The sequence below is a fragment of the Coregonus lavaretus genome (genome assembly GCF_964263955.1).
Source record: "Coregonus lavaretus genome assembly, chromosome: 2".
Taxonomy (NCBI): Eukaryota; Metazoa; Chordata; class Actinopteri; order Salmoniformes; family Salmonidae; genus Coregonus; species Coregonus lavaretus.
Genome location: NC_139989.1, coordinates 78,982,745 through 79,054,833, shown reverse-complemented (window position 1 = coordinate 79,054,833; position 72,089 = coordinate 78,982,745). Strand labels below are relative to the sequence as shown.

Below are 72,089 nucleotides of genomic sequence, written 5' to 3'. Positions count from 1 at the left end.
GTAAAACCACTCAGAGAGGTATTCATCTACAGGACTGGGACACTGGAGAACCACTCAGAGAGGTATTCATCTACAGGACTGGGACACTGTAGAACCACTCAGAGAGGTATTCATCTACAGGACTGGGACACTGTAAAACCACTCAGAGAGGTATTCATCTACAGGACTGGGACACTGGAGAACCACTCAGAGAGGTATTCATCTACAGGACTGAGACACTGTAAAACCACTCAGAGAGGTATTCATCTACAGGACTGAGACACTGGAGAACCACTCAGAGAGGTATTCATCTACAGGACTGAGACACTGTAAAACCACTCAGAGAGGTATTCATCTACAGGACTGAGACACTGTAAAACCACTCAGAGAGGTATTCATCTACAGGACTGGGACACTGTAAAACCACTCAGAGAGGTATTAATCTACAGGACGGAGACACTGTAGAACCACTCAGAGATGTATTCATCTACTGGACTGAGACACTGTAAAACCACTCAGAGAGGTATTCATCTACAGGACTGGGACACTGTAAAACCACTCAGAGAGGTATTAATCTACAGGACGGAGACACTGTAGAACCACTCAGAGAGGTATTCATCTACAGGACTGAGACACTGTAAAACCACTCAGAGAGGTATTCATCTACAGGACTGGGACACTGTAGAACCACTCAGAGAGGTATTCATCTACAGGACTGGGACACTGTAAAACCACTCAGAGAGGTATTCATCTACAGGACTGAGACACTGTAGAACCACTCAGAGAGGTATTCATCTACAGGACTGAGACACTGTAAAACCACTCAGAGAGGTATTCATCTACAGGACTGGGTGGGTATTATTAGTCTGTTCTGAGTAGAAATGGATATAAACAGTGATTGAAACTCAAAAACAGCGAGTTTAGTGCCCAGATTCTGACACTTATCTCCAAGAAGAGAATTCCCATTTATAGTTATTTTGATATCACACGCAAAGGGGTTCTTCGTTTGTCCCCATAGGAAAAACCTTTTTTTGTTTCAGGTAGAACCCTTGGGTGGTGAAAAAGGTTCTACTTAGAACCTTTTAGTGGTGAAAGGGTTCCACTTGTAACAAAAAATGTTTAATTTCAGTTATCCTACGAAGATAATTGAAGAACCGTTATGGTTCTAGGTAGCGCCTTCTTTTAGTGTAGTCTGAGCTTAATTTATAGAACATGACTTTTCCTGTTGATTCTTCTGCTCCAAGTCTTTCTCTAGTTCAGAGTTCTTCTGCTTCAAGTCTTCATAAGTTTTCTCTAGCTCAGAGTTCTTCTGCTTCAAGTCTTCAGAAGTTTTCTCTAGTTCAGAGTTCTTCTGCTTCAAGTCCTTAGAAGTTTTCTCTAGTTCAGAGTTCTTCTGCTTCAAGTCCTTAGAAGTTTTCTTTAATTCAGAGTTCTCCTGCTTCAAGTCTATATCGATATTTCTGTTCTGTTGCTCTAGCTCATATATACTCCTCAATAGTTTGTCAGAATTCTCCTCAGCAGAATCTTCTTCCACTTTAATAACTTGCATCTTCATATTTTTACAGAAGCTCCCCCGTTCCTCCTCCTCCTCCTCCTCAGTGTCACTTTCCTAAGCATGACACACACAGTTCACAGTTTAGTTTCTCTAACTGAAATACAAAGAAATGGTTTATCAAATAGGAGTATTTATCAAATTGGGGTATTGTCAATGGCATTCAGGAACGTTAAATAACAGAAAATTACCTCGAGTTATCTTTGTCTTTCCAGCGTTGCCATGGTGGCCTTTGTGTCCCCCCCGTCTCCAGTGACCTCGACCAGGATGTGTGTTTGCATTGTTGGGACGGTGTAGTGTCGCCTGACGTGGCTCTCACAGGAGGAGGCAGTGTAGCTCAAACAGTCTAATGTCTCTTCAAGCCTCTGGGCTGGTTAGATATCAGTCAGACAGTCTAATGTCTCTTCAAGCCTCTGGGCTGGTTAGATATCAGTCAGACAGTCTAATGTCTCTTCAAGCCTCTGGGCTGGTTAGATATCAGTCAGACAGTCTAATGTCTCTTCAAGCCTCTGGGCTGGTTAGATATCAGTCAGACAGTCTAATGTCTCTTCAAGCCTCTGGCCTGGTTAGATATCAGTCAGACAGTCTGTCTCTTCAAGCCTCTGGGCTGGTTAGATATCAGTCAGACAGTCTAATGTCTCTTCAAGCCTCTGGGCTGGTTAGATATCAGTCAGACAGTCTAATGTCTCTTCAAGCCTCTGGGCTGGTTAGATATCAGTCAGACAGTCTAATGTCTCTTCAAGCCTCTGGGCTGGTTAGATATCAGTCAGACAGTCTAATGTCTCTTCAAGCCTCTGGGCTGGTTAGATATCAGTAAGACAGTCTAATGTCTCTTCAAGCCTCTGGGCTGGTTAGATATCAGTCAGACAGTCTAATGTCTCTTCAAGCCTCTGGGCTGGTTAGATATCTGTCAGACAGTCTAATGTCTCTTCAAGCCTCTGGGCTGGTTAGATATCAGTCAGACAGTCAAATGTCTCTTCAAGCCTCTGGGCTGGTTAGATATCAGTCAGACAGTCTAATGTCTCTTCAAGCCTCTGGGCTGGTTAGATATCAGTCAGACAGTCTAATGTCTCTTCAAGCCTCTGGGCTGGTTAGATATCAGTCAGACAGTCTAATGTCTCTTCAAGCCTCTGGGCTGGTTAGATATCAGTCAGACAGTCTAATGTCTCTTCAAGCCTCTGGGCTGGTTAGATATCAGTCAGACAGTCTAATGTCTCTTCAAGCCTCTGGGCTGGTTAGATATCAGTCAGACAGTCTAATGTCTCTTCAAGCCTCTGGGCTGGTTAGATATCAGTCAGACAGTCTAATGTCTCTTCAAGCCTCTGGGCTGGTTAGATATCAGTCAGACAGTCTAATGTCTCTTCAAGCCTCTGGGCTGGTTAGATATCAGTCAGACAGTCTAATGTCTCTTCAAGCCTCTGGGCTGGTTAGATATCAGTCAGACAGTCTAATGTCTCTTCAAGCCTCTGGGCTGGTTAGATATCAGTCAGGAGGAGGCAGTGCAGGTCAGACAGTCTGGTCAGTCAGTAACGCAATCTAGTGGAAACAGACATTAAACATTTATATTATGGCTGTACACTATTGGCTGGTTTCCCATAAAACTGATTAAGCCTTGTCCTATAAAGTAGAAACAATGTTGATTCAACCAGTTCATGTCCTTTGGGAACTGTCAAATCGCAAGAATTTCCATCGGTGTCCGTGTTGCTGAATCCGCTTGTTTTTAGTGAGTGCATACATTTTTCATACTCCGCTTGTAGGCTACTTGACTGTTTGTTTCTTTACCTATCATGTGGCAAAGTCACTACTGACCATATCAACGGCGATGGTTGGCTATAGTTACAGTGTATATATTTGGGAGCAGGATGACGTTCAGTGGTTGGCTATAGCTACAGTATATATATTTGGGAGCAGGATAACGTTCAGTGGTTGGCTATAGCTACAGTATATATATTTGGGAGCAGGATAACGTTCAGTGGTTGGCTATAGCTACAGTATATATATTTGGGAGCAGGATAACATTCAGTGGTTGGCTATAGCTACATTATATATATTTGGGAGCAGGATAGCGTTCAGTGGTTGGCTATAGCTACAGCATATATATTTGGGAGCAGGATGACGTTCAGTGGTTGGCTATAGCTACAGTATATATATTTGGGAGCAGGATAACATTCAGTGGTTGGCTATAGCTACAGTATATATATTTGGGAGCAGGATAACGTTCAGTGGTTGGCTATAGCTACAGTATATATATTTGGGAGCAGGATAACGTTCAGTGGTTGGCTATAGCTACAGTATATATATTTGAGGGCAGGATAACGTTCAGTGGTTGGCTATAGCTACAGTATGTATATTTGGGAGCAGGATAACGTTCAGTGGTTGGCTATAGCTATAGTATATATATTTGGGAGCAGGTTAACGTTCAGTGGTTGGCTATAGCTACAGTATATATATTTGGGAGCAGGATAACGTTCAGTGGTTGGCTATAGCTACAGTATATATATATATATATATATATATATATATATTTGGGAGCAGGATAACGTTCAGTGGTTGGCTATAGGTACAGTATATATATTTGGGGGCAGGGTAACATTCAGTGGTTGGCTATTGCTACAGTATATATATATATGGGAGCAGGATAACGTTCAGTGGTTGGCTATAGCTACAGTATATATATTTGGGAGCAGGATAACGTTCTTTGGTTGGCTATAGCTACAGTATATATATATGGGAGTAGGATAACGTTCAGTGGTTGGCTATAGCTACAGTATATATATTTGGGAGCAGGATAACGTTCAATGGTTGCCTATAGCTACAGTATATATACATGCTGGACACACACACACACACACACACACACAATGGACACACACAGGAGACACACGCACACTGGACACACACACTGGACACACACATACACAGGAGACACACACACACATATTGGACACACACACACATACACACACACACACACACACAAAAACACTGGACACACACACACACTCTGGATACACACACACACTGGACACACACACTCACACATCTTCCTATAATAGTGAGGACCTTGACACAGGACCTTCAAATGAGGACCATCATTTCTGATAGAATTGGGAACAAACAGACACCTCATTCCAGCACTAAGTGTCCAACAAACACAGACATCACTTCAAAACCTGATAAACTCCAATGAACAAATAGACATGCAGGGCACCAGTCTAGTGAGGACCAGTGGTTGCTAGGCAGTTTCTGGATCCCAGGTTCCAGAACAGCTTCTATCCCAGTTCTATCTGCCGGTTAAATCAACCAACCTAAACTGCTTTCATCAGACTTTTAGAACATGACTGAATTTTTTTTCCTTTTATGATCTTTTCCCACTTTGCATGTTTTATTGATGTTCTTATGATATATTTTACTGTTTGTGTGTACGTACCACAGGAGGTTGCTGGGACCGTAGTTGGGGAGGACAGGCTTGTAATGGCTGGAGCGGATTGAGTGGAATGGTATCAAATACATCAAATACATGGTTTCCATGTGTTTGATGCCATTTAATTGGCTCCGTTCCAGCCATTATTATGAGCCGTCCTCCCCTCAGCAACCTACACTGGTATGTACTGTCCTATATGATCTCCAACAAGGAATTACAATGTATATATTACTTTTAATACCTGCAAATGGCAAATAAACTACTTGAACTCCTTATGAGTGTCTGCAGCCGACTAGGCTGTTGCCGTCTGACAAGATGCCATCTGACATTACAGGAATATTCTGCAAATGTTGATGAATCCACCCAAAGCAACATGCAGTCTTTCCACTAGACTCCCATGAAGTTATAGTGGGACGTTATCAGTTGACGTTAAAGTAACATTTAAACTCTTACAATAACACCGTTAAAATACCAATTTGATTATTTGATTCATGTATTTTATGTTGAAAAACAAATTGTACAATTGTATACGGACATATGCTCCATAATTGTACAATTGTGCATGGATATATTGTACTTTTCATAATAAAAAGCATGTTAATTGTCAAAAAAAAAATGTTACCGATTTCACATTGTCCTCTCCCAGTCACAGGTTGACTTTTGTCATGAATTTTGCCCTGGAGGCAGAACTGCACGATTTCCTCTAGATATGCCAGCTGCATAGTCAAAATTGGCTATATCGTAAACATTTGTGGGAAATAATGTTGTTTTATGGTCTTAATTTAAGGTAAGGATTAGCAGTGAGGTTAAGGTTAGCATTAAAATCAGATATTATTACTTTATGCCTGTGCCAGCTAGTGACCACTTTGCAGAACTGCCTCCAGGGCAAGATTCATGACAATAAATGCCAACCTGCCTCCCAGTCATCCCCTCCCTATCTCTACAAGGCTGCAGAACATGCAAGCTAGTGATGCGGGGGTTGTCTCATAACCCACAGTCCCCAGGCGGGTGGGTGGCAGGCAGGTTCAATACAGAGAAAACAATAGACTACATAAGAAAAATCCATCAATGGATCATTATTGTGCAATTTACACTTAAGTGGACAAAACATTAAGGACACCTGCTCTTTCCATGACAGACTGAGCAGGTGAATCCAGGTGAAAGCTATGATCCCTTATTGATGTCACTTGTAGATGAAGGGGACGGGACAGGTTAAAGAAGGATTTTTAAGCCTGGAGACAATTGAGACATGGATTGTGTGTGTGTGCCATTCAGAGGGTGAATGGGCAAGACAAAATATTGAAGTGCCTTTGAACGGGGTATGGTAGTAGGTGCCAGGCACACCGGTTTGTGTCAACAACTGCAACGCTGCTGGGTTTTTCACGCTCATGGTACACCACACAAAGGACATCCAGCCAACTTGACACAACTGTGGGAAGAATTGGCGTCAACATGGGCCAGCATCCCTGTGGAACGCTTTCAACACCTTGTAGAGTCCATGCCCTGACGAATTGAGGCTGTTCTGAGGGCAAAAGTGGGGAGGTAACTCAATATTAGGAAGGTGTTTGATATAACGTCTTTTGATACAGCATTTATTAATGTCTTTAAAGTCATCAGCTGTAGATGAGAGAGAGGAGAAGGACACGCCATGTGTTGTGTCGGTCAAGGATGGGGGGCCAGAAGGTCGGCGGGCCAAGATAGATTAGGGGCCACTGTTGCTAATCTTAGAAAGAGTACGTGATGGAATGGCCTGGCTAGGGTGCCACACTATACTATGTATGGGGATCCTATTGTAGGAGATGAGTGACACTCAATAATGGTTGGCAACTGTGGGATGGAAGTAGCTCGGAGAGCATTATATAAACTGAGAGGTTTTCTATGGAAGTCATTCAGATGACAAGAGGCTAAGCCCGTACCGCTTGTCATTGAATCCAGTCCTGTAACCATTAAATAACAATGAATCAACTCTCCATCTAAGTGGTCGACTACTCTCTTACATCCTGAAGTACGAGATACCAGAGAAACTGGTCATAACAGTGTTGTGAATATTTAGTCCACTCAGTGTATAACCTGTAGCTACACTGTGCAGTTAGCACCTTAACAGACGGCCCCTGTCTTTATCAGCATCATAAAAGATGACAGTATTTCAACCACATCAAATATGCATCCAAGCCAAAGACTAATGACACAGGAGTGGTATCTGATTCTACACTATAGGAACCTTTTCAAGTGGGTATGAGAGGTCATATTATTTCATAGGAGTCTGCCATAAAACAAAAGGGAATGATATGTGACTGGAGGAGATCGCCTGCCCAACATCCTCTATTCTGACCAACAGAGACAAATCCAGTCCCTTTGAACTACCTAGATCTGTCCAGCAGGGTTGCCCACTCAGTCCTCTGCTCTTCGCTGTCTCCCTTGAACCCCTGGCGATACAAATAAGGGATCATCCTAATATCCAAGGTCTTAAAGTAGGAAACATAGAAAGCATCATTTCGTTATATGCAGACGATGTGCTTTTATACCTCTCAGACCCAGTAGCCTCTGTCCCTAACCTACTAGACTTCATCAATTCATTTGGCAAACAATCTGGAAATTCAATAAATTGGGGAAAAAGTGACCTCATGTGTATCTCAGATAATTTTACAACAAGTGAGCTAGAGAGGATACCAATTAAAGTGGTGCATGATCACTTAACTTACCTGGGACTAAACATACCTAGAAACCCAAAGCTCATCTGTAAATAGTATTTTTCTCCAACTACACTACTGGTCATCTCAAGGAGACATGGGGTAAAGAGTATTTTTCTCGAACTAACAGAGGCCTCTCTACTGGTTGAATAATAATGAAGCTAGGTCAATTCAATTCAAAGAATATAGCTAGTAACTTCAAAATACTTACAGCTGAAATACACTGCCGTTTTCTTTGTGAACATGGTGAGATGGAGGAAGCCGCATCCACATGTAGAGTTGTGGGGGAGGGGACAAGTTTCCCCAATACACACTGGCTTTGGATCAGGTTTAAATTCCTCCCACTAATGATCCTTGTTAGGTTTGGGGGAGGGGAAGCTGATCCTAGATCTGTATCTAGGGGAAACTTCACCCCAGCAAAGAGAGATGGTGGAAGAGGAGGAGAGAGAGCGTTGCTCTCAGGATTGACAGATCATGTACAACATCTACCAGTAGGAAATTGGTGTCAGAATATAATATCTGACCTTTAGCAGTTCTAATGTCTTCATTTGCTCCATTTCATTAGTCTTGTTGATTGATTGCTGATATCTAGTTTCACAGGTGAGATGGTGTTGATGAAGAGCATCCATCCGTTTTAGTACTGCATTAATAGTAATGCATTCATAGACATATAGTTTATACTGGTGGTCCTACCCATCCCCCACTTCACTCCATTAACCCTACACTTGCTGCTCACATGGTGGTTTGTCTCAATGTATCTGACTTTAGGTCAGTTTTTAAGGTTCAGAAGGTAAAGATTGTGTTAGGCTGTGTCAGGAGCACTAGTGGTAGTGCTTCCGCTCCCAGATCACACATTGCCCTATATAAGTATATACTGTAGCAAGCTGAATCCAACACCTACCAATTACCACCTTCTGATCTCTTGGTGTAATTGATAAGGTGTTGGCTTGATAGTCGCTGGACCTGGGTTCGAGTCCCGGTTGGAGCTACCCCAAAATTTGGTACATTGGTGTCAGAAGTGGGATAGTGCCTGTGAGGCCATCAAAGAGGCGTGTACACATGAGAGACTTGCTATAAAGAAGTGTGGGGGCATGCTCTCCCCAAGGAAGGGGGTAATGTAGCGACCTTAATCCAACACCTAGCGACATCATCGAGAGGTTCGGACCTCTTGGGTTAGCGCTTGAAGTGTTGGCTTGACAGTTGATGGACCCAGGTTCAAAACCTGTTTGGGGCTACCCCCTGAATTCACTACAATATACTTGTTTGCCTACGGGCAGGGAGACCCGGGTTTGAGACGAATCGGGCATTACACCATTGCTGTTTGCTAAAAAACACTACATTGGTGGAAGCAGTGGAATGGTGCCTTGGGAGAGGTGTGCACATTTCATGGGCGGGATCTGTATCCAGGTGTCCCATGGGAAAAACCAGTGTCTTGACCATTAGACCAAAAGGGAATGCCTTCTTGACCTGAGGGTGACACTGATTTTGAAGTTGAAGGCAGGACTACCTCATTACCAGATCATGAGACAGACTCATGTTTTCTACACAAATGGGATAGTGTAAAAGGAACTTAGCCTAGGAAGCCCATGCTAGAAGTGTTAGGAGGTGGAAGTTAGAGAATTAGTCCAGTAACTGAAAGGTCACTGGTTTGAGTCCTGAGCCAGACAACAAAACGTGGGATTTGATCTGAACTGGCAGATCTGTGACCAACCCCCTTCAGAAAGACAAATTCCCTTTGTTCCCTGTAACATGGACTAATAAAGTTGTACTGTGCTGTGCTGCACTTTATTGAACAGAACCTGAGAGTCCAGCATGTCAGGGGATGGGGTGGGGGGTGGGGGGTGAGAGCAGCAGTGGGGGATGGGTAGCTAGTTCTTGATTGGCTGTAGACCTGGGAGCCACAACTGCCAAGAGAAATTCAATCTACCCTTTCTATCAGCCAAGCCAACATAATGTTTTACACACCATTTTTGTGGACTGTTAATGTTTAAATTTAAAATCAACACTGAGCATTTCATGTTATAATCTGTTATTTATCAAATCTGATATTGAAACCATATACAATATGCATTAGAAATGGTTGTAATGAAAACCTGGGACATTCCTATAGACCTATGGAATTATAAGGGGGGGAAATTATGTATTTCTGAAAGATATCAAGTAATTTAGGATTTGAAGTCAATTCTTGCGTGGGACTATTTATTGCAGACTCCTGTGATAGAGAATATAGTAGACGGTTGCTGTCAAAAAGTGATTGGTGAGTTTTCCTGTGTCCTGTGTTTATGACCTTTTAAGGACATCCTGTCCGGACGTTCTCTTCACTATTTAGGGTGTGCTTATGTAACTTGATAGTGCAGCTGTTTCTTTGAAGTAAAGCACATGTTTGAAATAAAACGTAATGGCCTGGTGATTGATGTGTCGTGTACTGACCTAGTTGAACTTCAAGTTTGAACTGTTTGAAAAATGTGAAACAGTTGGGAATTTTTGTAGTGAACTTATGGAGCTGTTGTGTAGTGAGCTTGTGACCCCTTGTAGAATGAAAAAGTAATTTCTGGGTAGGTCTGCCTGAGTATAAGTAAGTGTTAGACTTGTCCTGTGAACACTACGAGCGACAAGAAATCTCAAGAGAGATGAACCACAGAAAACTCCAGAAAACACGTCTCCTAGACCAATTCTAGGTGTCTTGTGTCCTTCATGTCTGGGCCCCAAGGACAAAACCATCGATGCCATTCTTTGTGATGCACCAGATTGTTTTAATGGTGGGATTGATATGAGTGGAGGCCAACCGGACCATTCAACAGTGAAGATTTTCACACACAGCTGTCTCAACAACAACCTTTTTCAGCCAAAAACCGGGAGTTTTTCTCCTGCGTTTCGCATGAGGGAATGTCTTAAGATAAGACTTGCTCTATGTCAGATCTAAAAGGCCCTGAATGGACCATCCCTGCCTGGGTACGCACTGGAAGAGGAAGTCTGTGGGCCAGATGATTTGAAAGTCATACGAAACTCTTCAGTAGCGTAGAGTCCAGACTCCAAAGTGGCAATTTTAGGTTGTTCTGAATTCAATAGCGCAAATGCCACCAAATCTGTTAGTTCGTATGTATTTTCAAATGCTTGCACAGAGGTCAACTATTTAGTGCCTGTCTTTAGGTTCAAGTGGCGAGATTGGTTTAAGGTGCTTGATATGATGAAACAAGTGCAACAGTTTTTCCACCATCGTGAACATTTACGAAGATGGTCCCTTCTGTCCTCAAGACAAAACTTGGGCTTATCGGCAAGAAGGTTGATCTATCATCGAAAAGAAAACATGCAAAACCTTGAAGGCCATGGAGAGCCTGCGTGGAAGAGGCAACGTCTGAGTCCCTCACAGCTTGAAGACGGGGATTTGGAGACTGATGGGGGTGTCGGGTTACAAAAGGCCCCTGAAAAGGAGAAAAATGCTGATTCTGCTTTTTTTCTAATAAAAAAATTATTATAATAATTATACATTTAAACATGTATTGTTTAGTAAGGTGTAGTATTGTGTAATAATACAGTTTATGATCCATATAAAGGTTTAGTAGTAAACATTAGTGTCATAGTTTAATATTCAATATTGTATAGTGAACTTTAATCACTTGTATATATATGCTTCCATTTCTGTAGCAACATTTTAGAAGAAAATAAAAGGTTTGAAAGACAATTGTATTTACCTTCAATGAATTACAGCTCTCTCTCTCTTTCTCCGTCCCTTCCCTATCTCTCTCTCTCTCTCTCTCTCTCTCTCTCTCTCTCTCTCTCTCTCTCTCTCTCTCTCTCTCTCTCTCTCTCTCTCTCTCTCTCTCTCTCGCTCTCTCTCTCTACACAAGAGCCACTGGTTCTTTGTGTTGTGTGTGTGTGTGAGCGTGTGTGTTGTTTCTTTAAAACAACTGTTTTGTAAACCTGTTTACCCTTTTAGAAAGAGTTCTCAGCTATCCATATTTTAATGGTCAACAGTTTGCTCATCTTAAAGATGTCCTGTTTCACTGCTGCCCTAAACAGATCCATTTGACCCCATAAAAGAGCGTCCGTGGGATGTCTCAGTCAACCAAGAAAAAAGACCCAGAGGACCAGAAGGCCTGAAGACATACATCTTAAAGAGACTCCTTGAATCATTTATTCCTCATGGAGCATTTTGAAGGTGAGTTGAATTTTCAATATGATGAAGGCTTCTATATCTAACTATGCATATATATATATATATATATATATATATATATATATATATATATATATTATTTATGTTGTATATTATAAATGAATGATTTTAATAATGTATTGTATAAAATGATATAGTATATAATGAATGAGTGATGTTGTGTTATTGATTTTTTTAAACGAGAATGGACTCTACCTACATATGTATATATCCTACTGTTTATACCAAACAAATGTCAATTTTATGTGACATGTCTCAAGGTGTCTCAGAACCCATGAAAATGCATGCCAAACCAAGTCTCTACTCAAGAGTGGACCACTGGCTCCACCTATTGGATGTGCAGTTACATCACAGTTATAGAAAAATTACTAGTCAATTGACTGTGTGTGTGTGTGTGTGTGTGTGTGTGTGTGTGTGTGTGTGTGTGTGTGTGTGTGTGTGTGTGTGTGTGTGTGTGTGTGTGTGTGTGCATCTAGAATGATAGTATATATATATATCTACCTACATATGTATTTATCCTACTGTTTTTACCAAACAAATTTCTATTTTATGTGGTGTCTAATCAAGAGTGGACCACTGGCTCCACCTAGTGGATGTTCAGTTACATCACAGTTGTAGAAAATAATTACCTAGCACGATAGTATACTATTCTATATCCCTCTCAATGGATAACAATTCACTCAATGGATAACAATGGTTTTTTAAATATTTAACAGTATTTCAATATTTGGTTTTTGCAGACATTTTAAGACTGGATGACATACAATTTTCAGGTAATTAATATTCATATTTTATTTATTTGTTTTTTTTAAGGGGGTAGATCAGCTTAATATTGCAGATAGATTGTAACTTCCATCAATGTAATTGTCTGCATCACTTCCAGTCCCCCATGTTTTTTATATATATACACACACACACATATTTACATTTACGTCATTTAGCAGACGCTCTTATCCAGAGTGAGTGCATACATTATTTTATTTTTTTCTCCATACAGGCCCCCCGTGGGCATCGAACGCACAACCCTGGCGTTGCAAACGCCATGCTCTACCAACTGAGCTACATCCCTGCCGGCCATTCCCTCCCCTACCCTGGACGACGCTGGGCAAATTGTGCACCGCCCCATGGGTCTCCCGGTCGTGGCCGGCTACGACAGAGCCTGGATTTGAACCAGGATCTCTAGTAGACCACTGCGCCACTCGGGAGATAATACACATACACATACATATACACACATATATATATATATATATATATATATATATATATATATATATATATATATACATATATATATACATATATACACATACATACATACACACATACATACACACATACAGTGAGGGAAAAAAGTATTTGATCCCCTGCTGATTTTGTGATTGACAGTTCTTTTGTGTTTCTTCCATTTGCGAATAATCGCACCAACTGTTGTTACCTTCTCACCAAGCTGCTTGGCGATGGTCTTGTAGCCCATTCCAGCCTTGTGTAGGTCTACAATCTTGTCCATGACATCCTTGGAGAGCTCTTTGGTCTTGGCCATGGTGGAGAGTTTGGAATCTGATTGATTGATTGCTTCTGTGGACAGGTGTCTTTTATACAGGTAACAAACTGAGAATGTGTACTTCCTAATATAAAAGGCTTATCAGGACTGATAAGAAGACAGGATGAAGTAGCATGCTGTGTCTCAACTAACAATGTTATGCAGACTTTCTTTAGAAAAGGTGAAGGTTTGTCTGCCAGACCTACCAGGAGAATCTGGACATTTTCTGCGACTTGGAGACGATGTGGTGGTAAAGGATTAAGGAAGTCATTGATGGACAACACCCAAGTGGGAAGGTTAGTAATAGGTGTTGATGTCTACCTTGATGGAGGGGCAAGTAAGAGAGAGAGATTCCTAGATCTATATGTACCATAGTAGGACTTTTCTAACGCAGAGGAGGAAGGTGGCACCGCTTCGGCGGAGCATTGTTTTTGTTTTGTCTGTGTGTTTTTGCAGCAGAGACTATTGGTACGCTGATAGAAGGACACCATCCACAGAGAGATGGTGATAAATGGAGAAGGACTCTGCATAATCAGAGAACTAGTGAAGGAAGAAGGTTCATGCATCATCACACAGTCTACACCAACGGAGGTATGGATAGAGGGGAGATTGAACAGTTATCATGTCAACCGATGCTACAGATGGCTACGAGGAAACTGACGATCTGGAGATGATAGTAGGTATATACACTGCTAAAGTGATAGTATTGAGAATGCATTGAGATAATGATCTGTATTTATTTTCAGGATGAGTAAAGTCATAATTGAATAATGTATGTTAATATAAGTATAACTTTCAGTCAACAGTCTCTTTTGTGTAGCTTCACTCCGTAGCCCACATACTAGTCTGTTTCTAATGATGTCATTTAGAACAGCATTAAACTCAGTGTTCTGGTAGTTTCTTTAATGCAGCAGCAAACATTGTTACTGATTCTCCCTCTTCCTGATGTCTCCTGTGGAACCTGAACCTTTCAGCATTAACTAGTGGTTCTGGTGAAAACTGTCCTTTAAGTATCTCCACAATATCCCCATGCGTCTTATTACCTGTTCTGACTGGCTGTAGCAGGCTGCCTAGTAAATTAAATGTCTTTGGCCCCATTACACTAAAACATGGAGGCACAATGTTGTCCTCATCCATGTCATTTACAAGAACAAAATATTCAAACCGTTCTGTATATGAGCTCCACTGTTCAATACTTTTATCAAACTGTCCAATGTTTCCATCAATTCCAATAATTGTTCATTTCTCAATAAGCTCCTGATTGTCACTCACTTCAATATTGTCCTCAACCAAAGCAATATTTTCCTCAGTCATGTGATCTTCATTCACTTCACTCACTGATGTTTCCTCCTAAATTCGCTCATTTAGCAGATTTAATTAAAAGGTTTGTCTTCACAGCTGCCTCCTCTCCTTGTACGTCACTTCCGTCTCGCTTCCGTCTCGCTTCCGCATTGTCTCCGTGCTGCTGTGCTGTTTGTTGCTACTTGGCTACCTGCCAAACTATTCACATTTTACTTTTAATAAACATTTAATCAAACTCTGTGTCCCGAGACAGAAGAGTCATTTTCCTGTGCGTTTTTGCTGCCAACTTTACTTTATTTTCCTTTTTTCCATCGCAACTTTTTTCCCTCATTCAACTTTTTCACTCCGGACGCTTTATCTGGACATGGTTCGTCAACATCTTCAACAGCCGAAGCTAAGTAGTAACATTAACATGATGTCTTCTAATTGCAGTCGCTGTACTCATAATATACAGGAGAACGATCGCCTTACGGCGAGAATAGCTGTGCTACAAGCCCAGCTTCAGACGCAATCGTTAGGCAAGGGTAATTTCAGTGTAGGAAAGGAAGAAACAGCGTCTGTGCCACCAGTAAGTACAGATAGTAACATTAGTATAAATCCCCCCGCACAGTCCCCGCAGCCGGACAACTTTCTCATGGCTTCTGGAGGGAAATACTGTTGGAATGCTCAACCGGTGTCGCTCATTCAGCCGACAGAAACTTTCAACCGGTTTTCCCCATTATGTAGCGAGTCGGAGTCTGAGTCTGAGTCTTCTCTTGTCTCTACTCCTCCCGTTACGGGGTCTGAGACGCCGAAGGCTCCCACCATTAGCTCTGACAAATTGAAAACCCTAGTCATTGGCGACTCCATTACCCGCAGTATTAGACTTAAAACGAATCACCCAGCGATCATACACTGTTTACCAGGGGGCAGGGCTACCGACGTTAAGGCTAATCTAAAGATGGTGCTGGCTAAAGCTAAAACTGGCGAGTGTAGAGAGTATAGAGATATTGTTATCCACGTCGGCACCAACGATGTTAGGATGAAACAGTCAGAGGTCACCAAGTGCAACATAGCTTCAGCGTGTAAATCAGCTAGAAAGATGTGTCGGCATCGAGTAATTGTCTCTGGCCCCCTCCCAGTTAGGGGGAGTGACGAGCTCTACAGCAGAGTCTCAGCACTCAATCGCTGGTTGAAAACTGTTTTCTGCCCCTCCCAAAAGATAGAATTTGTAGATAATTGGCCCTCTTTCTGGGACTCACCCACAAACAGGACCAAGCCTGACCTGCTGAGGAGTGACGGACTCCATCCTAGCTGGAGGGGTGCTCTCATCTTATCTACCAACATAGATAGGGCTCTAACTCCTCTAGCCCCACAGTGAAATAGGGTGCAGGCCAGGCAGCAGGCTGTTAGCCAACCTGCCAGCTTAGTGGAGTCTGCCAATAGCACAGTCAGTGTAGTCAGCTCAGCCATACCCATTGAGACTGTGTCTGTGCCTCGACCTAGGTTGGGCAAAACTGAACATGGCGGTGTTCGCCTTAGCAATCTTATTAGGATAAAGACCTCCTCCATTCCTGCCATTATTGAAAGAGATCGTGATACCTCACATCTCAAAATAGGGTTACTTAATGTTAGATCCCTCACTTCAAAGGCAGTCATAGTCAATGAACTAATCACTGATCATAATCTTGATGTGATTGGCCTGACTGAAACATGGCTTAAGCCTGATGAATTTGCTGTGTTAAATGAGGCCTCACCTCCTGGTTACACTAGTGACCATATTCCCCGTGCATCCCGCAAAGGCGGAGGTGTTGCTAACATTTACGATAGCAAATTTCAATTTACAAAAAAAAATAATAATAATTGCGTTTTCGTCTTTTGAGCTTCTAGTCATGAAATCTATGCAGCCTACTCAATCACTTTTTATAGCTACTGTTTACAGGCCTCCTGGGCCATATACAGCGTTCCTCTCTGAGTTTCCTGAATTCCTATCAGACCTTGTAGTCATAGCAGATCATATTCTAATTTTTGGTGATTTTAATATTCACATGGAGAAGTCCACAGACCCACTCCAAAAGTATTTCGGAGCCATCATCGACTCAGTGGCTTTTGTCCAACATGTCTCTGGACCTACTCACTGCCACAGTCATACTCTGGACCTAGTTTTGTCCCATGGAATAAATGTTGTAGATCTTAATGTTTTTCCACAAAATCCTGGACTATCGGACCACCATTTTATTACGTTTGCAATCGCAACAAATAATCTGCTCAGACCCCAACCAAGGAGCATCAAAAGTCGTGCTATAAATTCTCAGACAACACAAAAATTCCTTGATGCCCTTCCAGACTCCTTCTGCCTACCCAAGGACGTCAGAGGACAAAAATCAGTTAACCACTTAACTGAGGAACTCAATTTAACCTTGCGCAATACCCTAGATGCAGTTGCACCCCTAAAAACGAAAAACATTTGTCATAAGAAACTAGCTCCCTGGTATACAGAAAATACCCGAGTTTGAAGCAAGCTTCCAGGAAATTGGAACGGAAATGGCGCCACACCAAACTGGAAGTCTTCCGACTAGCTTGGAAAGACAGTACCGTGCAGTACCGAAGAGCCCTCACTGCTGCTCGATCATCCTACTTTTCCAACTTAATCGAGGAAAATAAGAACAATCCAAAATTTCTTTTTGATACTGTTGCAAAGCTAACTAAAAAGCAGCATTCCCCAAGAGAGGATGGCTTTCACTTCAGCAGTAATAAATTCATGAACTTCTTTGAGGAAAAGATCATGACCATTAGAAAGCAAATTACGGACTCCTCTTTGAATCTGCGTATTCCTCCAGGGCTTAGCTGTCCTGGATCTGCACAGCTCTGCGAGGGCCTGGGATCGGGAGAGACACTTAAGTGTTTTAGTACTATATCTCTTGACACAATGATGAAAATAATCATGGCCTCTAAACCTTCAAGCTGCATACTGGATCCTATTCCTACTAAACTGCTGAAGGAGCTGCTTCCTGTGCTTGGCCCTCCTATGTTGAACATAATAAACAGCTCTCTATCCACCGGATGTGTACCAAACTCACTAAAAGTGGCAGTGATAAAGCCTCTCTTGAAAAAACCAAACCTTGACCCGGAAAATATAAAAAACTATCGGCCTATATCGAATCTTCCATTCCTCTCAAAAATTTTAGAAAAAGCTGTTGCGCAGCAACTCACTGCCTTTCTGAAGACAATGTATACGAAATGCTTCAGTCTGGTTTTAGACCCCATCATAGCACTGAGACTGCACTTGTGAAGGTGGTAAATGACCTTTTAATGGCGTCAGACCGAGGCTCTGCATCTGTCCTCGTGCTACTAGACCTTAGTGCTGCCTTTGACACCATCGATCACCACATTCTTTTGGAGAGACTGGAAACCCAAATTGGTCTACACGGACAAGTTCTGGCCTGGTTTAGATCTTACCTGTCGGAAAGATATCAGTTTGTCTCTGTGAATGGTCTGTCCTCCGACAAATCAACTGTACATTTCGGTGTTCCTCAAGGTTCCGTTTTAGGACCACTATTGTTTTCACTATATATTTTACCTCTTGGGGATGTTATTCGAAAACATAATGTTAACTTTCACTGCTATGCGGATGACACACAGCTGTACATTTCAATGAAACATGGTGAAGCCCCAAAATTGTCCTCGCTAGAAGCCTGTGTTTCAGACATAAGGAAGTGGATGGCTGAAAACTTTCTACTTTTAAACTCGGACAAAACAGAGATGCTTGTTCTAGGTCCCAAGAAACAAAGAGATCTTCTGTTAAATCTGACAATTCATCTTGATGGTTGTAAAGTCGTCTCAAATAAAACTGTGAAGGACCTCGGCGTTACTCTTGACCCTGATCTCTCTTTTGACGATCATATCAAGACTGTTTCAAGGACAGCTTTTTTCCATCTACGTAACATTGCAAAAATCAGAAATGTTCTGTCCAAAAATGATGCAGAAAAATTAATCCATGCATTTGTTACTTCTAGGTTAGACTACTGCAATGCTCTACTTTCCGGCTACCCGGATAAAGCACTAAATAAACTTCAGTTAGTGCTAAATACGGCTGCTAGAATCCTGACTAGAACCAATAAATTTTATCATATTACTCCAGTGCTAGCTTCCCTACACTGGCTTCCTGTTAAGGCAAGGGCTGATTTCAAGGTTTTACTGTTAACCTATAAAGCGTTACATGGGCTTGCTCCTACCTATCTTTCCGAGTTGGTCCTGCCGTACATACCAATACGTACGCTACGGTCACAAGACGCAGGCCTCCTAATTGTCCCTAGAATTTCTAAGCAAACAGCGGGAGGCAGGGCTTTCTCCTATAGATCTCCATTTTTATGGAACAGTCTGCCTACCCATGTGAGAGACGCAGACTCGGTCTCAACCTTTAAGTCTTTACTGAAGACTTATCTCTTCAGTAGGTCATATGATTGAGTGTAGTCTGGCCCAGGAGTGTGAAGGTGAACGGAAAGGCTCTGGAGCAACGAACAGCCCTTGCTGTCTCTGCCAGGCCGGTTCCCCTCTCTCCACTGGGGTTCTCTGCCTCTAACCCTGTTACAGGGGCTGAGTCACTGGCTTGCTGGTGCTCTTTCATGCCGTCCCTAGGAGGGGTGCGTCACTTTGAGTGGGTTGAGTTACTGACGTGATCTTCCTGTCTGGGTTGGCGCCCCCCCTTGGTTTGTGCTGTGGTGGAGACCTCTGTGGGCTATACTCGGCCTTGTCTCAGGATTGTAAGTTGGTGGTTGAGGATATCCCTCTAGTGGTGCGGGGGCTGTGCTTTGGCAGAGTGGGTGGGGTTATATCCTTCCTGTTTGGCCCTGTCCGGGGGTTTCTTCGGATGGGGCCACAGTGTCTCCGGACCGCTCCTGTCTCAGCCTCCAGTATTTATGCTGCAGTAGTTTATGTGTCGGGGGGCTGGGGTTAGTTGGTTATACCTGGAGTACTTCTCCTGTCTTATCCAGTGTCCTGTGTGAATTTAAGTATGCTCTCTCTAATTCTCTCGTTCTCTCTTTCTCTCTGAGAACCTGAGCCCTAGGACCATACATCAGGACTACCGGGCATGCTGACACCTTGCTGTCCCCAGTCTGCCTGGCCTTGCTGCTATTCCAGTTTCAACTGTTCTGCCTGCGGTTACGAAACCCCTACCTGTCCCAGACCTGCTGTTTTCAACTCTTAATGATCGGCTATGAAAAGCCAACTGAGAGACCTGAGCCCTAGGACCATACGTCGGGACTACCGGCCGTGGTGACTCCTTGCTGTCCCCAGTCCGCCTGGCCTTGCTGCTATTCCAGTTTCAACTGTTCTGCCTGCGGTTATGGAACCCCTACCTGTCCCAGACCTGCTGTTTTCAACTCTTAATGATCGGCTATGAAAAGCCAACTGAGATTTATTCCTGATTATTATTTGACCATGCTTGTCACTTATGAACATTTTTGAACATCTTGGCATGGTTCTGTTATAATCTCCACCCGGCACAGCCAGAAGAGGACTGGCCACCCCTCATAGCCTGGTTCCTCTCTAGGTTTCTTCCTAGGTTTTGGCCTTTCTAGGGAGTTTTTCCTAGCCACCGTGCTTCTACACCTGCATTACTAGCTGTTTGGGGTTTTAGGCTGGGTTTCTGTACAGCACTTCGAGATATTAGCTGATGTACGAAGGGCTATATAAAATAAAATTGATTGATTGATTGATTGATAAATGTCCTTTCCTTTAATCACTGTATATTCCTCCTTTTTAATCACGTTGTTTTCCCACTCCGATGTCCGTCTCGAGTCCTTTTCTGCCGTCCATGACGATGTTAACTCCAGTGGTGGAAAAAGTACCCAATTGTCATACTTGAGTAAAAGTAAAGATACCTTAATAGAAAATGACTCAACTAAAAGTGAAAGTCACCCAGTAAAATACTACTTGAATAAAAGTCTAAAAGTATTTGGTTTTAAATATACTTAAGTATCAAAAGTAAATGTAATTGCTAAAATATACTTAAGTATCAAAAGTAAAAGTACAAGTATAAATCATTTCAAATTCCTTACATAAAGCAAACCAGACGATTTTCTTGTTTTTAAAATGTACGTTCAGCCAAGGCACACTCCAACACTCAGACAATTTACAAACAAAGCATTTGTGTTTAGTGAGTCTGCCAGATCAGAGGCAGTAGGGATGTTCTCTTGATAAGTGTGTGAATTGGACCATTTTCTGTCCTGCTAAGCATTCAAAATGTAACGAGTAATTTTGGGTGTCAGGGAAAATGTATGGAGTAAAAAAGTACATTATTTTCTTTAGGAATGTAGTGAAGTGAAAGTAAAAGTAGTCAAAAATATGAATAGTAAAGTCAAGTACATATACCCCCCAAAAACTACTTAAGTAGTACTTTAAAGTATTTTTACTTAAGTACTTTACACCACTGGTTAACGCTCTTTCTTAGCTAGCTCGACTATCCACTTGCCTCTGCTAGCAATACACTGTGCTAACATTAGCCTAGACTGTACCACAGAAAATAACAGTTTTAAACAGTTGTAAAAACCCACTTCTTCCAGACAGAATAGTTCCTGTAGATTCAGACTTACTCATCACCAATCTTTTGTTATGTCTGGTGGGTTTCATAACCACGTCTGTATAACAATTCAATAATGATGAGACGGGAGACAGGAATCAGTTCAACCATTTATCTGGAACGTGATCATCTCAACACATACAAACCCCCATGATCCTCTGCAGCACAACCCCAATACACAACAAATACATAAATAAGTAAATGGACACGAAACAAAACTCATAGAGGAATTTAAATGTTCAGTTGTAGAAAGTAGGGCCATGGGATAGGGTCAGAAAGGTCAGTATGTTTGATAACTGGTTCCAGAGGTAACATAACAAGCATAAGGTCCATTATAACACAGTGAAGTAGAGGTGGGAGCTAAAAGCAGACATGGACAGTGAACGGTGTGAGGAGGTCACGGGTGAAACACTAGATCAGGACAGGTAGAAATGGCAGGGCTGGAAATAGACACAGAGACACATTCTGATCATGGCTCAGACCTGACCTGAGACACCCAAACAGAAGATGCCATAGCAAAGTCCTGTCCAGAAGGCTATATGGGATTTCCTTTCATCAAAATCCAGAACTTGGACATGAGGCATTTGTCAATTAAAAGTTACTTTAAAGCTTTAGTGAAAGGATGGAATGACTTAGTGTTACTAACATTTAGTGAAAGGAAGGAATGACTTAGTGTTAGTAACATCATGTCAAACATAAAACATTTAGAACTGCTATTTTTTATTATACTGAACTAAAACATAAACACAACATGCAACAATTTCTAAGATTTTACTGAGTTACAGTTCATATAAATTGAAATACTAAATTCATTAGGCCCTAATCTCTGGATTTCACATGACTGGGAATACAGATATGCATCTGTTGGTCACAGATACCTTTAAAAAAAGGTAGGGCCATGGATCAGAACACCGGTCAGTATCTGGTGTGACCACCATCTGACTCATGCAGCGCGATACATCTCCTTCGCATAGAGTTGATCAGGCTGTTGATTGTGGCCTGTGGAATGTTGTCCCACTCCTCTTCAATGGCTGTGTGAAGTTGCTGGATATTGGCGGGAACTGGAACATGCTGTCGTACACGTCTATCCAGAGCATCCCAAATTGGAACATGCTGTCGTACACGTCTATCCAGAGCATCCCAAACATGCTCAATGTGTGACATGTCTGGTGAGTACTCAGGCCATGGAAGAACTGTTTATTTTTTCAGCTTCCAGGAATTGTGAACAGATCCTTTCGAAATGGGGCTGTGCATTATCATGCTGAAACATGAGGTGATGGCAGCGGATGAATTTACAGCAATAAACTGGCCCAAACTTGTGTGTATGTGTGTGTGTGTCTAGTGTGTGTGTGTGTGTGTGTGTCCAGTGTGTGTGTATGTGTCCAGTGTGTGTGTGTGTGTGTGTGTGTGTCCAGTGTGTGTGTGTGTCCAGTGTGTGTGTGTGTGTCCAGTGTGTGTGTATGTGTCCAGTGTGTGTGTGTGTGTGTGTGTGTGTCCAGTGTGTGTGTACTGAGTGTGTGTGTGTGTGTGTGTGTGTGTGTATGTCCAGTGTGTGTTTGTGTGTGTGTCCAGTTTGTGTGTGTCCATTGTGTGTGTGTGTGTGTGTGTGTGTGTGTGTATGTCAAGTGTGTGTTTGTGTGTGTGTGTGTGTGTCCAGTGTGTGTGCCCAGTGTGTGTGTGTCCAGTTTGTGTATGTCCATTGTGTGTGTGTGTCTCTAGTGTGTATGTCCAGTGTGTGTGAGTGTCCAGTGTGTGTGTGTGTGTGTGTGTGTGTGTGTGTGTGTGTCCAGTGTGTGTGTGTGTGTGTGTGTCCAGTGTGTGTGTGTGTTTGTCCAGTGTGTGTGTATTTGTGAGTCCTGTGTGTGTGTGTGTGTGTGTCCAGTGTGTGTGTGTGTGTGTGTGTCCAGTGTGTGTGTGTGTGTGTGTGTGTCCAGTGTGTGTGTGTTTGTGTGTGTCCAGTTGGTGTGTCCAGTGTGTGTGTGAGTGTGTGTCCAGTGTGTGTGTGTGTCCAGTGTGTGTGTGTGTGTCCAGTGTGTGTGTCCAGTGTGTGTGTGTGTGTCCAGTGTGTGTGTGTGTGTCCAGCATGTGTGTGTCCAGTGTGTGAGAGTGTGTGTGTGGTTTATCTGACAGGATCACGGATAGAGACAGATGCAGAGTTACCATGGTAATTATTTACAGGAATAAACTGGCCCAAACTGGTGTGTTACTACATATACATATTTAAATGTCATATTCTGATCAAACATAAAACACATGATTAGAGTGAAACATCATGATGTGTTTGACACAGAGACACTGAGGCGCCATGATACCAAAGATGAAACCCTGGATAGAGGGACTCAGTGAATGTGGAGTGGAATGTGTTCAGGTGGGTCAGTGTGTCAGAGGAGACTCTGTAGAAGGACAGAGTGCCGGCTGGCCAGTCCAGATACACTCCTACTCTGTGGGAGCTGGAGGGGGGGACGTCTATGGTAGTGGACTTATTATTGTGCCTGGCAGAGTAACTGTTGTCAGAGCAGATCAGACTCCAGGACTTGTCATTGGCTCCAATCCCACAGTCACCGCCCCTTCCTCTCCTGCTGATTCCTTTATATGTCACTCCTATAACAGCCCCACTCCCACTCCACTCTACCTCCCAGTAACAGCGCCCAGTCAGACCCTCTCTACACAGCACCTGTTCCCACTCCTCAAATCTCTCTGGGTGATCAGGATACGGCTGCTTCTCTCTCCTCCTACATGTCACCTTTCTGTTCTCCTCAGACAGAGAGAGGCGTCTGTTTGCTGTGTTTAGGTCCAGTGTGAGATCACAGACATCTGATGGATGAAACCAGACACAATATTAGAAATCATCATCATTCACATTAGAATGTTAACTCACTTTTCACTAATTCATTTAATGTAGATGTTTCTAGGTATCAAAAGGAGAAGGTAACTTGAGACTTGTTGAATGATCATATGTTATACTGTATGGTAATATAAAACACACTTATTCCCATTAATTATACACACACACACACTGGACACACACACACATCCTGAACACAAACACACACACACACACACACATACACAACACACACACACACACCCTGAACACACACACCTGTATGCATGCAAGCATGAACACACACACACACACACGCACACAAACATCCTGAACACACACACACACACACACACACACACACATTTCTAATGTAACAGGAACACGCCACACACACAGACACACACATTGTCAAAGCAACTCTTTGTAAACTTTGGTGTCCCTGATTTGTGCTTCTGTAGAACTACAGCTGATATTTAATATGACCAAGTAAGTAATGATGGTGGTCTTTGACTTTGACTTCACTTGAATTAAGACTTATTCTTAGTCATATTCTTCACAGCAGTCAACACTCACATTTTCTAAGTCCAGGTTTCATTGTGATCTCTACACCATGTTCCACACTGTAGCGGTAAGCAGAAGAACAGACAGTCATTGAGGGATACACCTGAACTCACACACACACACACAGACACACACACACACACACACTGGACCCCCACACACACACTGGACACACACACACACACACAAACTGGACACACACACACACTGGACACAGACACAGACACAAACACACACACACACACACACACACACACACACACACACACACACACTGGACACACACACACACACACAGTCAGCATATACCTTTGTCCAAGTGTGTGTGTGTGTCCAGTGTGTGTGTGTGTGTGTGTGTGTGTGTGTGTGTGTGTTTCCTTTTTGTGTGTGTGTGTGGGGCCAGTGTGTGAGTGTGTTTGTGTGTGTTTGTTTGTCCAGTGTGTGTGTTTGTCCAATGTGAGTGTGGGTGTGTCCAGTGTCTGTGTGTGTGTGTGTGTGTGTGGGTGTCCAATCTGTGTGTGTGTCCAGTGTGTGAGTGTGTGTGTGTTTCCTTTGTGTGTGTGTGTATGTGTGTCCAGTGTGTGTGTGTGTGTGTGTGTCCAGTGTGTGTGTTTGTCCAGTGTGTGTGTTTCCAGTGTGTGTGTGTTTCCTTTTTGTGTGTGTGTGTGTGGGGCCAGTGTGTGTGTGTGTTTGTGTGTGTTTGTTTGTCCAGTGTGAGCGTGTGTCCAGTGTGTGTGTGTGTCCAATGTGAGTGTGTGTGTGTCCAGTTTGTGTGTCCAGTGTCTCTGTGTCTGTCTGTCTGTTTCCTTTTTGTGTCTGTGTGTGGGGCCAGTGTGTGAGTGTGTTTGTGTGTGTTTGTTTGTCCAGTGTGTGTGTGTGTCCAATGTGAGTGTGGGTGTGTCCAGTGTGTGTTTGTGTGTCCAGTGTCTGTGTGTGTGTGTGTGTTTGTTTGTCCAGTGTGAGCGTGTGTCCAGTGTGTGTGTGTGTCCATTGTGTGTGTGTGTGTGTCCAGTGTGTGTGTGTATGTCCAGTGTGTGTGTGTGTGTGTGTGTGTGTCCAGTGTGTTAGTGTGTGTGTGTGTGTGTGTGTGTGTGTGTGTCCAGTGTGTGAGTGTGTGAGTGTGTGTGTGTGTGTGTGTGTGTGTGTGTGTGTTTGTGTGTGTGTGTGTGTAGTGTGAGTGAGTGTGTGTGTCCAGTGTGTGAGTGTGTGTGTGTGTTCAGTGTGTGTGTGTGTGTGTGTGTGTGTCCAGTGTGTGTGTGTGTGTGTGTGTGTGTGTTTTTGTCCATTGTGTGTGTTTATGTCCACACTGGACCCCCCCACACACAGGACACACACACACACACAGGACACACACACACACACACACACTGGACACACACACACGACACACACACACTGGACACACACACACACTGGACACACACACACACCGGACAGACAAACACACAAACAGTGGACACACACTCACACACACACACACACTGAACACACACACAAAAACACACATTGGACCCACACACACACACACAGGACCCACACACACACACACACATTGGACACACATTGGACACACACACACACACACAGTCTTTATATAACTTAGTCCAAGTGGTGGTCAGAATGTTTGTCTTAACTAGCCTGATAACTCCAACATCTCTGATATGAACATTGACATAAACCCTCTACATACTTGAGTTTCTCCAGTCTGCAGTGTGGATCCTCCAGTCCAGCAGAGAGCAGTCTGACTCCTGAGTCTCCTGGGTGATTGTAGCTCAGGTCCAGCTCTCTCAGGTGTGAGGGGTTTGACTTCAGAGCTGAGACCAGAGAAGCACAGCCTTCCTCTGTGACTAGACAGCCTGACAGCCTGCAAAGAGTCAAATCATATTAAAACCACACTGCTATTCTTTGGTGGTGAAAATAGTGGCAGTATCTTTTTTCAAAATGTTCAGATACACCAGTGTCCTGAAACCTGCCATATCTATTCATAAATTAATGAATGTTTCATATGAGGTGACAGTAAATAATGTCACCTTTTATTTGAGGGTATTTTAATACATATCTGTTTCACTGTTTAGAAATGAAAGCACTTTATGTATCTAGTCCCCCACTTTTGAAGAAGTCATACGTTTTTTGATAAATTCACTCATAGTGTATTAAAGTAGTCAAAAGTTGAGTATTTGGTCCCAAACTCGTTGGTTGCATTTGCAGTTTGTTTTGGTTGTGTTTTGGGTTATGTTTTGCCCGATAGTAACTGAATGGTGGATGATGACTGGAGTAATCTTCTGTCTAAGTGAGTAGATAACATGTTTCTAAACACTACTAAATGAATCCTGATGATGACATGATTAAGAAAAATCATGAATGAATCATGAATAATAATGAATGAGAAAGTTACAGAGGCTACAACAAAACATGCTAACCTCTCACCATTACCAATAACAGATGGGGGTATGATCCTTGTTCCTCTGTAACTTACTCATTCATTATCATTCATGATTCATTCATGATTATTCATAATCATGGTAGCGTCCACATGAATGTAGAAGTGTTCAGAAACATCTTCTATTCTTACTGACAATACAAGTGAAGTGACTCCAAAATGACAGCACATTATTCACCATTCAGTTTCTATTTGGAAAAACATCATCCAAAACACAACCAAGACAAACTGCAAATGCATTCAACAAGTTTGTAGAATCACAAGCTTGATGTAATCACTGCAGGTAAGGAATATGGGACCAATTACTAAACTTATGACTACTTTAATACAATATAAGTGAATATGTCCAAATAATTCCGACATATACAAATGGGAGAAATAGATCCATAAAGTGATTTCATTTTTAAACAGTAACACAGATATGTATGAAAATATCCTCAAATAAAAAGTGACATTCTGTACTGTCACCTAATATGAAACATTCTATCTCAAATCCAAATAGCTGGAGCATAGCACCAAATGTAAAACTGTAAGCTTCACTGTCCAAACACATATGGTGTGGACTATGTGTGCCTGGTAAACACATGTGGATCTGGTGAACAGTTATCACTTGTTGACCAACTACAGGAATACTGACCTCAGAGTCTCCAGTTTACAGTGGGGATTCCCCAGTCCAGCAGAGAGCAGCTTCACTCCTGAATCCTTCAGGTCATTGTTACTCAGATCCAGCTCTCTCAGGTGTGAGGGGTTTGACTTCAGAGCTGAGACCAGAGAAGCACAGCCTTCCTCTGTGACTAGACAGCCTGACAGCCTGCAACGAGTCAAATCATATTAAAACCACACTGCTATTCTTTGGTGGTGAAAATATATTTTTTCAACATTTTCAGATAAATCAGAGTCCTGAAACCTGCCATATCTATTCATATATTTATATATACACTACCAGTCAAAAGTTTAAACACACCAACTCATTCAAGGGGTTTTCTTTATTTTTACATTGTAGAATAATAGTGAAGACATCAAAACTATGAAATAACACATATGTAATCATGTAGTAACCAGAAAAGTGTTAAACAAATCAGAATATATTTTATATTTGAGATTCTTCAATCAGCCACCCTTTGCCTTGATGACAGCTTTGCACACTCTTGGCATTCTCTCAACCTTCTTCATGAGGTAGTCACCTGGAATGCATTTCAATTAACATGTGGGCCTTCTTAAAAGTTAATTTGTGGAATTTCTTTCCTTCTTAATGCGATTGAGCCAATCAGTTGTGTTGTGACAAGGTAGGGGGGTATTCAGAAGATAGCCCTATTTGGTAAAAGACCAAGTCTATATTATGGCAAGAACAGCTCAAATAAGCAAAGAGAAATGACAGTCCATCATTACTTTAAGACATGAAGGTCAGTCAATACGGAACATTTCAAGAACTTTGAAAGATTCTTCAAGTGCAGTCGCAAAAAACATCAAGCGCTATGATGAAACTGTCTCTCATGAGGACCGCCACAGGAATGGAAGACCCAGAGTTACCTTTGCTGCAGAGGATAAGTTCATTAGAGTTACCAACCTCAGAAATTGCAGCCCAAATAAATTATTCACAGAGTTCAAGTCACAGACACATCTCAACATCAACTGTTCAGAGGAGACTGTGTGAATCAGGCTTTCATGGTCGAATTGCTGCAAAGAAACCACTATTAAAGGACACCAATAAGAAGAAGAGACTTGCTTGGGCCAAGAAACATGAGCAATGGACATTAGACCTGTGGACATTTGTCCTTTGGTCTGGATTTTTGGTTCCAACCGCCGTGTATTTGTGAGACGCGGTGTGGGTGAACAGATGATATCCGCATGTGTATTTCCTACCGTAAAGCATGGAGGAGGAGGTGTTATGGTGTGGGGGTGCTTTGCTGGTGACACTGTCTGTGATTTATTTAGAATTCAAGGCACACATAACCAGCATGGCTACCACAGCATTCTGCAGCAATACGCCATCACATCTGGATTGGGCTTAGTGGGACTATCATTTGTTTTTCAACAGGACAATGACCCAACACACCTCCACGCTGTGTAAGGGCTATTCTACCAAGAAGGAGAGTGATTGAGTGCTGCACCAGATGACCTGGCCTCCACAATCACCCGACCTCAACCCAATTGAAATGGTTTGGGATGAGTCGGACGGCAGAGTGAAGGAAAAGCAGCCAACAAGTGCTCAGCATATGTGGGAACTCTTTCAAGACTGTTGGCAAAGCATTCCAGGTGAAGCTGGTTGAGAGAATGCCAAGAGTGTGCAAAGCTGTCATCAAGGCAAAGTGTGGTTAATTGAAGAATTTCGTTTAACACTTTCTTGGTTACTACATGATTCCAGATGTGTTATTTCATAGTTTTGATGTCTTCACTATTATTCTACAAAGTAAAAAATAGTAAAAATAAAGAAAAACCCTTGAATGAGTAGGTGTGTCCAAACGTTTGACTGGTACTGTATATACATGAATGAATGCATCATTATTAACAGTAGATAGCATGTTTCTAAACACTACTAAATTAATCCTTATGTGTGTGTGTCTGTGTGTCCAGTGTGTGTGTGTGTGTGTCCATTATGTGTGTGTGTCCAGTGTGTGTGTGTCCTGTATGTGTGTCCAGTGTGTGTGTGTTCATTGTGTGATACAGGAATACTGACCTCAGAGTGTCCAGTTTACAGTGGGGATTCCCCAGGACAGCAGAGAGCAGCTTCACTCCTGAATCCTTCAGGTCATTGTTACTCAGATCCAGCTCTCTCAGGTGTGAGGTGTTTGACTTCAGAGCTGAGACCAGAGAAGCACAGCCTTCCTCTGTGACTAGACAGCCTGACAGCCTGCAAAGAGTCAAATCATATTAAAACCACACTGCTATTCTTTGGTGGTGAAAATAGTGGCAGTATATTTTTTCAAAATTTTCAGATATATCAGTGTCCTGAAACAGTATATATTGTCACCTTTTATTTGAGGGTATTTTCATACATATTTGTTTCACCATTTAGAAATGAAAGCACTTTATGAATCTAGTCCCTCTATTTTAAGAATTCATAAGTATTCTGACAAATTCACTTATAGTGTATTAAAGTAGCCAAAAGTTTAGTATTTGGTCCCAAACTCGTTGGTTGCATTTGCAGTTTGTTTTGGTTGTGTTTTGGGTTATGTTTTGCCCAATAGTAACTGAATGGTGGATGATGACTGGATTCATCTTCTGTCTAAGAGAGTAGATAACATGTTTCTAAACACTACTAAAATAATCCTAGTGTGTGTGTGTGTGTGTGTGTCCAGTTTATGTGTGTGTCCAGTGTGTGTGTGTGTCCAGTGTGTGTGTCCAGTGTGTGAGTGTTTCCAGTGTGTGTGTGTGTGTGTGTGTGTGTCCTGTGTGTGTGTCCAGCGTGTGTGAGTCAAGTGTGTGTTTGTGTGTCCAGTGTGTGTGTGTGTCCAGTGTGTGTGTGTGTGTGTGTGTGTGTGTGGTGTATCAGGTGTTTGGTGTGTGTGTGTCCAGTGTGTGTGTGTGTGCATTTGTGTGTGTGTGTTCTGTGTGTGTACTGATACACGTGCATACACAGAACACAAACACACAAACACACTGGACACACACACACACACACACACACACCGTGAGCGTATAACTTAGTCCAAGTGGTGGTCAGAATGTTTGTCTTAACTAGCCTGATAACTCCAACATGTCTGATATGAACATTGACATAAACCCTCTACATACTTGAGTTTCTCCAGTCTGCAGTGTGGATCCTCCAGTCCAGCAGAGAGCAGTCTGACTCCTGAGTCTCCTGGGTGATTGTAGCTCAGGTCCAGCTCTCTCAGGTGTGAGGGGTTTGACTTCAGAGCTGAGACCAGAGAAGCACAGCCTTCCTCTGTGACTAGACAGCCTGACAGCCTGCAAAGAGTCGAATCATATTAAAACCACACTGCTATTATTTGGTGGTGAAAATAGTGGCAGTATATTTTTTCAACATATTCAGATATATCAGTGTCCTGAAACCTGCCATATCTGTTCATAAATTAATGTATCATTATTAGAAATTATCAAAGTATTGCTTGTAGAGAGAAAAATATAAAGTACAAATAATTGAGTAGACTGACCAGAGCAGTTTAAAAAGCAGTATCAGTCAAAAGACAGACAGTGAGGTATCAGATTTAGATTGTATTGAGGATACAGTCCACACCACATCTAGTTTGACAGTGAAGCTAACATTTGAAATGTGGCTCTATACTCCAGCATTTCGGATTTTAAAACAAACGTTTCATATGAGGTGACAGTATATAATGTCACCTTTTATTTGAGGGTGTTTTCATACATATCTGTTTCACCATTTAGAAAAAATAAATGCACTTTATATATCTAGTCCCCCTATTTGAAGAAGTCATAAGTATTCTGACCAATTCACTTATTGTGTTTTAAAGTAGTCAAATGTTTAGTATTTGGTCCCATATTCCTTGCCGACAATGATGACCACAACGAGGTGAACAATGAGTGCATTATAAATGCATTTGAATGAATGTTAGGTTTAGGGTTTATATGGCAAAAAACAGTATGGGTTTGTGGCCGTATGTGGGTACTACATAACTCATTCATGACACTTGCTAGGCTCATAATCTAAGGTAGCAACTGCGTCAGATCTTCAAATCAATGAGCTAGACCACCTGATTAGACAACAATCACCCCATTATACCCATTTGGTTTTGCAACTCAGTGAACCTGCGCAGCATTCGCTCAATTTGATGCCTACGAATGAAGATTTCGATGCATATCAAATTATTCAGCAGTCATTTAGAAACAACAAGTCGTCAAATAAATTGTTATTTCTTAATTAAAAAATGTCTTCTGGCTGTTTAAATTGGCCACATCTTGAAAAAGTGGACAGGGACATGCGTTTTGTTTAGATTGTACACTTCTTACTTAAAACAAATATGGTTAACAATGACCAAAACATTTTAATGTTTGATGGCTATCCGCCAGCCATCGCCTCTTAAACCGTGTCTCACCACACTATAGGTGACCACAACATGTACTCAGGTGAACAGTGAGTGCGCTCACCAAGTAGCCGTAACCTTGTTAATAATAAGTTACCTGAGGTGAACCTACAGGGTTAATGCTCACCAAGTAGCCGAAACCTTGTTAATAATAAGTTACCTGAGGTAAACCTACAGGGTTAACGCTCACCAAGTATCCGTAACCTTGGTAATAATAAGTTACCTGAGGTAAACCTACAGGGTTAACGCTCACCAAGTAGCCGTAACCTTGTTAATAATAAGTTACCTGAGGTAAACCTACAGGGTTAACGCAGGCAGGTCTCATTGATAACAATAGTGAAGCTGGCATTGTGACGCAGAACAATGGGCTGGGAATAGAACGTTCTGTTGGCGAGTCGGTGTCACGGAGCTCAATAGAACTAATAGGAGCTGGTAGGGTGAAAAATGCCCAAACATAAGGCCTGTTTTTTCGCGATTACTTCATAACCAGGGACAGAAGGTAATATTATGAAACTGGGCTCCATGGCGGATGCAATTAACTAATTTTATCAGAAAAAAAGCGTTAAAAAAATTATATTCAAAAGTTTGGTCCTTGAACACAGAGGGGTTAAACACTAAAGTTACCATCCATCTAGTGAAGAGAGGAGAACCGGACAGAGGGATCGTAGGCCAGCATCCGTCAACGAGAGAGGGAGAAGCCCTCCACGGTATTTAACAGGTGGAAGAAACAACCAGGGAGCTCCATCGGTCCACAAGAAATGCAGGCAGCCGGTGATGATGTAGTGGTAGCCAGGATAACTAGGATGCTGCTGGTAGAGTAGCTAGCTTAGCTAGCTGTACCGACTAGCTTGGCTAGCGAGCAGGTCGTTCGTCTGTCCCTCGAGGATGATGACGAATCCAGTGAACCACACAATTAAACAAGAATAGCGAGTGAAAAGGATCTGGCAACACTCCTACTTTCCCTGACCGTAAAGCAAAAAGAAAATTGAACAATAAACTTCGGTGTCTCAACACTGTAACGAACTCCGTCGTTATTCCCCAACATCACCTCAGACCACTCTGCGCGTAACTGGACAATATGCTTGGCGCCAAACCGTACGTGGACGCGGACAGTTCTGTACGTGGACACGGACAGTTTCAGAACACGGACAGTTTCAGAACGCGGACATGAGCAGAGCCACACAAAAAACTAAAAGCAGTCTTTAAAGTCGGGTACATTAGTAATATTCATTTGTTAAATTATGTAAAGCAAACATTCTACGTTTTTTTATAACAATATTTTGAGATCTGGGCCCATATCCACAAAGTGTCTCAGAGTAGAAAATTGGTTGGATAAGTGCTGAGAATTAAGAAATTTTACACTTATGGGTATAAATTCCACACCATATCTATTTTGACAGTGAAGATAACATTTTAAATTTGGCTCTATACTCCAGCAGTTTGGATTTGAGATCAAATGTTTCATATGAGGTGACAGTATATAATGTCACCTTTTATTTGAGGGTATGTTCATACATATCTGTTTCACCGTTTAGAAATGAAAGCCCTTTACTTATCTAGTCCCCCTATTTGAAGAAGTTATAAGTATTCTGACCAATTCACTAATAGTGTATTAAAGTAGTCAAAAGTATAGTATTTGGTCCCAAACTCGTTGGTTGCATTTGCAGTTTGTTTTGGATGTGTTTTGGGTTATGTTTAGTCCAATAGTAACTGAATGGTGGATGATGACTGGAGTAATCTTCTGTCTAAGTGAGTAGATAACATGTTTCTAAACACTACTAAATTAATCTTAATGATGCCATGATTAAGAACAATTATGAATGAATCATGAATAATAATGAATGAGAAAGTTACAGAGGATACAACAAAACATGCTAACCTCTCACCATTAACAATAACAGAGGGGGTATGATCCTTGTTACTCTGTAACTTTCTCATTCATCATCATTCACGATTCATTCATGATTATTCATAATCATGGTAGCATCCACATGAATGTAGAAGTCTTCAGAAACATCTTCTATTCGTACTGACAATACAAGTGAAGTGACTCCAAAATGACAGGACATTATTCACCATTCAGTTTCTATTGGGAAAAACATCATCCAAAACACAACCAAGTCAAACTTCAAATGCCTTCAACACGTTTGTAGAATCACAAGCTTGATGTAATCACTGCAGGTAAGGAATATGGGACCAAATACTCAACTTATGACTACTTTAAAACAATATAAGTGACTATGTCCAAATTATTACGACTTTTTCAAATGGGAGAACTAGACACATCAAGTGTTTTCATTTCTATACAGTAACACAGATATGTATGAAAATATCCTCAAATAAAAGGTGACATTTTGTACTGTCGCCTAATATGAGACATTCTATCTCAAATCCAAATTGCTGGAGCATAGCACCAAATGTAAAACTGTAAGCTTCACTGTCCAAACACATATGGTGTGGACTATGTGTGCCTAGTAAACACATGTGGATCTGGTGAACAGTTACCACTTGTTGACCAACTACAGGAATATTGACCTCAGAGTCTCCAGTTTACAGTGGGGATTCCCCAGTCCAGCAGAGAGCAGCTTCACTCCTGAATCATTCAGGTTATTGTTACTCAGATCCAGCTCTCTCAGGTGTGAGGGGTTTGACTTCAGAGCTGAGACCAGAGAAGCACAGCCTTCCTCTGTGACTAGACAGCCTGACAGCCTGGAAAGAGAAAAATCATATTAAAACCACACTGCTATTCTTTGGTGGTGAAAATAGTGGCAGTATATTTTTTCAACATATTCAGATATATCAGTGTCCTGAAACCTGCCATATCTATTCATAAATTAATGTATCATTATTAGAAATTACAAATTATCAAAGTATTGCTTGTAGAGAGACAAATATAAAAGTACAAATATTTGAGTAGACTGACCAGAGCAGTTTAAAAAGCAGCATCAGTGAAAAGACAGACAGTGAGGTATCAGATTTAGATTGTATTGAGTATACAGTCCACACCATATATATTTTGACAGTGATGCTAACATTTTAAATGTGGCTCTATACTCCAGCATTTTGGATTTGAGATCAAATGTTTCATATGAGGTGACAGTATATAATGTCACCTTTTATTTGAGGGTATGTTCATGCATATCTGTTTCACCATTTAGAAAAATAAAAGCACTTTATGTATCTAGTCCCCCTATTTGAAGAAGTCATAAGTATTCTGACCAATTCACTTATACTGTATTAAAGTAGTCAAAAGTTGAGTATTTGGTTGTAAACTCGTTGGTTGCATTTGCAGTTTGTTTTGGTTGTGTTTTGGGTTATGTTTTGTCCAATAGTAACTGAATGGTGGATGATGACTGGAGTAATTTTCTGTCTAAGTGAGTAGATAGCATGTTTCTAAACACTACTAAATTAATCCTGATGATGCCATGATTAAGAAAAATCATGAATGAATCATGAATAATAATGAATGAGAAAGTTACAGAGGCTACAACAAAACATGCTAACCTCTCACCATTACCAATAACAGAGGGGGTATGATCCTTGTTCCTCTGTAACTTTCTCATTCATCATCATTCACGATTTATCACATCAATGACGATTTATTAATGATTATTCATAATCATGGTAGCATCCACATGAATGTAGAAGTGTTCAGAAACATATTCTATTCTTACTGACAATACAAGTGAAGTGACTCCAAAATGACAGGAAATTATCCACCATTCAGTTTCTATTGGGGAAAACATCATCCAAAACACAACCAAGTCAAACTGCAAATGTCTTCAACACGTTTGTAGAATCACAGCTTGATGTAATCACTGCAGGTAAGGAATATGGGACCAAATACTAAACGTATGACTACTTTAAAACAATATAAGTGACTATGTCCAAATTATTACGACTTTTTCAAATGGGAGAACTAGACACATCAAGTGTTTTCATTTCTAAACAGTAACACAGATATGTATGAAAATATCCTCAAATAAAAGGTGACATTATATACCGTCACCTAATATGAAACATTCTATCTCAAATCCAAATTGCTGGAGCATAGCACCAAATGTAAAACTGTAAGCTTCACTGTCCAAACACATATGGTGTGGACTATGTGTGCCTGGTAAACACATGTGGATCTGGTGAACAGTTATCACTTGTTGACCAACTACAGCAATACTGACCTCAGAGTCTCCAGTTTACAGTGGGGATTCCCCAGTCCAGCAGAGAGCAGCTTCACTCCTGAATCCTTCAGGTGATTGTAGCTCAGATCCAGCTCTCTCAGGTGTGAGGGGTTTGACTTCAGAGCTGAGACCAGAGAAGCACAGCCTTTCTCTGTGACTCCACAGAATGACAGCCTGACAAAGAGATCATCATGATTTCACAAACACACTGTTAATTTAACACCAGTAGTGTAGAAGGACAATGGCAGATGCATTTGTTTTATTCTCTAAAACAACATATAGATTCATCTTCCGTCTCCTAGAATTATATTATATATCTTTGTTCAACATTTTCAGATACATCAGAGTCCTGGAATATCTATTCATATACAGTTGAAGTCGGAAGTTTACATAAACCTTAACCAAATACATTCAAACTCAGTTTTTCATCATTCCTGACATTTAATCGTTGTAAAGATTCCCTGTCTTAGGTCAGTTAGGATCACCACTTTATTTTAAGAATGTGAAATGTCAGAATAATAGTAGAGAGAATGATTTATTTCAGCTTTTATTTCTTTCATCACATTCCCAGTGGGTCAGAAGTTTACATACACTCAATTAGTATTTGGTAGCATTGCCTTTAAGTTGTTTATCTTGGGTCAAACGTTTCGGGTAGCCTTCCACAAGCTTCCCACAATAAGTTGGGTGAATGTTGGCCCATTCCTCCTGACAGAGCTGGTGTAACTGAGTCAGGTTTCTAAGCCTCCTTGCTCGCACACGCTTGTTCAGTTCTGCCCACAAATGTTCTATAGGATTGAGGTCAGGGCTTCTTGATGGCCACTCCAATACCTTGACTTTGTTGTCCTTAAGCCATTTTGCCACAACTTTGGAAGTATGCTTGGGGTCATTTTCCATTTGGAAGACCCATTTGCGACCAAGCTTTAACTTCCTGACTAATGTCTTGAGATGTTGCTTCAATATATCCACATAATATTTTCCTTCCTCATGATGCCATCTATTTTGTGAAGTGCACCAGTCCCTCCTGCAGCAAAGCACCCCCACAGCATGATGCTGCCACCCCCGTGCTTCATGGTTGGGATGGTGTTCTTCGGCTTGCAAGCATCCCCCTTTTTCCTCCAAATATAACGATGGTCATTATGGCCAAACAGTTATATTTTGTTTCATCAGACCAGAGGACATTTCTCAAAAAAGTACGATCTTTGTCCCAATGTGCAGTTGCAAACCGTAGTCTGGCTTTTTTATGGTGGTTTTGGAGCAGTGGCTTCTTCCTTGCTGAGCAGCCTTTCAGGTTATGTCGATATAGGACTTGTTTTACTGTGGATATAGATACATTTATACCTGTTTATATGGGCCTCCTATACCTCAGTTGGTAGAGCATGGCGCTTGCAACGCCAAGGTTGTGGGTTCGATTCCCACGGGGGGCAAGTATGAAAAATGTGTGCACTCACTAACTGTAAGTCGCTCTTGATAAGAGCGTCTGCTAAAATGTAAATATAGGACTTGTTTTACTGTGGAAATAGATACTTTTGTACCTGTTTCCTCCAGCATCTTCACAAGGTCCTTAGCTGTTGTTCTGGGATTGATTTGCACTTTTCGCAACAAAGTACGTTAATCTCTAGGAGACAGAACACATCTCCTTCCTGAGCAGTATTGACGGCAGCGTGGTCCCATGGTGTTAATACTTGCATACTATTGTTTGTACAGATGAACGTGGTACCTTCAGGCGTTTGGAAATTGCTCCCAAGGATGAACCAGACTTGTGGAGGTCTACAATTCTATTTCTGAGGTCTTTGCTGATTTCTTTTGATTTTCCCATGATGTCAAGCAAAGAGGCACTGAGGTTGAAGGTAGGCCTTGAAATATATCCACAGGTACACCTCCAATTGACTCAAATGATGTCAATTAGCCTATCAGAAGCTTCTAAAGCCATGACATCATTTTCTGGAATTTTCCAAGCTGTTTAAAGGCACAGTCAACTTAGTGTATGTAAACTTCTGATCCACTGGAATTGTGATGAAGTGAATTATAAGTGAAATAATCTGTCTGTAAACAATTGTTGGAAAAACTACTTGTGTCATGCACAAAGTAGATGTCCTAACCGACTTGCCAACACTAGAGTTTGTTAACAAGACATTTGTGGAGTGGTTGAAAAACAAGTTTTAATAACTCCAACCTAAGTGTATGTTAACTTCCGACTTCAACTGTATACTCTACCAGTCAAAAGTTTGAACACACCTACTCATTCAAATGTATTTTTAACATTTAAAACTAATTTTTACATTGTAGAAGAAAGAGACTTGATTTGGCCAAGAAACATGAGCAATGGACATTAGACCGGTGGAAATCTGTCCTTTGGTCTGATGGGTCCAAATTTGACATTTTTGGTTCCAACCGCCGTGTCGTTGTGAGACGCAGAGTAGGGGAACGGATGATCTCTGCATGTGTGGTTCCCACCGTGAAGCATGGAGGAGGAGGTGTTATGGTGTGGGGGTGCTTTGCTGGTGACACTGTCTGTTAATTATTTAGAATTCAAGGCACACTTAACCAGCATGGCTACCACAGCATTCTGCAGCGATACGCCATCACATCTGGTTTGCGCTTAGTGGGACTATCATTTGTTTTTCAACAGGACAATGACCCAACACACCTCCAGGCTGTGTAAGGGCTATCTGACCAAGGAGAGTGATTGAGTGCTGCGTCAGATGACCTGGCCTCCACAATCACCCGACCTCAACCCAATTGACGTGGTTTGGGATGAGTTGGAACGCAGAGTGAAGGAAAAGCAGCCAACAAGTGCTCAGCATATGTGGGAACTCTTTCAAGACCGTTGGAAAAGCATTCCAGGTGAAGCTGGTTGAGAGAATGCCAAGAGTGTGCAAAGCTGTTATCAAGGCAAAGGGTGGCTATTTGAAGAATCTCAAATATAAAACATATTTTAATTTGTTTAACACTTATTTGGTTACTACATGATTCCATATGTGTTATTTCATAGTTTTGATGTCTTCACTGTTATTCTACAATGTAAAAAATAGTAAAAATAAAGAAAAACCCTTGAATGAGTAGGTGTGTCCAAACGTTACTGTATATAAATGAATGAATGTATAATTATTAACAGTAGATAACATGTTTCTAAACACTACTAAATTAATCATTGCATGTGTGTGTGTCTCCAGTGTGTGTGTGTATGTGTGTGTGTGTGTGTGTCCAGTGTGTGAGTGTGTTGTCCAATGACTGTGTGTCCAGTGTCTGTGTTTGTGTGTGTGTGTCTAGTGTGTGTGTGTCCAGTGTGTGTGTGTGTATAGTGTTGGTGTCCTGTGTGTGTGTGTGTGTCCAGTGTGTGTGTGTTCATTGAGTGATACAGGAATACTGACCTCAGAGTCTCCAGTTTACAGTGGGGATTCCCCAGTCCAGCAGAGTGCAGATTCACTCCTGAATCCTTCAGGTCATTGTTACTCAGATCCAGCTCTCTCAGGTGTGAGGGGTTTGACTTCAGAGCTGAGACCAGAGAAGCACAGCCTTCCTCTGTGACTAGACAGCCTGACAGCCTGCAAAGAGTCAAATCATATTAAAATCACACTGCTATTCTTTGGTGGTGAAAAATGTGGCAGTATATTATTTAAACATTTTCAGATATATCAGTGTCCTGAAACCTGCCATATTTATTCATAAATGGATTTATCATTATTAGAAATTACAAATTATCAAAGTATTGCTTGTAGAGAGACAAATATTTAAACCACACTGCTATTCTTTGGTGTTGAGTAATTTCCTTTCTGTGAGTAGATAACATGTTTCTAAACATTACTAAATTAATCCTGATGATGCCATGATTAAGAAAAATCATGAATGAATCATGAATAATAATGAATGAGAAAGTTACAGAGGCTACAACAAAACATGCTAACCTCTCACCATTACCTTCAAATAAAAGGTGGCATTCTGTAATGTCACCTAATATGAAACATTATTATTATAATGCATTCTAATGCATTGATTTATGAAACATTATATCTCAAATCCAAATTGCTGGAGCATAGCACCAAATGTAAAACTGTAAACTTCACTGTCCAAACACATATGGTGTGGACTATGTGTGCCTGGTAAACACATGTGGATCTGGTGAACAGTTATCACTTATTGACCAACTACAGGAATACTGACCTCAGAGTCTCCAGTTTACAGTGGGGATTCCCCAGTCCAGCAGAGAGCAGCTTCACTCCTGAATCCTTCAGGTTATTGTTACTCAGATCCAGCTCTCTCAGGTGTGAGGGGTTTGACCTCAGAGCTGAGACCAGAGAAGCACAGCCTTGCTCTGTGACTCCACAGCCTGACAGCCTGCAAAGAGATCATCATGATTTCACAAACTGTTAATTTAACACCAGTAGTGTAGAAGGACAATGGCAGATGCATTTGGCTTATTCTCTTAAACAACATATAGATTCATCTTCCGTCTCCTAGAATTGTATGGTCATATTGTTATACTAATGTGAACATCAATGCATTGATTCAATATGTTTTTCAATAATACATATATTTCTCTAAACTGAATATTTCTTCCTGATGATTAGAACTTAAATGTCATTTTATGTACTCACAGAGCAGCTCTGGAGGCTTTGACCACTGGCAGCAGCCTCAGAAGACCTTCCTCTGATCTGGAGTATTTCTTCAGGTCAAACACATCCAGCTCCTTTTCTGAAGTCAGCAACACAAAGACCAGAGCTGACCACTGTGCAGGTGACAGTTTGGCTTCTGAGAGACATCCTGATCTCAGGAAGCTTTGGATCTCCTCCACTAGAGAATGGTCATTCAGTTCATTCAGACAGTGGAACAGATTGATGCACCTCTCTGGAGAGGGATTCTCCCTGATCTTCTCCTTGATGTACTTGACTGTTTCTTCATGGCTCTGTGAGCTGCTTCTTGTCTTTGTCAGTAGACCTCGTAAGTGCTCCTGATTGGACTCCAGTGAGAGGCCCAGAAGGAAGCGGAGGAAAAGGTCCAGGTTTCCCGTCTCACTTTGTAAGGCTTTATCCACAGCACTCTTGTAGAAAGTAACTTTACGCTTGTGTCTGATCCTCACAGAAAAGTTCCTGGACGTTGATTGAGGTTCATCCATTATATTCTCATTGTTGTTGATGAATGAGAGGAACACATATACAGCAGCCAGAAACTCCTGAATGCTCAGATGCACGAAGCAGTACACCTTGTCCTGGTACAGCCCACATTCCTCTTTAAAGAGCTGTGTGCACAATCCTGAGTACACTGAGGCTTCATTGACATCAATGCCAGCCTCTTTCAGGTCCTCTTCATAGAAAATCTGATTGCCATTCACAAGCTGTTGAAAAGCCAGTTTTCCCAGTGACAGAATGCTCTCTTTATTCCAGTGTGGACCTGTCTCTTCTTTCCCAAGATACTTTTCATTCTTCTGTTTGGTATGAAACACCACAAGGTGTGTGTACATCTCAGTCAGAGTCTTGGGCATCTCTTCTCTCTTATGTTTCAGCATGTGTTCAAGGACTATTGCAGAAATCCAACAGAAGACTGGAATGTGGCACATGATGTGGAGGCTCCTTGATGTCTTTATGTGTGAGATGATTCTGCTGGCCAGGTCCTCATCACTGAATCTCTTCCTGAAGTACTCCTCCTTCTGTGGGTCATTGAACCCTCGTACCTCTGTCACCTGGTCAACACACCCTGAAGGGATCTTATTGGCTGCTGCAGGTCGGGTAGTTATCCAGAGGAGAGCAGAGGGAAGCAGATTTCCCTTGATGAGATTTGTCAGCAGAACATCCACTGAGGTTGACTCTGTGACGTCACAACAGATCTTGTTCTTCTGGAAGTCTAGGGGCAGTCGGCACTCATCCAGACCATCAAAGATGAACAGAACTTTGTACTTGTCGTAGTTGGAGATTCTTGATTCTTTGGTTTCCTTTGAGAAGTAATTGAGAAGTTCAATCAAAGTGTGTTCTTCCCCTTTCATCAAATTCAGCTCCCGAAAAGGGAATGAAAATACAAATTGGACATCCTGATTTGCTTTTCCTTCAGCCCAGTCCAGAATGAACTTCTGCACAGAGACTGTTTTTCCAATGCCAGCGACTCCCTTTGTCAGCACAGTTCTGATAGGTTTGTCTTGTCCAGTTAAGGGTCTGAAGATGTCGTTACATTTGATTGCAGTCTCTAGTCTTGCTTGTTTCCTGGTTGTTGTCTCAATCTGTCTCAGCTCATGTTCATTATTGACCTCTCCTGTTCCACCCTCTGTGATGTAGAGCTCTGTGTAGATCTTATTGAGAAGTGTTGGGTTTCCTTGATTAGCGATCCCCTCAAATACACATTGAAACTTCTTCTTTAGATTAGATTTGAGTTCACGTTGAAGAATCACAGCACGCTCATCTGAATCTAGAAATAACACAGAGGATATTAATATTACATCTTATAAAGTTTAAATTATAATCATTTATTCTCTTAACTGTCTGTATAAATCTGTAAATGTTTTCATAATGCATTACACACTGGTGTGACTGATTTATATCATTATTGGTATTATTGATTAATAATGTTATCTCTCTCTCTCTCTCTCTCTCTGTCTAAATTAATCACCACAACACATCCCTGCTGCTACTTGATGAGGTCACTAGGTGTTGTGTTAAGGCTGCTACAATATCATTGAGTTACACAGCTACTTTAGCTGTACTTTAGCTACAGCTTTTAAATGTTCTAAAACAACATTCAACATGAGGCAGACAGCTCTTACTTTTCTCCAGTGTGTCAGCAAGCTCCTTCTGGTTCATTTTCCTCAGGACGTGCAGTGTGATCTTCAGAGCCCCCTCTCTGGCACTGCTCTCCTGCTTCTCATCTTCAGCATCCACCACTTCCTTATCCTGCTTCTGACTCTCAAAGCCTTCTGGGAGTTCTGGACTTAGAATCCTCTTGAACATCTTCAGCTCCTTCTTCACAAATGTCATGATATTCTCTTCAAGCAACTGAAATAAATCAAGTATATAAGTTATACAAGAGACTAAATGCTTTCTCATTAACACATGAATGAATGATTGACAGATCAACTTTACTTGAGGTAAACTAAAACAAATGTACATAACAGGACCACATACACTGAATATGGAGGCCAGGTCTGTTTGATGACTCTGGGAAGACTGACCACTGAGAATCTCTGACTCTGATCTCTCCTGTTGGTTTCTGTGGACAAAACATTAGATTACATTTCCTCATCCAGGGAGTGCACACACACACACACACACACACACACACACACACACACACACACACACACACACACACAGGGAGGGAATGTTGTGTTTGTTTAATATTGTTTTAGGACTATGAAAATGGAAAAAAGGATTAGCCTATGGATTATGAAAACAACAAAAATAAATGGTAAAATGGGAGAGGAGAAATGACTAGAGACAGTGTTGTTTAACTCACTGACCATGACCCATGAGTTCTTCTTACCTTTGTTCAGTAGAAAAGTCTCCCTCTCTGAAGTTTATAGGTTTACCCATAGACCGGTCACTCTTCATGGACACACAGCTGGGTACAGGGGAGGCTGGTCTCTCCTGCTTGATTGGGCTTCAACACAACAGAGACAAACATGAGCTCAGATGGAGAAACAAGAGTTTCATTCCAAAACGCTATATATCCATTTTCAGAAATGTTGGTCAATTAGCTTTTATTGTTTAAATAAATTATTAAACCACTACAAGGCTTTATAAAGGTGTCTAAAGTGTGTAATTTCCACTTACAAATGTCAGGCTTGATTTTCCCTGATGAAAAATGTATGAACCCCTACAGAAAATATCCCTTAATTATAATCCACCTAAAAATGCACATTTGCTATTGCTGCAGGATTATGTTTCTGCTGTGAGAAACTGGGTCAAATTAAGATATGGCATCTGTAAATGCATTCATCTTAAGGTAGCTAGGTGAGACAACTACGTATCACAGTCAAATATACAGGATACGAACATTACATTCCAGCTAAACAATGGTTTAAATCACATCTAAAATCTACAATAGTTATATTGAAGGTACCCATTAGTAATCATTTCTGATGAAAAAACACAAATGTGATTTTCTTTTCTCCTATATAGCATTTTGTAATATAAATTCTTAAACAATATTGTCAGCTCACCTCTTAGCTTTGGTGTCATGTTCCTTTGGTGTCGTGGTCCTCTGTAGCTCAGCTACTAGAGCACGGCACTTGTAACGCCAAGATAGTGGGTTCGATCCCCGGGACCACCCATACACACAAAAAAAAAAATTATGCACGCATGACTGTAAGTCGCTTTGGATAAAAGCGTCTGCTAACTGGCATATTATTATTCCCCAGAGAGACTCATTTTAGAGGCAGGGCCCCCCTCCTCTCTCTCCCCAGAGAGACTCATTTTAGAGGCAGGGCCCCCCTCCTCTCTCTCCCCAGAGAGACTCATTTTAGAGGCAGGGACCCCCTCCTCTCTCTCCCCAGAGAGACTCATTTTAGACCACTGACCCCTAAACAGAGATGCAGCATGTTGGTTATGGTTAACACAGTGACAACTAATTATTGAATGTACATTATTCTCTTTTACTCATGATCTCTTAGAAATAAAACAGTTTACTAACAGACACATCCAAACAGTCAGGTGATTTAAAGCAATTACTTTTTCTAGCCCAATGACTACTCCACCAGGCCTGAAAACTAGGCCAAAACATAGACCCTGATAGGCCTACATCTTATTTCAGATATCCTCCAGTAGTCTGGGCAAGATGTAGGCAAGATGTAAGCTGAATGATTTAGCAGCTTGCTTAGTTCAAATTGACAGATTCATTTATTTAACATGAATAGCAAGACGATGTTGAGGTAGGAAGTGCTTCTGTTGCCCAGTAGCCTGCTGGAATAGGCTACTGAGGATGGGGTCGTAATTTCAATCAATTAATCAAATATTAATAAATTGGATATGAACTAAATAGGCATATGCTTGTCAACAACAGCCAGGTTTTTGTTTTTACCTGTAGCGCTCTCTCTCTCTCTCTCTCTCTCTCTCTCTCACTCTCTCTCTCTCTCTCTCTCTCTCTCTCTCTCTCTCTCTCTCTCTCTCTCTCTCTCTCTCTCTCTCTCTCTCTCTCTCTCTCTCTCTCTCTCTCTCTCTCTCTCTCTCTCTCTCTCTCTCTCTCTCTCTCTCTCTCTCTCTCTCTCTCTCTCTCTCTCTCTCTGCCACACCTGCTGTCTCGACATCTGAATGCTCGACTATGAAAAGGCAACTGACATTTACTCCTGAGATGCTGACCTGTTGCACACTATAACCACTGTGATTATTATTTGACCCTGCTGGTCATCTATGAACATTTGAAAATCTTGAAGAACGATCTGGCCTTCATGGGCATGTACTCTTATAATCTCCACCTGGCACAGCCAGAAGAGGACTGACCACCCCTCAGAGCCTGGTTCCTCTCTAGGTTTCTTCCTAGGTTCCTGCCTTTCTAGGGAGTTTTTCCTAGCCACAGTGCTTCAACATCCGAACATGCGCTGTTCGGCACGAGACGACCGTTAGAGCCAATGACGTGTTTCTGCCAATGACCTTCAAATCAAATTGTATTTCTCACATGCGCTGAATACAACAGCTGTACACTTTACCGTGAAATGCTTACTAACGAGCCCTTTCCCAACAATGCAGTTAAAAAGTAAGAAAAATTAGCTAAATAAAACAAGGAAACAGTAACACAATGAAATAATAATAATGAGGCTATAAGGAGTACCAGTACTGAGTCAATGTGCAGGGGTACCAGGTAGTTGAGGTAATAACTAGACTATATACAAGGAGTACCAGTACTGAGTCAATGTCCAGGGGTACCAGGTAGATGAGGTAATATGTACATGTAGGTAGGGGTAAAAGTGACTCGGCAATCAAAGATAGAGATTACATCTCCTCATCTGGGGAGTGCACACACTTGCACACACACACACACACACACACACACACACACACACACACACACACACACACACACACACACACACACACACACACACACACACACACACACACACACACAGGGAATGGAATGTTGTGTTAGTTTAATATTGTTTCAGGACTATGAAAATGGAAAAAAGGTTTAGCCTATGGATTATGAAAACAACAAAATAAATGGGAAAATGGGAGAGGAGAAATGACTAGAGACAGTGTTGTTTAACCCACTGACCATGACCCATGAGTTCTTCTTACCTTTGTTTAGTAGAAAAGTCTCCCTCTCTGAAGTTTATAGGTTTACCCATAGACCGGTCACTCTTCATGGACACACAGCTGGGTACAGGGGAGGCTGGTCTCTCCTGCTTGATTGGACTTCAACACAACAGAGACAAACATTACATCGCTCATCTACTCTGAGTTCAGATGGGGAAACATAAGAAGAGTTTCATTCCAAAATGATATATATCCATTTTCAGAAATGTTCGTAAATTGGATTTTATTGTTTGAAGAAATTATGAAAGAGATTGGAGACATGTATTTGTTTAAAATCTGTCTCACTCTCAGAGAAATAAGTAGTACTGCTAGGTTTTTCATAGTAATATTATATATCTGCCTCACTCTCGGAGAAATAAAGTAGTACTGCTAGGTTTTACACAGTAATAATATATCTGCCTCACTCTCAGAGAAATAAGTAGTACTGCTAGGTTTTACACAGAAATATATATATATCTTCCTCACTCTCAGAGAAATAAGTAGTACTGCTAGGTTTTTCACAGTAATATTATATATCTGCCTCACTCTCAGAGAAATAAGTAGTACTACTAGGTTTTACACAGTAATAATATATCTGCCTCACTCTCAGATAAATAAGTAGTACTGCTAGGTTTTACACAGTCAAATGTGATCGACCGGCTCGATCTTATGTAGCAAAATTTGAAATTGTGTTTTTTACATTGGATAAAAGTAGAGACTCAGCTAGAAAAAGGTATATCATACACTACAGTTGAGGAACTATGGGAAAGTAATTCTGCTTGGAAAGATGATAAACTTGTAACCTCAATTTTGAGAAAATGGCCTTTGAATGTTTTGGTTCACCTACTGGAGAGCTCTTCTTTATCTACAGGGGTATTACTTTGGCAGATAATGTCACCCATCTAAATAAATAGTATATATATATATATATATATATATATATATATATATATATATATATATATATATATATATATATATATAGTTAACTAAATGTATTGTGCTTTTGGTTTATGTCAGTTTCATTTTTTGTTATGCTATAAATGGTTATTTTATGGTTGTAAGTGGTAAACTGAACTAGAAAATGTCATATTTTGCAATTCTGAGTAATTACTACTTTAGTAAGGATATACTTTATTCAGTACTACTGCAGTTACTAAATCATTCCAATAGATGGAAGCATAAGACCACGAATGACATTTCAGAAGATTCGTTTAGTTTTCTCCCTGGATACACCACCACTCCCCCTCACAGGAAAACTCCTGCACATGCTTTTTACTGTCCCTTTACACACTGCTAACGCAAGAGGAACGACTGAAAAAGCATTTAACAGATTACTGTGAAATAATATAATGATGATTCATGTTTATTATTAGCTGTTTTTATGCTCATGTTTTGAAATTATACTTCATTACTATAACGATTATCAATAAGCCTGAACATTAATTTAGTCACCTCTGGTCGAGAAAAACGTATTTTCCTAGTACATTCATTGTCAGATTCATCAACCAGCAGCAAGCACTCTGCCTTCTAGCACAAGCGAGGGGCATGTTGAGGTACATTTGCTAATTCCTGATGTAATTTATTGGCGGGCTGGAAGACGCACTCTTGTCTTATCTATTCCGAGGTTGTTTAATCGTAATATTAGATATTTAAAAATGCATGTATACTAGGGTTGAGGTTGGAGCATCTGACTAGTGATTATTTACCCGGGGTTCAACACCTGCTATATTCACTATTTAATTGCTCTTCCAAAAGCAACACAGGCCTAATACGAGATATATAGCTAACTAAAGTAATGAGTGACCATTTTAGATAATCATGGGACACATAGTCTTTGGTTGCATGCTATTTTATGTCAATCATATTGCTGCTTGTAGCCTATAACTGATGCTACGTGGTCTTATGCTGCCATCTATTGGAAATATTTAGCAATTAAAAGTTATTAAATTACGTACAGACATTGGTGAGGCAGCTGAGAAATAAAGTGTATTTTTCTTGTTAATTCCTTAGATCAGTCTCAAACCTGCCCTATGCCAATTGCTGGACTTTCACATAGAGGCTACTAGGTCACCAAGTAAACATTTGAAAAATAAAACGAATGTCTTGTTTATCAAGTGTTCTGTCTTGCAATTATACATCTAATAAAATAACTACAAAAAAAGCAAAATGTGTTGACAGGTTTTGATTAACAAAATAATCAAAACGCTATTTAATATAATAATTGTATTTACTACCATAATATTATTACTAAAATAGTTTCTAAAAGTGTTCTAGGCTACCCTACCTATAGAACGTTCTGAAGGCGAGTCGGTGTCACGGAGCTCAGTATAACTAATAGGAGCTGGTAGGGTGAAAAATGCCCAAACATAAGGCCAGTTTTTTCGAGATTACTTCATAACCAGGGACAGAAGGTAATATTATGAAACCGTGCTCCATGGCGGATGCAATTAACTAATTTTATCAGAAATAAACGTTGTAAAAAATGTCACTTGAGGCGCCCCGAAAATAATATTGAAAAGTTCAGTCCTTGGAGAACCGGACAGAGGGAGCGTAGGCCAGCATCCATCAACGAGAGAGGGAGAAGCCCTCCACGGTATTTGACAGCTGGAAGAAACAACCAGGGAGCTCCATCGGTCCACAAGAAATGCAGGCAGCCGGTGATGATATAGTGGTAGCTAGGATAACTAGGATGCTGCTGGTAGAGTAGCTAGCTTAGCTAGCTGTACCGACTAGCTTGGCTAGCTACCAGGTCGTTCGTCTGTCCCTCGAGGATGATGACGAATCCGGTGAACCACACAATTAAACAAGAATAGCGAGTGAAAAGGATCTGGCTACACTCATACTGTCACTGACCATTACGCAAAAAAGCAAATTGAACAATAAACTTCGGTGTCTCAACACTGTAGCGAACTCTGTCGTTGTTCCCCAAGATCACCTCAGACCACTCTGCGCGTAACTGGACAATATGCTTGGCGCCAAACCGTACGTGGACACGGACAGTTCTGTACGTGGACGCGGACAGTTCCAGAACGCGGACATGAGCAGAGCAACACAATAAACTAAACCAGGTTTTTAAAGTCAGGTACATTAGTAATATTCATTTTTTATTATGTAAAACAAAAATTAATCGTTTTTTAAAACAATATTTTGAGATCTGGGCCCGTATCCACAAAGAGTCTCAGAGTAGAACATTGGTCCTCTCTCTCCCCAGACAGACTAATTTTAGACCACTGACCCCTAAACAGAGATACAGCATGTTGGTTGTGGTTAACACAGTGACAACTAATTCTTGAATGTACATCTGCCTCACTCTCAGAGAAATAAGTAGTACTGCTAGGTTTTACACAGTCAAATGTAACAAATAACTACATTTTTTATAAAGAACTGTACACATGATACATTTGTAACATCAATATAAAAAATTGTTTAAAAAAATTAATCCAGTAATATGAGATCTGTATGTAAAACATTTACCTTTGAATTTAGCAGCTGTTTTTGTCCAGGGCCTGGTATCCCAAAAGCATCTTAAGGCTAAGTTAATCGTTAGAACCTTCGTAGGAGCATTGTTAAATCTCTGAGCTGTTTCCCAAAACCATCGTTATTAACGTTGCACTTGAAAACGCTCATATTCTATCACCTGCCTCAGACCACTTGTAGAACAGCTAAGTGCGTTATTATATGCTTTTTTGCCCTCCCGCGTCACTTTATACACAGAAGATCTCCGCTAAACATAGAATCACATGGTTTATCGGTCTCTCTGTGACCACCGATAAATTCAGAACAAAGTTGACTTCAAATACAAAGTTGCAAATGTCTGTTGCACCCTCTATAACCACAGTGATTATTATTTGACCCTGCTGGTCATCTATGAACATTTGAAAATCTTGAAGAATGATCTGACCTTATAATCTCCCCCCAGCACAGCCAGAAGAGGACTGGCCACCCCTCAGAGCCTGGTTCCTCTCTAGGTTTCTTCCTAGGTTCCTGCCTTTCTAGGGAGTTTTTCCTAGCCACCGTGCTTCTACATCTGCATTGCTTGCTCTTTGGGGTTTTAGACTGGGTTTCTATATAAGCACTTTGTGACAACTGCTGATGTAAAAAAAAATATTCTGGGAATGCATATGAAGCAGACCAGGCCAGGGTTTGGGGTTTAAGAAGTCAATGAGAGATAAAAATGACTTCCTTAGTTGTCAATTTTGAAAATATTCTGTCTTAAGTAGTTTAACAAACTGACACATTTTCATTTTAGTCAAAAAAACTTTATATGGAAGGAGTGCCTTTGATTTGACGGACTGCACATGTGCAGTTCAACACAAGACGACCATTAGACCCAATGACGTATTTCTGTACATGCGCATCAAATCAAATCAAATTGTATTTCTCACATGCGCCGAATACAACAGTTGTACACTTAACCGTGAAATGCTTACTTACGAGCCCTTTCCCAACAAAGCAGAGATAAAAAGTCACAAAAATTAGCTAAATAAAAAAAGGAAATATTAACACAATAAAATAACAATAACGAGGCTATAAGGAGTACCAGTACTGAGTCAATGTCCAGGGGTACCAGGTAGTTGAGGTAATAACTAGACTATAAACAAGGAGTACCAGTACTGAGTCAATGTCCAGGGGTACCAGGTAGTTGAGGTAATAACTAGACTATATATAAGGAGTACCAGTACTGAGTCAATGTGCAGGGGTACCAGGTAGATGAGGTAATAACTAGACTATATACAAGGAGTACCAGTACTGAGTCAATGTGCAGAGTACCAGGTAGTTGAGGTAATAACTAGACTATATACAAGGAGTACCAGTACTGAGTCAATGTGCAGGGGTACCAGGTAGTTGAGGTAATAACTAGACTATATACAAGGAGTACCAGTACTGAGTCAATGTGCAGGGGTACCAGGTAGTTGAGGTAATAACTAGACTATATACAAGGAGTACCAGTACTGAGTCAATGTCCAGGGGTACCAGGTAGTTGAGGTAGTAATGAGGCTATAAGGAGTACCAGTACTGAGTCAATGTGCAGGGGTACCAGGTAGTTGAGGTAAAAGCTAGACTATATACAAGGAGTACCAGTACTAAGTCAATGTCCAGTGGTACCAGGTAGTTGAGGTAATATTTACATGTAGGTAGGTGTAAATTACATCTCCTCATCCAGGGAGTGCACACACACTCACACACACACACACACACACACACACACACACACACACAAACACACACACACTCACACACACACACACACACACACACACACAGGGAGGGAATGTTGTGTTTGTTTAATATTGTTTCAGGACTATGGAAATTGAAAAAAATATTAGCCTACGGATTATGAAAACAACAAAAATAAATGGTAAAATGGGAGAGGAGAAATGACTGGAGACAGTGTTGTTTAACTCACTGACCATGACCCATGAGTTCTTCTTACCTTTGTTCAGTAGAAAAGTCTCCCTCTCTGAACTCTATAGGTAGACCCATAGACTTGTCACTCTTCATGGACACACAGCTGGGTACAGGGGAGGCTGGTCTCTCCTGCTTGATTGGGCTTCAAAACAACAGAGACAAACATTACGTCTCTCATCTACTCTGAGCTCAGATGGGGAAACATAACAAGAGTTTCATTCCAAAACGCTATATATATTCATTTTCAGAAATGTTTGTAAATTAGCATTTATTGTTTAAAGAAATTTTGAAAGAGATTGTGTGTTTTTTCACTAGCTAATCACGGCATTCAATGACAGACATGTATTTACATTTACATTTTCTTATCCAGAGCGACTTACAAATTGGAGCATTCACCTTATAGCCAGTGTTTTTTTTTTTTGGGGGGTGGGGGTTTGTGGGTTAAGGGGGGGTAGAAGGTTTACTTTATCCTATCCCAGGTATTCCTTAAAGAGGTTGGGTTTCAAATGTCTCCGGAAGGTGGTGAGTGACCTTGATGGTTTCATTTTAGAGAGACAAATAATCATGTTTTTTTGCTAAATGCTAAATATCTGCCTCACTCTCAGAAAAATAAGTAGTACTGCTAGGTTTTACACAGTAATAATATATCTGCCTCACTCTCAGAGAAATAAGTAGTACTGCTAGGTTTTACACAGTCAAATGTGACTGACCGGCTCGGTTACATAGCAAAATGTGAAATTGTGTTTTTTACATTGGATAAAAGTAGAGACTCAGCTAGAAAAAGGTATATCATACACTACAGTTGAGGAACAATGGGAAAGTAATTCTGCTTTGAAAGATGATAAACTTGTAACCTCAATTTTGAGAAAATGGCCTTTGAATGCTTTGGTTCACCTACTGGAGAGCTCTTCTTTATCTACAGTGGTGTTACTTTGGCAGATAATGTCACCCATCTAAATAAATAGTATATATATATATATATATAGTTAACTAAATGTGAAAATGTTTAACGTTTGATGGCTTTGCGCCAGACAACAACTCTTACACTGTGGCTCACCACAACATGTACTCAGGTTAACATTGGTTAATATTGAGCGCGCTCACCAAGTAACCGTAACCTTGTTACCTGAGGTAAACCTACAGGGTTAAAGCTCACCAAGTAACCGTAACCTTGTTAATAATAAGTTACCTGAGGTAAACCTACAGGGTTAGTGCTCACCAAGTAGCAGTAACCTTGTTAATAATAAGTTACCTGAGGTAAACCTACAGGGTTAGCGCTCACCAAGTAGCTGTAACCTTGTTAATAATCAGTTACCTGAGGTAAACCTACAGGGGTAACGCTCACCAAGTAGCCGTAATCTTGTTAATAATCAGTTACCTGAGGTAAACCTACAGGGGTAACGCTCACCAAGTAGCCGTAACCTTGGTAATAATAAGTTACCTGAGGTAAACCTACAGGGTTAACGCTCACCAAGTAGCCGTAACCTTGTTAATAATAAGTTACCTGAGGTAAACCTACAGGGTTAACGCTCACCAAGTAGCTGTAACCTTGTTAATAATAAGTTACCTGAGGTAAACCTACAGGGTTAATGCTCACCAAGTAGCCGTAACCTTGTTAATAATAAGTTACCTGAGGTAAACCTACAGGGTTAACGCTCACCAAGTAGCTGTAACCTTGTTAATAATAAGTTACCTGAGGTAAACCTACAGGGTTAACGCTCACCAAGTAGCCGTAACCTTGTTAATAATAAGTTACCTGAGGTAAACCTACAGGGTTAACGCTCACCAAGTAGCATTAACCTTGTTAATAATAAGTTACCTGAGGTAAACCTACAGGGTTAACGCTCACCAAGTAGCTGTAACCTTGGTAATAATAAGTTACCTGAGGTAAACCTACAGGGTTAGCGCTCACCAAGTAGCTGTAACCTTGTTAATAATAAGTTACCTGAGGTAAACCTACAGGGTTAACGCTCACGAAGTAGCTGTAACCTTGTTAATAATAAGTTACCTGAGGTAAACCTACAGGGTTAACGCTCACCAAGTAGCCGTAACCTTGTTAATAATCAGTTACCTGAGGTAAACCTACAGGGTTAACGCTCACCAAGTAGCCGTAATCTTGTTAATAATAAGTTACCTGAGGTAAACCTACAGGGTTAACGCAGGCAGGTCTCATTGATAACAATAGTGAAGCTGGTATTGTGACGCAGAACAATGGGCTGGGAATAGAACAGTTCTGTACGGGGACGCGGACAGTTCCAGAACGCGGACATGAGCAGAGCCACATAATAAACTAAACCCAGTCTTTACAGTGGCTTACATTAGTAATATTCATTTTTTATTATGTAAAACAAAATGATTCGTTTTTTAAAACAATGTTTTGAGATCTGGGCCCATATCCAAAAAGCGTCTCAGAGTAGAAAATGTGTCGTATAAGTGCTGAGAATAAAGCCATTTTAGTCCTACTCTTATGGGTATAAATTAAAGCTATGCATGAAGCCTCTTTATTCATAAGCGTCCCACCTAGTTGGCAGATATTTAGGACACCTCATGAGCTGTCCTAACCAGTTAAGAGGTACCAGCAGGTGTCTTGATAATAGAAACATGCAGCGAGTCAGTGGTTCCTGTGCAACATGTAGTTGCTTTGGAGCAGTGGCGACCTGTCATTCAGGGCAGAGCCCCACCTGTTTAGCAGATGCTCTTACCCAGAGCGATTTACAGTAAGTGCATTCATCTTAAGATAGCTAGGTGAGACAACCAGATAATACAGTCAAATATACAGGATACAAACATTCAATGTCAGCTAAACAATGGATATATAGCGTTTTGCAATAAAAATAATAATTATTATCTACATCTAAAATCTATTAATTAAACATCTGAGAACAGTAATATTGAAGGTACCCATAAGCAACCATTTCTGATTATTGTGGAAATAGCATTAAGGAAATAAACTCTTAATAATTCTTAAACAAAATTGTCATCTCACCTCTTAGCTTCGGTGTCATGTTCCCCAGAGAGACTCATTTTAGACCACTGACCCCTAAACAGAGATCCAACATGTTGGTTGTAGTTAACACAGTAATTCTTGAATGTGAATTGTTATCATTTATTAATTATCTCTTACAAAACATTTACTAACAGACATATTGAAACAGTCAGGCTATTTAATGCAATCAAATGAACATCTGATTGTGACATCTCTTCTCCATGTTAACTGTCAATAATAATAATAAATCACTGTTTGTTAAGGTAGTTATAGACAGTGCAGCAACACAAGGCCATGCCTCACACTTATTTGTATTCATTAAAAGTCAGCCAATTATTATCTTTAAATCTGTTCTTTTCTAAACGTATCTGAGAATGTAGACAGAAGGGCTAAAACGGGCTTGATTGATCTGGGGGGGATCAGTGATCTATACAGAAATGTTTTTTGCAACAATTAAGAGATTTTTTATTATTTAAAGTAGGCTAGGTTATAATGTATAACAGTAATTTTTTGTGTAAAGCAGATCAAGGTCTATACCTCAGCCAGTGGCGACCCGTCATTCAGGGCAGGTGGCCTTTCCTGTTTTGCATGTTATTTTGGCATTAATACGTGTCACATATCAGTTTGCAAAAAATGTAAAAATAATATATATATAATTGAGTTAATAAAGCCGCAAAAAAACATGGTCTCTTTTTTGTTTTCTTGAGTAAGGCAGCTCCAAAATGCAGGTGTTTCAGCCTAGCTCAGTGCTTTCTGTGGTGGTGGGGCAGCCTAGCTCAGTGCTTTCTGGGGTGGTGGGTCAAGCCAGAAGACAATACAGAGCATTGCTTCGTGATTGGCTCAGTGTTCTGTCACTCATGGGGACACTACGTCACCGCCAAGTCTAAGGGTAGAGCTAGAAAATTCAAGCCCATTGGGTGCTGCCACAGAGTTACATTAGAAGTGCCCATCCAAGAAGGTCATTGGCCAACAGATAAAATGACGTCAAATCACATTATATCTACAGTAGCTTTGATTGGACTGATCAGGTCAACATCATACTTTCAAAATCTTAGCCAGCAGTCATCATCATGAATCAAGTCAACAATCTACAGGCAAATCCTTTTTAATCCTTGTCATATGAAGAGAAATAATGAAGAGAAATGATAGGACAGCTGTCGGGACTCTGCTGTTGGGACTCTGCTGTTGGGACTCTGCTGTTGGGACTCTGCTGTTGGGACTCTGCTGTTGGGACTCTGCTGTCGGGACTCTGCTGTTGGGACTCTGCTGTTGGGACTCTGCTGTTGGGACTCTGCTGTCGGGACTCTGCTGTCGGGACTCTGCTGTCGGGACTCTGCTGTCGGGACTCTGCTGTCGGGACTCTGCTGTCGGGACTCTGCTGTCGGGACTCTGCTGTCGGGACTCTGCTGTCGGGACTCTGCTGTCGGGACTCTGCTGTCGGGACTCTGCTGTCGGGGCTCTGCTGTCGGGGCTCTGCTGTCGGGACTCTGCTGTTGGGACTCTGCTGTCGGGACTCTGCTGTCGGGACTCTGCTGTCGGGACTCTGCTGTCGGGACTCTGCTGTCGGGACTCTGCTGTCGGGACTCTGCTGTTGGGACTCTGCTGTTGGGACTCTGCTGTTGGGACTCTGCTGTCGGGACTCTGCTGTCGGGGCTCTGCTGTCGGGGCTCTGCTGTTGGGACTCTGCTGTTGGGACTCTGCTGTTGGGACTCTGCTGTTGGGACTCTGCTGTTGGGACTCTGCTTTATGTAGGCCCTAACAGTTTGTGGCCACCGTTTGTCACCGTTATAGTGCAATGAATGTATTGTTTAGTGTTGTGTTGTGGAGTGGCTTTGCTGGCATGCATCCCCCTTTATTTATGTTTTGCCCCACCAAGATTGACATGCTAAAATCACCACTGACCTCAGCTATAGCCTAGATGACCAGCCTAAACCTGTTCAGATCAGTTCCCATAACGTTATAACAGTAACAGTAGCAGGAGCCTAGTCCTGATACAGATGGAGGTCTATACCTCAGCTATAGCCTACATATCCTAGATGACCAGCCTAAACCTGTTCAGATCAGTTCCCATAACGTTATAGACCTACCAGTAGCAGGACAGAGCATGTAGCCTAGGCATGAGCAATATGTGTATGTGTTATTTCATAGTTTTGATGTCTTCACTATTGTTCTACAATGTAGAAAACAGTAAAAATAAAGACAAATCCTGGAATGAGTAGGTGTGTCCAAACTTTTGACTGGTACTATACCTCAGCTATACCCTACATATCCTAGATGACCAGCCTAAACCTGTTCAAATCAGTTCACATAGGCTATCAGTAGCAGGATTGATCACCTACAAATCGGTTTTAAATCCAAATAACAGGACATGTAGCCTAGGCCAAATTTTTTCAAAACATTTCCTAAAGAGACCACCTGGGCCCGGATTCCCAAAAGCACCTGAAGGCTAAGTTAATCGTTAGAACCTTTGTAGGAGCATTGTTAAATCTCCAAGCTCTTTCCCAAAACCATTGTTTCTTTATTTTTTACTATTTTCTACATTGTAGAATAATAGTGAAGACATCAAAGCTATGAAATAACACATATGGAATCATGTAGTAACCAAAAAAGTGTTAAACAAATCAAAATATATGTTGTATTTGAGATTCTTTAAATAGCCACCCTTTGCCTTGATGACAGCTTTGCACACTCTTGGCAATCTCTCAACCAGCTTCATGAGGTAGTCACCTGGAATGCATTTCAATTATCAGGTGTGCCTTCTTTTAATATGCCATTTAGCAGACATTTTTATCCAAAGCGACTTACAGTCATGTGTACATAAATGTTTACGTATGGGTGGTCCCGGGGATCGAACCCACTATCCTGGCATTACAAGCGCCATGCTCTACCAATTGAGCTACAGAGGACCACATTTGTCATTTGTTCTTAAACGGATGAGGATGTAATTTGTTCATAAAAGTTAATTTGTGGAATTTCTTTCCTTCTTAATGCGTTTGAGCCAATCAGTGCTAGAGGCGTCACTACAGACCCTGGTTCTATTCCAGGCTGTATCACAACCGGCTGTGATTGGGAGTCCCAAAGGGCTGCGCACAATTGCCCCAGCGTCGTCCGGGGTAGGCCGTCATTGTAAATAAGAACTTGTTCTTAACTGACTTGTCTACTTAAATAAAGGTTAAATTAAAAAAGGTTGAGTCTCTAGATTCCCTTGCTGCTCTGGATAAATAATGAAATGGTTGTCATAGTGATTTAAACTGGGACTGGTTATCTCCAAACTTTGAGACCATGTCATTTGTTACATTTCACCCAATTGATAAAGGCAGCTAGAAGGCTGAACCCAGAAGACAACTCTAAATCAACACTTACTGATATTATCCTCAAATCCTTTCACTCATATTATAATGTATCTTTGTTCAACGGATGTCGGGAAGCCTATGATATCAATAGTGTAGCAAACAGCGGGTAGGGCGGTAAACCCAGGTCACTGGCGAAAAAGGCAAACACCCTACGCATCACAGCAATGGGAATTGTAACCTGACTCACACTGTCCCCTACAAAAGTCCCATGCTTCGACTACTCAGACCCCTCACACGTCCGGGCCATAAATTCTGATGGCCTCACAGACACCATACTACTTCTGACACCAATGTAGCAAACAGCGGGGCAGGGAAGCGAACCCAGGTTGCATGTGTAAAAGGCAAACAACCTACGCATCGCGCCACAGGCGCCAATTGGGTTAATTGGTTGGAATTGTGACGTGGCTCATTTAGCGAGGATCACTACACTATAGTGGAACTATGATACAATTACAGTTATCATATGAAATGTTAAATGTAGAACTATAATATATGAATATATTGAATTTGATTTGCCCAGATTCAGTTAGCTCCATTTTGTATGATTAAACTGACACGTACCTGTCTCAGTTGAAGTCGACTGTTAGGTCTGAGTGTTTTACTTCCATTCACTGTACTAGAATTACACCAGACATTACATTTCTCTACCACTTTATAATAATCCCTGGAAAGATTCTCACCTTGTAGCCTGAATTCACAACCAGAACATGTCAAGTCATTGAGATATCTACAGTTCTGCTGAGAGAGCACCTTCCTGATGACTAGCGCTCTGTATATTCTAATGGGTGAAGTCTGATCTGGAATGTGAAGCTAACTGAAATGTAGATAAGCTTTGAAAAAACAGTATATCTAGCTTGCATCATAGTCCACCCCTCAGGCTAAGTTCAGGTTTCAGCATGAGGCAGGCATCAACAGCCGAGTTGTAGGCTACTACCTGGGTCGTATTCATTAGTTTACACCGCAGCCAACAGTTTTAAAATGTTGCAATAAACATATTTTTTTTGTCATTTAGCAGACACTCTCATCCAGAAAGACTTACAGTTAGTGAGTGCATACATTATTATTCATACTGCCCCCCCGTGGGAATCGAACCCACAACCCTGGCATTGCAAACACCATTCTCTACCAACTGAGCTACATCCCTGCCAGCAATTCCCTCCCTTACCCTGGGCCAATTGTGCACCACCCCATGTGTCTCCCGGTCGCAGCCGGCTACGACTTTACTTTCTTTTTACTTTTCTCTTTTTTAAATTTGAAATTTGAAAAGGAATTTTCCCACACAGCAGGAAATGCATACTTGTAATGTATTCACGGTTTAAAAAGGCTTCTAAAGTTTATAATTTCCACTTCAAAATTTCAGACTTATTTTGGTATAATGAAAAATGTATCAACCCCTACAAAAAATGTCCATTAATTATAATCCACATAATAATTCACATTTCCTGTTGCAGCAGGATTATTTTCCTGCTGAGAGAAACTGGGTGAAATGAAGACATGGCATCTGTAAGTGCATTCATCTTACAATAGCTAGGTGAGACAACCACATATCACAGTCATATATTCAGGATACAAACATTTTATTCTAGCTGAACATTGGAAATGTAGTGTTTTGCAAACAAAAACCAAAAAAATTCATACACATTTAAAATCTATGAATTAAAAATCTGAGAAAAGTAATATTAGCAATAAATTATATTTAAAAAAAACACGTGATTTTTTTGGGGAAATAGCGTTTTGGAAATAAACATAATAAATTCTTCATAACATTGTCATCTCAGCTCTTAGCTTTGGTGTCATGTTCCCCAGAGAGACGTATTTTAGAGGCAGGGCCCCCCTCCACTCTCTCCCCAGAGAGACTCATTTTAGAGGCAGGGCCCCCCTCCTCTCTCTCCCCAGAGAGACTCATTTTAGAGGCAGGGCCCCCCTTCTCTCTCTCCCCAGAGAGACTCATTTTAGAGGCAGGGCCCCCCTCCTCTCAATCCCCAGAGAGACTCATTTTAGAGGCAGGGACCCCCTCCTCTCTCTCCCCAGAGAGACTCATTTTAGAGCACTGACCCCTAAACAGAGATGCAGCATGTTGGTTGTGGTGAACATAGTGACAACTCATTCTAGAATGTCAATTGTTCTCTTTTACTCATGATCTCTTAGAAATAAAACATTTACTAACAGACACATCCAAACAGTCAGGTGATTTAATTTAATCACATGAACATTGTTACGTTCCTCAACAAGAAATAAAACATTGTCTCTCAAACAGAAGAAGGAACTAACAAAGAGTCACTAACAACAACCAAAACGAAACAGGTGGTTTTAGGAAGGGTTCTGAAAGACACTCATGGGGGTGTCCACTAGTGGTGGTAAACAGAGGCTTTCTGAACGCTTTGGGGCTTTCACCAAATTGTGCCGAAAATGCCATTGATAGATTTGAGTGCTAATAAACAATATTTAGTTAGAATGTGGGGTTCGCTTTTTGCCTCCAGGTTCACTATGTTTTCAAAAATGATGCATCTGTGGTATTATTTAGGATACTAAATACAGAAGATTATCATAGGTTACACTAAATAAAACACATTATTTAAACAACAATGGGAAATCCCAATCTCCGTCCCTACCTGCTGAGCTCCCATTCAGGGGCTACAAACTGGAAGACATCAAACTAAATGTATAAATAAGGTGTCCAGTAGAGGCCAGTGTTTGAAAGAGACTTTGCATCTAAAAATAAAGCACCGGCGCCAGGGAGAAATCAGTGAGATCTCTCACATTTTGTGAGGCCGGTTGGACGTACTGCCAAATTCTCTAAAACAACGTTGGAGGCAGCTTATGCTAGAGAAATTAACATTCAATTATCTGTCAACAGCTCTGGTGGACATTCCTGCTGTCAGGATGCCAATGGCACGCTCCCTCAAAACCTGAGACATCTGTGGCATTGTGTTGTGTGACAAAACTGCACATTTTCCAGTGGCCTTTTATTGTCCCCAGCACAAGGTGTACCTGTGTAATGATCACGCTGTTTAATCAGCTTCTTGATATTCCACCCCTGTCAGGTGGAAGGATTATCTTGGCAACGGAGAAATGCTCACTAACAGGGATGTTAACACATTTGTGCACAAAATTGGAGAGAAATAAGCTTTTTGTGCGAATGGAACATTTCTGGGATCTTTTATTTCAGCTCATAAAACATGGGACCAACACTTTACATGTTGCGTTTATATTTCTGTTCAGTATAGAAAAAAACACAAAGCCTCCAGCAGAGGTCAGTGCTCTTCTGACACCTGTCAGATGGTAGTGTGATGTCCGAAGCTTCGACCGTCATCATCACGTAGTATTGTTACTTTGATACAAGCATTGATACATTGTGTCGAATCAGTAGTGCTTTGAAAACTGCAACGGTGCATCGTAGCTCCGGTTTTAATCATCCAATCCCTAGTGTCCACTGAATGTTGACTAGCAACAAGAAAGTGGTACCTAAAAGACACCCACCATGAGTGCCCAATGAAGTGGCTCCAGACGAGGATATCTGAAAAAAAAAAACTCCAACTTACAATATGGAGTAAAAGAACAAGTGGAGCAAACCAAACCAGACCAGACCAGACCACACCAAACCAAACCAGACCAGAGCAAACCAGACCAAACCAAACCAAACCAAACCAGACCAAACCAGACCAAACCAAACCAGACCAGACCAGACCAGACCACACCAAACCAAACCAGACCAGACCACACCAGACCAAACCAGACCAGAGCAAACCAGACCAGAGCAAACCAGACCAAACCAAACCAAACCAAACCAAACCCTGGGAGATACAAGACAGAAAGACTTTGTTCATCAACTTAAAGAAGCAGAGCTACAAAGAGGTGCCAGTCTTCCTAACATCTCTAAGGTCAACCAGATCACTGGACCAGCTGCTCTTAAATATCACATAACAGATGGAAACCTTCTGACTAAAGAGATGACAAGCCACCACAGGCATAAGCATACTGTCTATTGAGGTAGCGCCAAGAGGTGCGGCCAACGTGCTAACGTCCAACCTCAAAATATAAATGGAAATACCAAAGCCTGTAACAACATGTAGTCGTGACTGATATTTTTCACCTCATCTTCCTGTTACTGTTTGTTTAGGTAGTTATAGACAGTGCAGCAACACTGGCCACATTCCTCTCACCCCTTCCACTCTCTCAGGCTAATGTGTTTTTATTAAAAGTAGACTATTTCTTTCAATCTGTTATTTTCTAAACGTATCTGAGAATGTAGAGAGAAGGGCTAAAATGGACATGATTGATCTGAGGGGGATCAGATCCGTACAGAAAGGTTTTTTGCAACAAGTAAGATATTTATATTATGTAAAGTAGGCTAGGTTATAATATATAATAGTGGTTTGTTAGTGATATGCAGATGGAGGTCTATACCTCAGCTATAGCCTACATATCCTAGATGACCAGCCTAAACCTGTTCAGATCAGTTCACATAGGTTATCAGTAGCAGGATTGATCACCTACAAATCGGTTTTAACCAGTATATCTAGCTTGCATCATAGTCCACCCCTCAGGCTAAGTTCAAGTTTCAGCATGAGGCAGGCATCAACAGCCGAGTTGTAGGTGTCAGAATGCTGTAGGTGGGTGTAGTGGTGGAATCAAGCGCAGGACACCGAAGTATAGTCCAAAAGACTTTAGTGCAATTTCCAACAAGGAAAAATCGAACAAACTTGCCCGAAGGCGAAACTACGCACGAAGGCGACAAAACAAAAGGCGCACTAAACATGTGCGTAAACGCTCCAACACAGTGGAGTAAAGCTCAACCGAGCGAATAAGCAATATACAAGCACAACACACGACAGAAATAAATCAATCACACACAACACTAGACAAACACAACGAGAAACTTATAGGACACTAATTACACTAAACGAGAACAGGTGTCACAACAAAACAGACAAAAGCAAACGAACATAGAAACATACAACGGTGGCAGCTAGTATTCCGGAGACAACGAACGCCGAAGCCTGCCCGAACAAGGAAGAGAGGCAGCCTCGGCCGAAACCGTGACAGTAGGCTACTACCTGGGTCGTATTCATTAGTTGACTCCGCAGCCAACAGTTTTAAAATGTTGCATAAACAGTTTACTCCAAACGCTGTACAACGTGACCTAAACGGTTTCTGTTGCCAAATGTTTTGCTACGGTGGGCACTAATGAACACACACAACCTGTTTTGAGGAACTGTAAGTTGTTGTTAGTCTTTCCACAGTATTTATCTGTCTCTCTTTCTCACGAAATACCTTCCTGAGTGAAAAGAGTTAACAGTAGATTAGAAAGAGAAAATGTTGTTGCTTGTTGTGTTTTAAGCCTGTTTTGAGAAGACAAGTCTATAGACCTATGATACAGTACACTCTTAGAAAAAAGAGTTCCAAAAGGGTCCTCTGGCTGTCCCCATAGGAGAACGCTTTTGGGTTCCAGGTAAAACCCTTCTGGCTTCCATGTAGAACCCTCTGTGGAAAGGATTCTTCATGGAACCCAAAAGGGTTCTACCTAGGACCAAAAAGGGTTCTACAAAGGGTTCTCCTATGGGGACAGCCAAAGAACCCTTTTAGATTCTAGATAGTGTAGGAGTGATCACCATGGGGCACTCAGATGGAAACAGAACGAATTCACCCCACGCATCTAATTTATATCCAAAACATGTTAAGGAGAGTAGGCCTATTATAACACTGTCCACAAAACATATAATCAACTATATTAATACACATAACAATATCATCAACTATATTAATACACATAACAATATCATCAACTATATGAATACACATAACAATATCATCAACTATATTAATACACATAACAATATCATCAACTATATTAATACACATAACAATATCATCAACTATATTAATACACATAACAATATCATCAACTATATTAATACACATAACAATATCATAAACTATATTATACACATAACAATATCATCAACTATATTAATACACATAACAATATCATCAACTATATTAATACACATAACAATATCATCAACTATATTAATATCATAACAATCGTCGTCTTACCTTTTATATGTCTCTCAATAGAAGTAGAGTCTGGAATGATCATTCGGTGGTGGAAAGTTCCTTTAGTTTGTTCTGCTCATTTCCATATCAGGTTCTACCTGTTCTCTCTCCCACTCCCTGTCTCTTTATAGCTCTTACAATGTGCCTTGGCATACATTCTACAAGTGTCTGGAACTCCAAATGTAGTTCTGATTTAGTGTTCCAAATGAAAACAATTTGATTAAACAGGTTAATATGGTTAAAATACATTAAGACTGAGTAATGCTGTGATTGTTTTTATTATTTTGTATTGAAATGTTTGACTTTATTTTCCCTATGTCCTTTCAATATAGGAACAATTTGTGAAATGACAGCCTTCTGTAAATATGGACAAAAGTCTATGGATTCATTTGATGGTATGTGTCTTGCAACATTATGTAAAATGACAGGTTGAGAAACACTACATCTTCCTAGGTGCATATGTGAGAAGGAAAGCAAACTGTCTCCCTATGTGTGTGCCATCCCTAAACATCAAGTGTTTGTGGTTCATTAAAATGTTTATTGTCAAGGTTAAAAAAAAAAATATATATATATATATATATATATATATATATATATATATATATATATATATATATATGAACTCTATTGGAGGGATGTGACATCATTCTTCCACAAGAAATTCCATAATTTAGTGTTTTGTTGATGGTTGTTTTCAATTGGGTTGAGACCTGGTGACTGAGACGGCCATGACATATTGCGAAACATCAGCAAGTTCCTCTCTCCCCAGGGGTAGCAGCTCCTGTCTCCCCAGGGGTAACAGCTCCTCTCTCCCCAGGGGTAGCAGCTCCTCTCTCCCCAGGGGTAGCAGCTTCTCTCTCCCCAGGGGTAACAGCTCCTCTCTCCCCAGGGGTAGCATCTCTCTCCCCAGGGGTAGCATCACTCTCCCCAGGGGTAGCATCTCTCTCCCCAGGGGTAGCATCACTCTCCCCAGGGGTAGCATCACTCTCCCCAGGGGTAGCAGCTCCTCTCTCCCCAGGGGTAACAGCTCCTCTCCCCAGGGGTAACAGCTCCTCTCTCCCCAGGGGTAGCAGCTCCTCTCTCCCCAGGGGTAACAGCTCCTCTCTCCCTAGGGGTAACAGCTCCTCTCTCCCCAGGGGTATCAGCTCCTCTCCCCAGGGGTAGCATCTCTCTCCCCAGGGGTAGCATCACTCTCCCCAGGGGTAGCAGCTTCTCTCTCCCCAGGGGTAACAGCTCCTCTCTCCCCAGGGGTAGCATCTCTCTCCCCAGGGGTAGCATCACTCTCCCCAGGGGTAGCAGCTTCTCTCTCCCCAGGGGTAACAGCTCCTCTCTCCCCAGGGGTAGCATCTCTCTCCCCAGGGGTAGCAGCTCCTCTCTCCCCAGGGGTAGCATCTCTCTCGCCAGGGGTATCAGCTCCTCTCTCCCCAGGGGTAGCAGCTCCTCTCCCCAGGGGTAACAGCTCCTCTCCCCAGGGGTAACAGCTCCTCTCTCCCCAGGGGTAGCATCTCTCTCCCCAGGGGTAGCATCACTCTCCCCAGGGGTAGCAGCTTCTCTCTCCCCAGGGGTAACAGCTCCTCTCTTCCCAGGGGTAGCATCTCTCTCCCCAGGGGTAGCAGCTCCTCTCTCCCCAGGGGTAGCATCTCTCTCCCCAGGGGTAGCATCACTCTCCCCAGGGGTAGCAGCTCCTCTCTCCCCAGGGGTAGCAGCTCCTCTCTCCCCAGGGGTAGCAGCTCCTCTCTCCCCAGGGGTAGCAGCTCCTCTCTCCCCTAGGATGTGAAGACATTGGTGGCTTAGCCCACAGCCAGTAGGAAGGTCCGGGAAGGAATTTCAACAGCTAAATCCATGAATACATCACCAGTGTATTGCCAAAAACCACTCAAGAACTTCAAATATAGACTCTGACCTGTCCAATGAGCCAAACTGATTAAATAATCCCACAGTACCTAAACACCCTCTCTCTCTCTCTCTCTCTCTCTCTCTCTCTCTCTCTCTCTCTCTCTCTCTCTCTCTCTCTCTCTCTCTCTCTCTCTCTCTCTCTCTCTCTCTCTCTCTCTCTCTCTCTCTCTCTCTCTCTCTCTCTCTCTCTCTCTCACACACACACACACTGCAGTAATTAGAATCCCTATATCAGCTTTTAGTGATAGTCTACTGTGTGTTCTCCCCTCCTCTGTCTCTCTCCATCACTTTCTCTGTGTCGTCTATTGATGTCTCTGTGTCTTGTCTGGTGTCTCTCTCCATCATATCATATTCTTCTGTTGCTGTCTCTGTGTCTTGTCTGGTGTCTCTCTCCATCATATCCTATTCTTCTGTTGCTGTCTCTGTGTCTTGTCTGGTGTCTCTCTCCATCATATCATATCCGTCTGTTGCTGTCTCTGTGTCTTGTCTGGTGTCTCTCTCCATCATATCCTATTCTTCTGTAGCTGTCTCTGTGTCTTGTCTGATGTCTCTCTCCATCATATCCTATTCTTCTGTTGCTGTCTCTGTGTCTTGTCTGATGTCTCTCTTTAGTTTTGCAATCCACATTTGGAGCTATTGGAATTATAACATGTTGTCCCATGGACATGGTGTAATTTACTGATGGTCCCTAACTAGCCCCATAGGGATATCCAAATTCAACCCAAATTTACCCCAGGCATTACGATTGGGTCGGGTGCAGTTGCATTCTGAATGGATTATTACTTGGTGTGGGCATGTGGGCAACCTTCATTTACGTAGTGATGCAGTCACAACCACAAGTCTCACTAAACTCAGTTTTGGAAAAGACTGACTTTATGACCAAAATTATCCAACATTTTTCCGCGGAATTGTGCCATGTTTATTCTGGTGATAACTGGACCACTGGCTGTCTCATGGAGTGTGTGAGGGTGAGTGTCATGGTGGCCTGAACTCAGAGCCTGATAGAATACCGTAGTAACTGCAGTAGAACAAAGCCAGATGGCAGTAACCTCACTTACTGCTGTTTCCTTGGTTTTTACTGGGATTTTGTAGTTACATCAAATTTGACCCTCCATTTTCTCTGAAACTGAAGATAATTGAACATTTTTTACATTTAAGTCATTTAACAGACTCTCTTATCCAGAGCGACTTACAGTTAGTGAATACATACTTTTTTATACTGGCCCCCTGTGGGAATCGAACCCACAACCCTGGCGTTGCAAACGCCATGCTCTATCAACTGAGCTACATCCCTGCCGACCATTCCCTCCCCTACCCTGGTTGACACTGGGCCAATTGTGCGCCGCCCATGAGTCTCCTGGTCGCGGCCGGCTGTGACAGAGCCGGGATTCGAACCAGGATCTCTAGTGGCACAGTTAGCACTGCAATGCAGTGCCTTAGACCACCGCGCCACTCAGGAGTAATCCAGGACACTTTGTCACAAGATATAACAGATACTATGAAGCCTGATTTAGGTCTGAACTCATCTTTGACCAAATGTGTAGCAGCAGTTTGCAATTGTACGGCAGAATAGCTGTGCACATAATCCTAATACCTCTTCATGGACTACATTTGAACACTTAAACATTGTCTTCTTTTAGGGCGGGACCTGGTATGGTGTGGTCACATTGCCTAGTGGTTAGAACGTTGGGCCAGTAACTTAAAGGTCACAGGTTCAAATACCCGAGCCGTCAATGTGAAAATCTGTTGATGTGCCTTAAGCAAGGCACTTAACACTAATTTGCTTCATGGGTGCAGTACTACTATGGCTGACCCTGTAACACAACACATTTCACTGCACCTATCCGGTGTATCTGACAATAAAAACATATATATTTTTTGCAATTACAACAGTTAATTTAACAATGCTGGTTATAACTCTTGTTGACGTTGATCCAAGGACACCTTCACTTGCATTACCCTCTTTCTGCAGAAAAATATTCTCATGAAATCATGTGACTTATAGTTAGAGAGAAGGATTCCTGTAAACGCACACTGCTACAAGCAGGAAACAAGGTATGGACAAACCAGAAATGTGACATTTCTGTTTGATAGTAACCCTGAATGCTGAATGTGTGATCTATCTTGTCATCTTTTTGGCCAACCACATTGGAACATTCTAATCTTTAAGGACATGAAGTATGGAGTCATTGTTTTCAGGAAGGTGTCTCCATGGCGATAGGAGGGACAGGAGGCAGACTAAGGGCAAGGGCAGCCGCCTGAACTACTTCCCTACAAAGGCAAAGAGCAGTCTACGCAAATGTCTGTGCATATCAACCATAACCACTGATCTGACCTATGACCCCTAAAATGCTGATACTGAACTCTGCCTTTGTATGACCTTAAACAAGTATATGGGTAATGCAACGGCAAAGTGCAGCATCAAGAAATCTAAATATGTTGATCCAGCTTTCTTGTTGTTTATCTGTTTGATGGAAACTGTTTGATAGTTGTTACTACATTCCAACTGTATTTAATGGTGTTGTGTAGTCGTGTTTTCATGTTTTCAATTTTGTATTATAGTAGGCCTAAGGTTATTTCATCATGGAGAATGTTTATACTTAAGAAATACTTGACATTGTATGACTATCATTATAATGCTGTTTTACCATTATTTACTCTCTCTCACACACACACACACTCACAGACACACACACACAAACATACCCCCCCCCGCCACACACACACACACACACACACTCACTGTGCAGTAATTAGAATCTATAGAGCAGCTTTAAGTGATACAGTCTACTGTCTGATCTCCCCTCCTCTGCCTCTCTCCATTACTTTCTCTGTCTTCTGTTGCTGTCTCTCTTGTCTCCCCTCTTCTGTTGCTGTCCCTCCTGTCTGCCCTCTTCTGTTGCTGTCTCTCTTGTCTCCCCTCTTCTGTTGCTGTCTCTCTTGTCTCCCCTCTTCTGTTGCTGTCTCTCTTGTCTCCCCTCTTCTGTTGTTGTTTCTCTTGTCTGTCCTCTTCTGTTGCTGTCTCTCTTGTCTCCCCTCTTCTGTTGTTGTCTCTCTTGTCTCCCCTCTTCTGTTGCTGTCTCTCTTGTCTGCCCTCTTCTGCTCAACCAACCTTGGTTCTCTCTCCATCTGCCCTCTTCTGTCACTTTCTCTGTGTCTTGTCTGTGTCTTGTCTGTTGCTGTCTGTGTCCTGTCTGTTGCTGTCTGTAAATTGTATTTTGCTGTCTGTGTCTTGTCTGTTGCTGTCTGTGTTTTGTCTGTTGCTGTCTGTACATTGTTTTTTACTGTCTGTGTCTTGTCTGTTGTCTGTGTCTTGTCTGTTGATGTCTATGTCTTGTATTTTGCTGTCTGTGTCTTGTCTGTTGTCTGTGTCTTGTCTGTTGCTGTCTCAGGTTCCAGTTTGTTACTGTCTCCTGTGTCTATTTTCTTCTGTTATGGCCTGTTCTGTCTCTCTCCATCATACCCTGTTCTTCTATTGCTGTCCCTGTGTCTTGTCTGGTGTCTCTCTCCATCAACAGAAATATTGGTGAGGGTTAGGCCTACTCCAATACAACATTGAAAACATGAAAACACGACTACATAACACCATTACATACAGTTGGAATATAGTTACAACACTCAAACTGTTTCCATCAAACAGAAAAACAACAAGAAAGTTGGATAAACACATTTAGATTTCTACATACTGCACTTTGCTTTTGCATTACCCATATAGCTGTTTAAGGTCATAAAAAGGCAGAGTGCAGTATCAGCATTTAAGGGGTCATAGGTCAGATCAGTGGTCATGGTTGATATGATTGGACAAAAAACAAACTTTAAAGCCATTTGTCTCAGATTCACTGTTTGCGTAGACTGCTCTTTGCCTTTGTAGGGCAGTAGTTCAGGTGGCTTCCCTTGCCCTTAGTCTGCCTCCTGTCCCTCCTATCGCCATGGAGACACCTTCCTGAAAACAATGACTCCATACTTTGCTGAAACCTGTTCTGCCAGTTCATGTCCTTAAAGATGAATGTTGGAATGTTCCAATGTGGTTACCCAAAAAGATGCCAAGATAGATCACACATCCATAACCTGTTTCCTGCTTGTAGCAGGCCTCGTTCACAGGAATCCTTTTCTCTAACTATAGGTCATATGATTTCATGAGAATATTTTTCTGGAATGAGAGTGTAATGCAAGTCAAGGCGTCCTTGGATGAATGTCAACAAGATTTATAACCAGCATTGTTAAATTAATTGTTTTAATAAAGAAATAAAATATTTGTTTTCACTATATATTTTACCTCTTGGGGATGTTATTCGAAAACATAATGTTAACTTTCACTGCTATGCGGATGACACACAGCTGTACATTTCAATGAAACATGGTGAAGCCCCAAAATTGCCCTCGCTAGAAGCCTGTGTTTCAGACATAAGGAAGTGGATGGCTGAAAACTTTCTACTTTTAAACTCGGACAAAACAGAGATGCTTGTTTTAGGTCCCAAGAAACAAAGAGATCTTCTGTTAAATCTGACAATTAATCTTGATGGTTGTAAAGTCGTCTCAAATAAAACTGTGAAGGACCTCGGCGTTACTCTTGACCCTGATCTCTCTTTTGACGAACATATCAAGACTGTTTCAAGGACAGCTTTTTTCCATCTACGTAACATTGCAAAAATCAGAAATGTTCTGTCCAAAAATGATGCAGAAAAATTTATCCATGCATTTGTTACTTCTAGGTTAGACTACTGCAATGCTCTACTTTCCGGCTACCCGGATAAAGCACTAAATAAACTTCAGTTAGTGCTAAATACGGCTGCTAGAATCATGACTAGAACCAAGAAATTTTATCATATTACTCCAGTGCTAGCTTCCCTACACTGGCTTCCTGTTAAGGCAAGGGCTGATTTCAAGGTTTTACTGTTAACCTATAAAGCGTTACATGGGCTCGCTCCTACCTATCTTTCCGAGTTGGTCCTGCCGTACATACCAATACGTACGCTACGGTCAGAAGACGCAGGCCTCCTAATTGTCCCTAGAATTTCTAAGCAAACAGCGGGAGGCAGGGCTTTCTCCTATAGATCTCCATTTTTATGGAACAGTCTGCCTACCCATGTGAGAGACGCAGACTCGGTCTCAACCTTTAAGTCTTTACTTAAGACTTATCTCTTCAGTAGGTCATATGATTGAGTGTAGTCTGGCCCAGGAGTGTGAAGGTGAACGGAAAGGCTCTGGAGCAACGAACAGCCCTTGCTGTCTCTGCCGGGCCGGTTCCCCTCTCCACTGGGGTTCTCTGCCTCTAACCCTGTTGCAGGGGCTGAGTCACTGGCTTGCTGGTGCTCTTTCATGCCGTCCCTGGGAGGGGTGCGTCACTTGAGTGGGTTGAGTTACTGACGTGATCTTCCTGTCTGGGTTGGCGCCCCCCCTTGGTTTGTGCTGTGGTGGAGACCTCTGTGGGCTATACTCGGCCTTGTCTCAGGATTGTAAGTTGGTGGTTGAGGATATCCCTCTAGTGGTGCGGGGGCTGTGCTTTGGCAGAGTGGGTGGGGTTATATCCTTCCTGTTTGGCCCTGTCCGGGGGTTTCTTCGGATGGGGCCACAGTGTCTCCGGACCGCTCCTGTCTCAGCCTCCAGTATTTATGCTGCAGTAGTTTATGTGTCGGGGGGCTGGGGTTAGTTGGTTATACCTGGAGTACTTCTCCTGTCTTATCCAGTGTCCTGTGTGAATTTAAGTATGCTCTCTCTAATTCTCTCGTTCTCTCTTTCTCTCTGAGAACCTGAGCCCTAGGACCATACGTCAGGACTACCGGGCATGATGACACCTTGCTGTCCCCAGTCCGCCTGGCCTTGCTACTATTCCAGTTTCAACTGTTCTGCCTGCGGTTATGGAACCCCTACCTGTCCCAGACCTGCTGTTTTCAACTCTTAATGATCGGCTATGAAAAGCCAACTGAGAGACC

The 72,089-nt window shown here is 41.6% G+C and overlaps 1 protein-coding gene across 1 annotated transcript; it reads right to left on the bottom strand.

Moving 5' to 3' along the window:
* Window positions 1-21,174: 21,174 nt before the first annotated feature.
* LOC311141151 (uncharacterized protein) lies at window positions 21,175-54,904 on the bottom strand. Its single transcript, XM_084176403.1, has 18 exons — window positions 54,851-54,904; window positions 51,890-52,006; window positions 46,456-46,572; window positions 44,385-44,452; window positions 43,706-43,822; window positions 43,348-43,432; window positions 42,990-43,218; window positions 40,837-42,634; window positions 40,403-40,576; window positions 39,613-39,786; window positions 36,242-36,415; window positions 34,599-34,772; window positions 30,793-30,966; window positions 29,735-29,908; window positions 27,695-27,868; window positions 26,308-26,481; window positions 24,630-24,676; window positions 21,175-24,043 (listed from the first exon to the last, which is right to left on the bottom strand). The coding sequence occupies exons 5-18, from the start codon at window positions 43,771-43,773 to the stop codon at window positions 23,487-23,489; spliced, it is 4,176 nt and encodes a 1,391-aa protein (XP_084032529.1). The 5' UTR covers window positions 43,774-43,822; window positions 44,385-44,452; window positions 46,456-46,572; window positions 51,890-52,006; window positions 54,851-54,904; the 3' UTR covers window positions 21,175-23,486.
* Window positions 54,905-72,089: the final 17,185 nt, after the last annotated feature.

What these genes read in the sequence shown, in the direction of transcription:
- LOC311141151 (XM_084176403.1), bottom strand. Translation starts at nt 43,773, where the DNA reads ATGAAGAGTGACCGGTCTATGGGTAAACCTATAAACTTCAGAGAGGGA. An exon ending in TGTAAACTGGAGACTCTGAG is followed by an intron (nt 26,482 to 27,694) that starts GTCAGTATTCCT and finishes GACTCTTTGCAG; the next exon opens with GCTGTCAGGCTGTCTAGTCA. An exon ending in TGCAGACTGGAGAAACTCAA is followed by an intron (nt 24,677 to 26,307) that starts GTATGTAGAGGG and finishes TTACCGCTACAG; the next exon opens with TGTGGAACATGGTGTAGAGA.